Consider the following 62845-nt stretch of genomic DNA (forward strand, 5'->3'; position numbering starts at 1 on the left):
CGCCTCCCCGTCTCTCTATTTATTTCAGAGCCCCCTTCCCCTCCCCCCATTTCTGAAGAAGGGTCCAGACCCGAAACGTCAGCTTTCCTGCTCCTCTGATGCTGCCTGGCCTGCTGTGTTCATCCAGCTCCACACCTTGTTATCTCAGACTCCAGCATTGGCAGTTCCTACTATCTCCAATGGGATATAGGTTGATTAGTGCAAGGTGGTAGAAAATCAAGTATAATATGGAAAAGTGTGAAATTATACACTATAGTCAGAAAAGTATGATATATTTTAAATGGAAGAAGATTAGTACTAGTTAGTCCTCAAGGGAATCGGATAACTAAGTGTATGAGTCACAGAAAGTTAACATGAAGGGTACAGTAAAGAATTTAGGAAGGCAAATATTATGTTAACCCTGGTTGGAAGTGGAATGGAGTTAAAAATAAGGGATTCTTGGTACAAACATATAGGGCTTTGAAGAGACCAGATGTAAAACAATATGTTCAGCTTTGGAAAGGACACCTGTGGCACGGTGGAAGTGTTCCTGCCTCTGGGTTAAAGGGTCCGGATTTGAGTTCCACTTGTCCTGGAGGTAAGTCATTATATGATTTAAAAATCATGTACCATTTTGCTTCCTTTCCTGTAAAGATCACTTCTAAGTTTTTGAACTGTGGACTTAAAATGGGAAAAGATACTACTTTAAACCATGGGATTGTGAAAGATGGTGTTGAAGTCATTTTTTAAAAACAAGCTACTGAAACTCACTGAGTTTTCTCTAGTGATTACACTTTCACCAAGGTTCTCTCTTCGTTCAATCTCCTGATTTACATGCGTTACTGGGATTTTTTCTTTGTATCTTTTATAGAGAAGACAGAAGAAAAATATTAACTACATGCACCATTTTGTTAATATCTACTTTAACACTAGATTATGAACACTGAATTTACTTACTCAGTTCTTTTTTGGGTACCTAAAGAATATCTTGTATTCTGTTTTACACTTCTAGCTAGCTTTCCCTAATGCTTTTAGTCATTCTCTGTCATCCTTTGTATTCTGACCAATCATCTGCCACTCAGCTTAATACAATTAAATATTTTTTCCTTTAGTTTGATACTTTGCTTTATTAATTAATTCACGAGATGAAGGTGACCATCCCTAATGTATTGCTGAACCCTAATTGCCCATAAGGTTGTCATAGATCTGGAGTCACATGTAGGCTAGACCCGGGTAAGGATAGCAGTTTCCTTCCCTAAAAGGCAGTAGTGAACTGGATGGGTTTTTCTGACCATCGACCATGGATGGTCATCATTAAACCCTTAATTCCAGAGGTTCATTGAATTCAACTCCCACCATTTGCTGTGGCGGGATTCAAACCCAGGTCCCCAGAACATTACCCAGGTTTCTGGATTAACAGTGCAGTGATAATACCACGAGGCCATCGCCTCCCCTAACTGTAGATGTTGGGTCCTCCCTTTGGAATTTTTCTTTTTAGTAAGAATGTACTTTTCCTAAGTATTCTGAAATATCCCTTTCAATGTCAGCCACTGCTTCTTTATTTATCTCCTAGCCTGATATCACAGTTCAGTTCAACTGCCATCCTTTTCATGCTCACATAGTTCTGTTTTTTAAGATTAAACTAGATTTCGAACCACTCTTCTCAGTTTCAAACTGGGTATAAAATTAAATCATATATTGATCCCTGTTATTTACAGGTGCCTCTACTCAGAGGTCATTCATTAATTCTGTCATATTACACAATTCAAAGCCTTATATATGCTGCTGTTTTGTTCATTCTCAGACATGCCCCTCTAATGAATTATCTTGAAAGCATTCTATGAACTCATTGTTAAAGCTAATATTAGCAATCTGATTTTTCCAGTTTCTATGTAGATTGAAATCTCTCATGAGTATTGCAGCTCCTTTATCACAAGCACCCAATATTTAACCTTGTAATACTTCTTTCTACATCGTGGTTACTGTTGGGCTTTATAGTTCACTCCCAGTAGTGACTTCTTACTCCTACTATTTCTCATTTTCACCTAAACTGATGACCTGAACCTAAGTCAGATAGCACCAGTATCATATTTGATTCAGAATCTGACTGTCTGCCTTTACCTAGCTTGCTATTCTTGAGTGGTATATACCCATTAATATGCAGAATCCAATCTTGTCATCCTGTAGCCATATGTCCATAATGGCTATTATAGCATAGTTACTTACTTCAATTTGCCCTATCAATTTATTTACTTTGTTTTGAATGGTACATGCATTCAGACATAGAGCCTTTAGTCTTTTTTTTTAATCTAAGACTATGATAGACAAATTTCAATCATATTGCATATTCCAACATCACAAATAGCAACGAATGAGTTGCATTTTTATAGCACTTTTTATGAAGCACCATTTTTAAAATTGGGTCTGTGCATTGTCAAATAGAACTATTTGTCTAATGTAGGCAGTTGACTGGGATAAACAAGGATGCTTTAAATGTTGATGATATACGCAATCATGAAGCACAAGTATATGCTAAAATTTGTTAATTTTGAGCAAATCTTATATTTAACTTGTAGACCTTTGGCACTTTTTGTAGTTCCATTTACTTGACAACTACATAGCTTATTATGCTGGCAGTGCCCTTGAAGATGCAACATTGTGGTGCAAATGTGGATCCTGATTTTTTTTAACAAAGGTGAGAATATCAAAAAAAAATACAAACAATCACTTTCTTTGTTTATTGTCCATGTTTAAATGGACACGTATATTTTATTTTAAAAGAAGTGTCTTTGGCAGAGTACACATTTTGCAATCCGTTTGAACTAACTTTGCCTCACAATAACAAGATTATCCATAACTACGTTGTACATAAAAGAGTTAAGATAATAAACAAGTAATCTGAAGGTGTATTTATAAATTTTGAAGACTTTTGAAGTAATATTTATTAGTGAAATTACTTGATCTTGCCAAGTTATTTTTATAGGAGGATGGAAGGATATGTTGTAGTATAAGGAACAGTATTTTCAGTAGGAAAATTTAAATCTTTTTGGTTCATTTGAAAAAAAACAAACTCCTATTAAGTGAGATAGAATCAAGTTTTGTTTGGTCACAGGACTTAATCAGATTGGGTCTTTAGAGGAATAGTTAATAATTCTTAGAATTGACAGAAACACAAATAAAACTTGTGATTTTAAAAATATATGGATTGTTAATCATTCATCAGTTACTAATGATTTATTTTTGTTCTCTCATTCTCTCTCCCCCCACCTTTTTCAAAAAATACTTAATTTTCTCAAAACAAAACAAATGCTCGTCGTTCATATGAATATGATACATGTAAAAATATAAGCCAGATATTTGGATTGTAATTTTCACATTTTAAAAGATTACAGTAAGAAACAACAATATACACTAATGATACACTAACATTTGGAGGAATTTTATTTTCACAATTGACAAATCGTTTTACAGTGTTTATAGCTATGTAGTCAATGTTTTGATGCTTTTTTACTGTTAGTACCTTAAGAGAGTTTGAACAGACACTTTGGCAATGCTAAGTCCTTCTCCATGATTTATAGTTAAAATCTTCGGGCAATTTGATTTTAAAGTAATTCCAAAATACAAGGATTTCTGGTAGGGCTTTTGAAATCACTATATCAGCTGATGGTTTGGTGGAAACAGTTGGCTCACTTAGCACATGCCAAATTCAATTGGATTGATCTTATAAATAGACAGATCATTTAATTGCAAAGTGCAGTTTATCAACTGTTCTGCATAGCCACACATTACACCACTGCTTCTGCATCAGTGTTTATCAGCTAAAGTTGGATGATTCAAATGTCACAGACCAATTGTCCAAGTATGATAATGAGAAAGAAACCAGGAATCAAATCGTTATTGAATATTCACCTTGAGCTAAGACATATCTTCCAAAGTTAAAATTACACCCTATAATGTGACTATCTTCTTTGTATGAATTCAGACATTCAAAGCTAAAAGTCAACTGAAAAGGAGATGATCTTTTTCTGAAATTCCATATTCAGCTTTGTGTTCTTCAAATAATTTATTTAATGCGTCAGTATACTTTTTGTGTAGTGCTTCAATCTCTTCATTTGATGGTGTGTGGTTTTGCTGTACAGTTATTGGTTTTCCTACTGTAAAACAAACATAACAAAGTGTTACTCATGAATTCACAACCCATGTATTGTCACTTTTCCCATTGTTCCATTTTTCTGCAACTTTCAGAAGAATGAGTGCTTTACTGGGAATATGGAAGAATTAGTTTATTATTAAAGGAATTTTAAATTATAATTTTGAAACCTCTTCATTTGTTATTAAACAAATGGCCCAAATCTTGCAACAGCAGCAATCACTATTGGATTGCATCTCTCCAGTCTTCGACACTATAGAATTGAAGCTCTTGTACCTACTTTTCACCCTGTGCCACCCTTCTGCATTCCTGGGCCCAATATCTGATGCTGGAGGTCTCAGAAAGGTGCATTGTACCTTTAATTCAGCTGAATGCTAGTAGTGTAGGATAAACAGGGTAAGTTAGGCCATGCCCTTAGTCTTATATGTTTGCTTATTTATAAGCATGATGTCTTCGGGTGGGCATGTAGGTAGGTGACTTGAAATTGAGTAAATTAGGTTGAAGAAGCATTGGGGATCAAGGCAAGGGGGACAAGTGTCAGGACAAGTCCAGAATTTGGGGCATTTGGGTCACTATAGGTTGGGCCTGTAGATTTGGAAGGATAGAGAAAGGCTTGGGGTTAGCCAAGAGCTGGGGTGGGGAATGGAAGGATGGGTAAAGAGCAGTAGGGATATTGTCAGTGTGAGTGATTGAAGGCTCAGTTTTATAACAGCTAGTAGTTACAGCAGATATTAATTGCTTAACATTTCCTGGCTAACTAATAAGATAAATAAATTGGATTGTTCTGAAGACTTCAGCACTAACTTACAGATGAGGACATTCTCAGAGGGTTCCAGACACTTGATAATTATCATTGGAAGTTTAAATCATCTGGGCAATTAGGAATATTGACACAGATCTTTTACATTACATCAGGTCTCCAACTACCTGCAAACTAAAATCTAGGCCAATGATAGAAGCATTGATATAAATTAGCAGAAATGGTTTTGCAGAAATGTGTTTTTTTAATATACTTATTTTGATTTGATAGTAATTAATCTAGAAGTCAGGTCCATTTTTCTCCTGTTGTTACTCAGTATAAAAAAAGTTAGAGATGGTCTGGATGAGATAAATCAGTGAATCAATTATAAAGGCATAGAATCATACAGCATGGAAACAGACCCAACTGATTAAACATATTGCCACTTTATTGCCTGGTTTTTATATGCATGTGGTTGGTTAGCTGTTTGTACAAACTGGTGACTGAAAGTAGCACATCACATGAGAAGGCTGGAAATTTGGTTGTACATGAAGGAGACCCAACGTTTGGAGACTGTGTTGAAGGGTGGTAATGTCAAGAGGGACCTAATAAATGTCAGAGCTGTTGTATGGATTTGGTGAAAGCACTAATCCTGCTTCTGGTTGCACAAAAGTGGAAGTTTTTAAAAATGCTTTGTTTCTTTTCCATGAGTCATTCATTGATTGATTTCAACATTGCAGGTAAGGCCACTCAACATGTGTTTTGTGACACTGACTTCTTAAGAGCTGTCATGCTCAAAGGAAGGACAGGGACATCAGCTACCTTTCTCAGGAAACAGAACCTAGACTACAACAGTTGGAGCACTCTGAAAGTGAAGCAGTAAATGATCCACTGCCATGTTCTGGCCACCTGGGCTTAGTTCTCCATTTACACTAGGTAATGGTACTAAATATAATCCCAAACACATAGGACAGTGAAGAAATTTTCCTCAAAACGTGTTTTAAGGAAGCCACTGTGAGACTGGGGGCAAAAAATTAAAAAGCAAGTTTTTGTTGCTTTTTCAAAGCAGAAATGGAAGGTTATTTATTCTTATACATAGATAATAGAATCCCTACAATGTGGAAACAGGGTCTTCGGCCCAACAAGTTCACATCAACCTCAGAGCATCCCACCCAGAGCCATCCCGCATAACACACCTAATCTACACGTCCCTGAACACTACGGGCAATTTAGCATGGCCAATCCACCTAGCCTGCACATCTTTGGACTGTGGGAGGAAACCAGAGCATCCAGAGGAAACCCATGCAGACATGGGGAGAATGTGCAAACTTCACACAGACAGTTGCCTGAAGGTGGAGTCAAACCCGGGTCCCTGGCGCTGTCAGGCAGCAGTGCTAACCACTGAGCCAGTCTAGATTTTGAAGGTGCACAGCACATCATGTGGCATATCCAGTTGGTTACATTTTTCCTTCAATCTTCAACTCAAAAATATTTTGCCCTTCAAATTGCTGGATGAGCGAACTGTTAATGACACTACAAGGACAACAGGGATCTTAGACATTGGCAGACAAGGAGACAGGCAATCTATCTCCTCAACCAATTAGTATTAAGGATATAGAAGTTAAAATAAATGTTAAAGAAGTAAATAAAGTGAACTAGATAAAAGCAGTTACAGAAAGGAAAAAACAAATTGCATTACATGAAGCACATATAAAGTGACAGGAAAAGTAAGGAAAACTTTATTTAAAAAAAATAAAATCTCTAATAACATTTTACTACCAGTACAAATGAGCTTTAAAGTATCAAATGCTGCCTTTCTGGCCTTGAAAGGTTAAATAGTATTTCACAAAACTTAAGGGGAGCCTGATTGCTAATTGTTGTTTGCATAAGACTTGCATATAATGATTCTATTCATCCAACAATTTATAGAAATTCTCAAAATTGCTATTTGATAACATTGCAAATTTTGTGGTCAAGTAAACCAATGAAACCTGGAGTGAATCCCAGCCATTATTGACATTCAAATACTCATTGCTTTGCAGGGGTGTAATTTGCATTTCATTCCATAACAAAGACTTGTATTCAAGAGCACTGCCATCGTTATCTCTGCGTATCAGGTGAAGGCACAGATATATGCATAGAAAATAGTTAAGAAGATAGGAGTCTGCTGCAAAGTGAAGATGGGGACAAGGCCCATTTTCTCCTGCAGCTTCATTGAAAAACTGATTTGGAAGAAGGCTCTGCTGAGATTTGGTCAGGAGGGAGTTGCCCTGGGGACTATCAAAGTTGACTTTGGACCACATGGAGTTTTATATTATCGAATCAAAAATACCCAAGAAAAACCACGTGGTGATTACCACCTACTTCGCTCTCAGTTGGTGAATCAATTCTCCTTTATGTTGAACACAAATTGGAGAACTCAATGAGGGTGGAAAGGGCACAGAATGTACTCTGGATATCAAGAGTGCATTGGTAGTTACACTTAACACTTCTTGAATGTTATAGGAGAAAGGTAATAGTCTGGGCCTGCAGAAGTTGCTGAGGGAACCAACAAGAGGAATAGTTGCACTTGACCTCCCCCTCACCAATCTACCTGCTGCAGTTGCACCTGGTCATGACAATTGGAAAGAGTAAAGGTCACATAGTCTTTGTGATGACAAATTCTTATCTTCACATTAAGGATATCCTTCATGGTATTGTATGGCGCTACCACTGTACTGAATGAATAGGGTTTGAATAGATTTAGCAACTCAAGATGGCATCCATGAGGCACTGTGGGTCATCACCAGCAGCAACAGAAATGTATTCAACCACAACCTGTAACCTCATGGCCCATCATTACTCTCACCATACCTATTATCCTCAACAATGGGGAGGAAGATAAGGGTGAAATATTAATAAATTTCCGCCAAAGGTGTGGAGTGGATGATCTGTCTTGGCCTTCTGAGATCCCCAGCTTAATTCCAGACTTTTTTGCATTAAATTCAAATTCCACCTCCTGCCGTGGAGTTCAAACCCAGGTCCCTAGGACATTACAGGGTTCTCTGAATTAGTAGTCTAGTGATAATAATGCAGCAAGATTTGTATGACATCCAAGCTTGGGCTGATAAGTGACAAGTAAGGTTCTCATCACATAAGCTTCGAGGAATGACCATCTCCAACAAGAGAGAATCCAACTATTTCCCTCAACATTCAATGGCATTGCCATCACTGAATTCCCCCAATATCAACACCTTGGGGGTTACCAGTGATCAGTTAATGAACTGGATTAACCATATAAATACTGTAGCTATAAGAGCAGGTCACAAGCAGAAAATTCTGCAGCAAGTAACTCCTGAGTCTTCATACCATGTCCGATAAATGCTGATCAAGCCACTGACTTCCACGTTTGAAGAATGGCATTTTTAAAAATTGAAATAATAAAAAGGATACAGGAAATACTCAGCAGGTCATGCAACATCTGTGCTGAGAAGTAGAGTTCACATTTCTGGTCAATGACTTCTTATCAGAACAGAATGATTTTTATTGTTAACAATGATGTGACTACCTAAACTTCACAGCAGCACTCTCATCAGATACTTCCTTAGCACAGCTATGACCGTAGATTGTGTAGAAGACCATCACAATCTCTACAGGGTATTCAAAAAATGTGTGTAATCACTGCGTTATCATCATACCCTGCCTATGCATTAAAAAGAACGTCTTCAAACACTTAGATAACTTGAGTAAATAATATTTTCTAATTTTCCTTACCTATGGTGTAAATAGGTTTCCTATATGGTAGCAGCCCAAAGGTGTACTGGAAGACACCCCTGGCATGAAACAGTGGCATTGTAAATCCTGCAATCTTCCTTAATTTTTCCTGCATTCCCCGAAGAAATGAACCTTCTGGATTGTTTACCTGATTAAAGAGTTCATTTTCCCCAAAGGAAAAGACTGGAACCAGATGTGCCCTGGGAAGAGATATGAATTAATGTACTTGCAATAAATTCAGGCTTCATTCTTTGAAGTTTAGTCTAATTCAGAATGCACAAAATAAAATTGAGGAACAAAGCTCTAATTATTCCCCATAACAACTAAATTGACTTTGATTAATCTTTTTCATTCTACCCTTTTGATAGCAAAACATCAAATTAGCACTTTTCTGATTAAGAAGCTCATGAGTGTCTCTAATTTTATCTCACTCTTTTGGAAAACATTGAGTCTAGTTAAGTAAATAACATTGTAGCCCTTTTTAAGCACGGCATAAACTATATTTAGGAATGAGATTGATAACCTTTGGTCATTAAGGAGACCTAGGGGAATGGGTGGCAACATAGAGTTAATGTAAAAGTTTAACCATTAAGTTATAGAAAAAGAGACCAGATGTAAGTGCCCATATGTCCTAATCCCATTGCTATTTTGAATGTTCTAACAATATCAACAATTATTTCTGCTCCTGAATTTTAAACACCAATGCCTGCTGGAAATTATGTGCATACTAGCTTTGGATGCAAACCAGATGCCCCATGTGGCTGTGATTGCCCCCCACACCTTCACCACCATATTTTTAGGCACACAAATTAAAAATTGCCATGCATTCACGGTAATAGAGGGCCACCAAATGTTTGGAATTATATTTTACGAAGATTCCACATTTTTGGAGGAGAAGAGGCAGAAATTGAGGTCATTAACAATTTTTATTCTATGATACATGCATCAAGAAAATTAACATTTTCAAAAAGGCAGTATTTTCAATGTTAAAAATCAACATACCCACATTTTATGGCCAATTTAATAAATCCTTTCCTATTAAGGGTTTTCAAAGTTAGTGCTCCAGGTCTGGCATCCAGAGATTCCTCAGCACCACCTATCACAATGACAGCCACATTCCCACCTCCCTTCCTACTCAGAACATGAGAAACACTGCTCTTCACGCATGAGATGAGACCTACAACAAAATAGAGATAAAGGCTTACAGTTTACTGAGGATGAATAAAATAAATATTTCCATTGTAATCCAGAAGGATGCCTAAACACCAGATCTACAATAAACAATACACACATGATATAGTGGGGACATAAAATGTTAAGGGATAGTTTCTGCTTGTTGCCATTGGTTTTGCATCTAGATTCTAGTGCAATTTTAGAGGAGCTGACCAAATAAGTACAAAGGATGAGGAATTTAAAACACAGGAGTAGTATGACAAAAATCATCATGTACTTATTCGAAAATAAAAACAGCAAGTGCTAGACAGACTCATCTGACAGCATTTATGGAGAAAGAAACACTTTGAGTCCAAAGACTCTTCTTTGTAACACTCTTTGGACTTGAAGCATGAACTTTATTTCTCTCTCTACTGAAGCTGCCAAATCTGATATGTTTCTTCAGCATTTATCGTATTTATTTTAGATTTGAGCATCTGCAATATTTTACTTGCATGTACAGAGGCAAATGCTCCTGTTTTCAGTCTCCTATTATCTTTTATGCTGATTCAAGATTTAATTTAACTGTATCAGACCCCAACTACAAAACTGGCCATTCCCCTTTCTTCAAGATGAGAGATTGCACTGGCTTGAAGGGGTGAAGTTTCATATTGCATTCATTTGTATTTGGGCAATAGCACTAGTGGGCAAATTTTAAAAATGTAGTCTCATCAAAAAATATTTAAATACAGCAAAATGTAGTGGATGTTAGAATTCTAAAATGAAAAGAGAAAATGCTAAATAAACTTAGCAAATCTGATGGGACATCTGTGGAGTGATAGAGTTAACATTTCAAGTCCAATGTGATTCTTTTTCAGAACTAAAAGACTTAAGGCTGAGATAGATAGATTCTTGATCAGTAAGGGAATCAAGGGTTATGGGGTAAAGGCAGATAAAAGGATGTGAGGAGTGTTGGATCAGCCATAATACTCTTGAATGGTAGAGCAGGCTCAAGGGGCCAAACGGACTACTCCTGTCCCTATTTCTTATGGTCTGTTGGAACTCAAAACATTAACTCTTTCTTTCTCCTCAGATGCTGCCAGACCTGCCAAACCTATCTTTCCAGCATCTTCTCTTTCTACTTTATATTTAAAGCGACCAGTATAAAACAATAAAACTAATAAATAGTTTTGATTAAGTTTTTTCAATGGTTTTAAATCCACTTACTCACTGATGGAGGTTTGGGTATCTTTATTAAAAATGCATATTTATGGTGATAAAGTCTATTAGTAAAACACTCGTCAATAAAACAAGGAATATAATTTGATGGAAAGAGAAAACAAGAAACAATTATGTTCTATATCATTGGTGTATGCTGCTGGTTTGTGGAATGTTTTACAAAATAACTAATATAACAAAATAACAATAACAATCAGAGCAATAACAATCAATTCAAGTGTATTTTTGGCACAATTTCCCACACTTTTCAGAAATGGCATGGTCGGAGATGGGCATTGGTGACAGAGTTGGGGTGAGGTCAGGGATTTGAGAGAGGCATAGCGATTGAAATGCACAGAGCACCTCCTGAATTTAATAGCAAAACTTGATTTACGTTTTCAAGATCCATTTCCCAGTTGGCAGTCATCTACATTGAAAGGCAGGCTGGATGTTGGACAGACTAATTGCAAAGTCAAAATACACAGACCACAGAGGAGGAAAGGAGATTGGGTCAAGGCTCTGCTTGTTAGATGAATAGCTGAAAGGGGGTAAAAAGCTGTGGAGAGATCATGGAGGTCATCAGAGATTGTGAAGGGCCGTTGATAGATTGTGGGGAGAGATGGTTCTGACTACATGGGAAACAACTTTATCCTGGGCAGGCAAGTAGGAGATACTCCTGTTGAATCCACTTTTTCTCACTATTTGGAGAAGTATATTTTAAGTTGTATATTGCAGCTTGCCATAGTCATTGGATCTTTGCTGTAACTCGATTTCACTTCAGAATGAGCAGCTACAAAAACACATTACTTTAAATGTGATATCAGAAGTTTCCAGCTGAAATTATGCAGATTTCAGAGCTGCAAGACAGCCAGCTTCTGTAAGAAGCTGCAAGGAAAAATGAGAACAGCAGGCTGTAACAAAGAATTCCAGTTTGGTCAGAATGGCTGTGAACATTTTATTCTTCAGTTCTTTAAGGGAGGTAATTGGAATTTCTTTCAGTCTCATTGGCAAAACTATGATGTAGTTGCAGAACTGAATAAGAAGCCTGAATGAACAAGAGTATCAACTCTGTTACCAGTGTTGGGAAAAGAGTGCTACAAGTTGTATTGCATTATAGATCCAACTTGAGGAGGAGAAAGCCAGGCTGGAGAACGTTTGAAGGCCTTAAAGACACAGATTATGTCTCTGCTAATAAATAATTGTGAAACAGCTAGCAGAAAGGTCAAGACCAGAGTATAGAAGGAACACCACAAAAATGAAAAGCAAGCATATCAAACACAGAGAAAGCAGTGTTCTAACTACAAAAGGAGGAATCATTTTGCTTGCAGTGTTTAGCTGCATGAAACAAAGCAATCCTAAAAAGTTGGCTGCTGGAGAGATGTTGCATGTCTGATGAATCTTTCTACATTAAACAACAGGTTGGCATTGTCATCTAAAAGTGTTAAATTTTTTTTAATTGTTAAAATGATGAAATCAGAAGGAGAGCATCACATGAATGAGAAATGCTTAAAAAAAAACCCACCAGTGCTTCATATGATAAGCTTTGCAGATGAGTGCAACATAACCCTACACGGGTCACCTGAAAATTCAGCCTCATAGGTATGGTTGAGGCTATATAATGGAGCAATATTCATTCCATAAAGACACACAAAGCTCAGAGCCCAATCCAATGGAAAGAACAAAAATCTGCAGTTTCAGATAGTAAATTTTAAGCAAAATCACTCATCTCAGCTGATGCAAGTATAAAGTTTGGACTGGTAACCATACACACGTCAGAAGAGATTTTCAGCATTTCACAGGCTAATTAGCCTGAGATTACTCAGCATATTTTATAAGATTACAAAATTGTTTGTGCACGTCATGGATGACTTCTTGGTGAATATTATCTTGAGGTAGATAAGAGTGTGAAAATAACACAGCTTACGCTGAGGAGAGATCCAGTTGCCCTCAAGTCCAGCCTGAAAGAAATAGTAGAATAGCTGGAAAAGAAGTGACTAAGTAAAAGAGAGAAACTCCTACAGACTGGATTTGCAACATGATAGCAGTGAAAATAAATCTGGAAAGATGAGAGAATGCATAGATTCAATGGATCTCAATAAAGCTTTGAAGTGATTTCACCACCCTGAACCAACATTGAAGAAGGTTTTGCCAAAACTTTCCGAGGTACAGGTCTATGCTATCCAAATTGTAGAGGATGGCTACTTGTACATGAATTTGGATGAAAACAACAGTTTCCTTACTGCATTCTGAACTGTTGAACAATACATTTGAAGTTACACTGAATGTTGTTTTTAAAGCTTCTGCTAAAATTAATTTGCATAATTACATGTAATATGTTCCATTAAGCATCAGAATGCATCAGTGCAAGAGAACATAATTGTTTCCTGTTTGGTCTTTCTATTAAATTGTCTTCCTTGTTTTATTGACTAATGTTTGATTGATAGACTTTACCTCTACAAATAAACATGTTTAATAAGGTGTTTAATAAGGATGCCAAGAGATGATTGTGCATTTTATAATCTACTAGGGTCTGACATAAATATCTGAGATCAAATCAAACGAGGCAATAGAGGATGGATATCTGATAAATGAGGGATAGTTTTCAGTGAACGTTTGATTGGATGTATCAATGAGGAAAGTAATGTGGTTTGAGTTTCTGGAGTGTGAGTAGAAACAAAACTCTGGAAGCCCTCTTGTGGCACAATAGTAGTGTCCCTACCCCTGGCCTGGGAGGCCCAGGTTCCACCTGCTCCAGGGGTGTGCAATAATATCTCTGTACAAGCTGATTAAAAAAATATCAATTTTAAAACTTAAAAAAATAGAAACAAAACACTCACTAGAAAAGTATATGCCTAGACTCTGATCTGATTTAAGCCCTGATATTTAGGTAGCACAAGATAGTCAGTGATCTGGGAATGGAACCTATCATGGATGATCCCTTGGTCTATGGATGTAGAGATATGATGGAAGAAGACATCAAAGACTATGATCTCATTTTGGGTGACTGCTAGAAAGGGCTCACCAGAACAACAAAAAGTAAGACACAATTGAAAATGCCTGAGTCAAGTATGTGAGTATGCATAGATAACAGATCCTAACAAGGTGACAGCTGTAGCAGAGATATTGCAACTAATACATATAAAAGTACTGTGATGCTTTGTTGGATTTGTAAACTATTCGGCAAAGTTCATGTCTAATTTATCAGAACGTAAAGATCTATTCCAGCTGACTGCTATCGATGTACAGTGTTACTGGGGCATAGAAGAAGCAACAATTTTCACTAGAACCAAACAGCTGGTGGTGACATGTCAGAGATGAGGTTCTACAATGTCAACGACTAAGTCATCTTGCAGTATCTATCAGAAAAACAGGAACTGGGACAACCAGTATACAGCAAGAGCAACCATTTGCATTTACATCCAAGCCATTAATGCAAACTGAGTGATGCTATGCACAGGTAGAGTACCTGGTCATTGTCTTATAAAAATGTTATAACATTAAAAACATTAAAAATTACATGTTTGCGAGAGACCAAGTAACAATGGAGTCTAACCACAACCCACTTCAAAGCATCTTCCTTAACCCACTTTAATCTGCTCTGAAGCATCTGCAAAGAATGCTACTGCATTTGCAAAGATATCAACCGGACATGACAATATAGTCATGGGAAACAGACGTACATTGCTGACATATTGTCAAGTTTGGCATTCCCTATGAAGAATGTTGAGGTAGCTAAAGTGGAGTGTGAACTTTTCCAGATTCAAAGAAAAACAATAGTTTAACATTCTCTAGAACTCATCAAACTAGAGGAGTCATTGAACTTGGAAGACAAGTGTCCTGCTCAAATCAAACAAGCTACATGAGAAGATACTACAGGAAGTAGTATGAAAGGGTAACCAGAAACTGTCAAGGGCACACTGTTTCCATGGGACAGTATAGGGCCTATGGTAGTGAAATGTTAGCCCAAGATGACATCCTGTACAAGGAAATAGAATCTCTAGGGAGATGAGAGAACAGAAGCTGAAGCATATCCATGCAAGCTATCAAGGAAGTGACTCTAGGTTGAGGAAGACAATATTAGTGCTCTAGTGGCCACACATCAGCAATTAGATCAGCTGGTGCAGTGCTTGTCACTTATTCTAACCCAAGCAAGCTAAAGAGCCTCTCCTGACCTTTAACATCCCAAACAAATCAAGGATGAAGCTTGGAGTGGACATTTTCGCTCTTGCAGGAACTTATCATCTTGTCACTATCAACTACGTTTCTGATTACTGGGAGTTAGACCAGCTCACATCAATGACTACTCGTCAGATTACAGAATGCCTGAAATCACACTTTCAGGTTAAGTCAGTCCAGACATTGTGATGAGTGATAATGGCCCTCAATTCACAGGTGAAAACTTCAGGTGATTGAGAAATTCAGCACTACAAATTATCTTCACATTATCCTTGTCAATTGGAAAGGTTGAGTAGGCAATTAAAATCACCAATGGGATCATTAAAAAAAAAATTGAGTAAATCCAGCACAGACTTGTGCAAGGCAATCCTAGAGTGGAGAAATACACTTATTGAAGGTATGGAAAGTGGTCCACTCAAATAAGCAATGTCATGCTGCAACCCCAACTTCTCTTCCAATTACTAAAAACAAACTACTAAATGCAGAAATAGTAACAGGAGTGAATGGCAAAATCAAAATGAAATGACAGAAAGCTAAATTTCACTTTGATTAAGTTGCCAAACCATTGCCAAAGCTGAGCATTGTCCGAGTGTAAATGTTCAATGCTCTCAATTCAACATGGCAACTTGGAACCTGTGTAGAGGAGCTGCCACCTTGTTCGTACATGGTAACTTATTTGACCAGCTACACTGTAATGGCAGACATATACATACAAGCAAAAATAGCTGCTCCTTCACTGCAGACAACATATGAGCAAGAAATGATGTCACCAACTGCATAGAGTTCAGAGCCGTTACTAATACCAGAGATCCCACATGCTGCAACAAGAGTAATGAATCAGCAATATCAGTTTTCAAGGCAATAGCATTTTCCATGGAAATGGCACACCCATGAGATGGAATATCACCCTAAGAACAGCCAAATAACAGATGAACAGCAAACAACAATGCACACACATATCAGTAGAAGGTCTACATGATTTAAATTTATGTGTGCGATGCATGTACATATATTAGTGAAAGTGGGACAGATTAGAATTAAGAAAGATTTGTTTCAGATTTATAGTTTCTGATGTTGCCCGTTTGTAGTGGGTAGCTTACAACTGTAAATGACAGTGCATACAAGTTTTTAAAAATTTATTCTTTAACCTAAAGAGGATGTTTGAAGAAATCTGTTTGTCTTACCATAATACCAGGTGACCTCTGCGGTAACTTGCTTTCACTTTAGAAGGAGTGGTTATTAAAACACATCACACAAAACATTCAACTACCTAAAGCAGCAAGGTTTCCTGAGCTGCAGGACACAAGGCCTACAGGCATTAATTGTATGGTACAGCAATTATTTGAGACTCAATTCAATATTTAGATTATAAATCCATCTCTGGACAGTCAGTGAGTCACTCAGCTTCAAAAAACTGAAAGTCGTTGCCATGGAAACTAGTTAGGGTCAGGCTTCCCATTTTTGAAATTTTAACACTACCTTCAATCACCTGCCTAATCCTGTAGGATTAAAATTACCCCTGTAAATTTACCACTCAGCTTGCATTTTCTAATTTGTTCCAAATTTTGCTAATTTTCTAATTAAAATACACCTGAGCAAATGCCATTTTCAAGATTCAATTTCTGTGTGTGATTTATAAATGCAGGTTACTTCAAACTGCTACTTTACTAAATTAGAAAATGAAAGTTTTTTTGATGTAACCAAAAAGGTTGATGAGAGCAGAGTGGTAGACAATGTCTGTATGGACCTCAGTAAAGTTAGATAAGATGGGATTCAAGAGAGTTTGTCAATTGGATATAAAATTGGCTTGACGGCAGGAAACAGAGGGTGGTGGTGGAGGATTATTTTTTGGACTGGAGGCATGTGACCAGCAGTGTTCCACAGAGGTTGGTGCTGGGTCCACTGTTGTTCATCATTTATAAAAATGATTTGGATGAGAATTTAGAAGGCATGGTTAGAAAGTTTGCAGATAACACCAAAATTGATTGTGTAGTTGACAGTGAAGGTTATCTATGATTACAAAGGCATTTTGATTAATTGAGACAATGTGCTGAAGAGTTGCAGATGGAATTTAATTTGGATAAATGTGAGATATTGACTTTTGATAAAATGAACAAGGGCAGGACTTACAGAGTTAACAGTAGGGCCTTGGGTAGTGCTGTCAAACAGAGAGATCTAGGGGTTCAGATACATAGTTCTTTGAAAGTTGTGTCACAGGTAGATAGGGTGACTACAGAAGGCATTTAGCACACTTGCCTTCATTGCTCAAACCATCGAGTATAGGAGTTGGGACATCATGTTGAGGCTGTACAGAACATTGGTGAGGCCACTTTTGGAGTACTGCATACGGTTCTGGTCCCTGCTACAGGGACAATGTTATTAAATTGGAGACAATTCAGAAAAGATTTACCAGGATGTTGCCGGGACTCAAGAGTTTGAGTTATAAGGAGATGCTGGATAGGCTGGGAGGTTTAGGGGTGACCTTGTTGAGGCTTATAAAATCTTGAGTCCCATGCATAAGGTTATTTAGCAAAGGTCTCTTCCCTAGTGTGGGAGAGTTCAAAACTAGGGGCCATATTTTAAAGTGAGAGGAGAAAGATTTAAAAGGGACCTGAGGGGCAACTTTTTCACACAGAGGGTGGTTCATTTGTGGAATGAACTGTCAGAGGAAGTAGTAGATGCAGGTACAGTTATAACATTTAAAAGACATTTGGACAGGTACATAAATAGGAAAGGTTGAGAGGGATATGGGTCAAATACAGGCAAGTGAGGCTATTTTAGTTTGGGAAACTTGGTCGGCATGGATGAGTTGGACCAAAGAGTCTCTTTCCATGCTGTAGCGTTCTCTGACTCTTATGTATATTTTTGTGGAATACAAAAGCATAAAATGAGATTAGCAATCTAATGCAGCATTTTGAATTTATGAAAGAATTCTGGGTTTGAATGAAACTTAAACTAACAAATCTTTGTGAATGAAACAAAGCATAGAAATCATTACCTGCACACATGATGTAATCCCTGTAAAATGGAAGCTTGAACCAGACTGGCAGTATGCACAGATATGAGGTCAAACCCGGAAACAACTTATGAAAACCTGTAGCCTCACTGCAAAAGTTTCCAAAGGCTCCAGCCACAAGCACTCCATGAGGATGAAATCCAAACAGATAGTTGTATTGTGGATCCAGATCCGTTGTTTTCATGAGCTTTTATTGGAAATAAATCTGAATCAATCAGCTATGTCAACTATGAATAACAATACTTAAATAAAGATACAAGTAAATGTTTCAGAACAATAAAAAATAATCTTAGAGTCAAAAAGGATGAATAAAATAAATTTGTTACAGATTTCAGTACAATTCACTAAAAGGACTATGCTCATTTTGAAAAAAAATCAAACTTGAAAACTGTAATATTGTAAAGATCAAACACTTCTAAAATAATGTGTTAAAGTAACATAAACAAAAACCGAAAGAACTGCGGATGCTAGAAATCAGAAACAAAAATGGAAATTGCTGGAAAAGTTCAGCAGATCTGGCATCATCTGTGGAGAAAATCAGAGTTAATGTTTCAGGTCCAGTGACCCTTTCTAAGAATGGAAGCTTTTCCAGCAATTTCTATTTATGTTAAAGGAACATATTTTGGTGATTGTGGGACAAGCAAGTTATTATTTTTTCATCACAGGGTCTTTGGTTCAAATCCAGCCTGAATCACTGGCCAGCTAATACAAATGACCACAGATTGGTATTAATTTGCTTGTTTCTATGCAGGCAGATAAACAGCATTGACAATGTGGGAAAGCAGTAACTTTCCTTGAAATTACTGAATACATTTATTATAAAAAGTGATCAAAAGGAGAAGAAATATGTATTTATATCTGGTCTTATTGTCCTTGCAGTGCCTAAGCCTGATAACTCAACATTCCAGTAGTATAATTGTGCTGTTTGAAGAGACAGCATGATTTTTAGCCAACATGCAGTATTGACCCCATGATTACTCATAGAATCATACACTTAAGTGTTAAAAAGTATATTCTTTGGATGTGGGCGTGACTGGATAGACATGCATTTTATAACAATCCCCAATAAATACTTACCTGTTCGGGCATTTTTGATGACAGTTATGATATCGGACTGGAATCAATTAAGCCAATAAGAACAGTTGGTTTATTTACATAAAGGACATTAGTGAACTATTTGGGATCTTGTAACAATCCAACAGCTTGTGCTAATGTTCAATGATAGTCTCATATTTATGTCAATACTTTTTTGAAACTGAATTTAGGTGGGGATTGTGAGACTACAAGAAATAGAACCAAGGGTAGACCATTCAGCATGTCAATCTGCTCCACTGTTCGATATGATCTTGGCTGATCTTGGGCTTCAACTTTTCTTTCCTGCTTGCTCCCAATATAGAATCATACAGCCATACAGCATGGAAACAGACCTTTCGGACAACTCACCTGTGCCGACCAGATATCCCGATCTGACCTAGTCCTACTTGCCAGCATTTGATCCATATCACTCTAAACCCTTCCTATTCATATAACCAACCAAATGCTTTTTAAATGTTGTAATTGTACCAGCATCTACTACTTTCTCTGGCAGCTCATTCCAGACACACATTACCCTCTGCATGAAAAAGTTACCCCTCAGGTCCTTTTTAAATCTCTCCCCTCTTACCTGAAACACTGTGTCCTCTAGTTGTGGACTCCCCACAATAGGAAAAAGAACTTAGCTATTCACCCTATCCAGGCCCCTCATGATTTTGATTTGATTTTGATTTTGATTTTATTGTACATGTACCGAAATACAGTGAGAAGCTTTGTTTACAAGCGGTACAGGCAGATCACAGCAAGCAAAAGATATACAGATCAACAAGACTTAGAGGCATACAGGTTACATTGCATGTTACATTATTTGAGGCTAGAGTCCATTCAACAGTCTGATAACAGCCAGAAAGAAGCTGTTCCTAAACCTGCTTATGCGTGTGTTCATGCTCTGAATCTTCTGTCTGGCAGAAGAAGTTGTAAGAGATCATTGCCAGGGTGGGAAGGATCTTTAATGATGTTGGCTGCCTTTCTGCAGCAGCGAGCTGTGTAAATAGAGGCCATGGATGGAAGACTGGCTTCTATGATGGTCTGGGTTGTGCACACCACCTTCTGTAGTTTCTTACGGTCCTGGGCAGAGCAGTTGCCATACCAGGCCGTTATGCCCCCGGACAGTATGCTTTCAATGGTGAATCTGTAGAATTTGGTGAGGGACCTTATGGACATGCCAAATTTCCTGAGCCACTTGAGGAAGACAAGGCGTTGTTGTGCCTTCTTGAGTGTCGCATTTACATGGGAAGTCCAGGACAGGTCATTGGTTATCGTCTCTCCAAGAAACTTGATGCTCTTCACTCTCTCAACTTCAGTTCTGTTGATGTAGATGGAGGCATGTTCTCCTCCTTTCGTTCTGAATTCGATGATCAGTTCTTTAGCTTTGCCGATGTTGAGAGACAGATTGTTTTCATTGCACCACATCACCAAGCCCTCTATCTCACCTCTGTATTTTGATTTGTCGGTGTTAGATATCCGTCCCACTACAGTGGTGTCATCAGTGAACTTGTAGATGGCGTTCATTAGGATTTTGGCAACACAGTCATAGGTATACAGGGTGTACAGTAGGGGGCTTAGGATGCATCCTTGGGGGGCTCCAATTGTTCAGTATTATTGTGGAGGAGGTGCAGTTACCTATCCTCACTGATTGTGGTCTGTGGGTCAGAAAGCTGAGGATCCAGTTGCAGGGCTCGGAGCGGAGACCAAGGTGACACAGTTTTTGAGATTTTATAAACTTCTCCAAGATTACACCTCACTCTGCGATACTCCAGGGAAAAAAGCCGCAGACTATTCAGCCTCTCCCTATAGCTCAAACTCTCCAGTCCTGGCAACATCCTTGTAAAACTTTTCTGCACCCTCTCAAGTTTAATAACATCCTTCCTATAGAAAGGCGATCAGAATTGTACACAATATTCCAAAAATGGCCTCACCCAATATCCCGTAGCCACAACATGACATCCTAAATTCTATACTCAATGCACTGACCAATAAAGGCAAATGTGCCTTCTTCACTACCCTGTCTACCTGCAACTCCACTTCAAAGAAACTGTGCACCTGCACCCCTCAGTCTCTTTGTTCAGCAACACTCCTTACAAGGACCCTACCATTTACTGTACAAGTTCTGCCCTGATTTGCCTTATCAAAATACAACACCTCATATTTATCTAAATTAAACTCTATCTGCCACTCCTTAGTGCATTGGCCCATCTGATCAAAGTCCCAACTCTTGATTCCCTAAGAAACAAAAAAAAATCTAAATTTCCAGTCTTAGTTATAGTCAATATTCACAACCTGTGGGGTAATGAATTCCAAAAATTCACAACTCTTTTGTATGAATACTCTTCTCCTCATTTCAATCCTAAATAATCAACTTCTCATCTTGAGACTGTCCCTGTATTCTACATTCCTCTGTTAGTGTAATCAACCTCTTGGTATCTATCCTGGCAAGCCCTTCAAAATCTTGCCTATTTCTTTGTGATAAATTCTTATCTTTCTAAATTTGAGAATATAAAACCAATCGAATCAACCTCTCATCACAGGACAAGTCTCTTATCTCAGAAAACAATTCAGTGAACCTTTGCTCTACTGCCTCCGATGCAAGTATATCCTTCCGTAAATGTAGCGACCAAAACAGCATACAGAACTCCAGGCTTGGTTTCACCAAAGCCCTTTAGAATTGGAGCAAAAATTCTTTATTCCTATACCCTTTCAAGAAAGACTAACAAGTTATTTTCTCTCCTGTTTCTCTAACTACATGTTAATTTTCTAAGTTTCTTGTACAAGCACATCCAAGTTTCCCTGAACACCAATATGTACAAATTTCACACCATTTAAAAATAATCTGCTTTTCTATTTTTATGACCAAACTGAATAATTCATACACAACAACAAAGATGTTGGAAAAGCTCAGCAGGTCTGGCAGCATCTGTGAAGGAAAAAAGAGTTAATGTTTCGGGTCCGGTGACCCTTCCTCAGAACTAAAATATGTACACAAAAATTTTCAAAGGTATGTTAGATAATATAAATGATTATGCCTTCAGACGTCATGCCTAAAATCCCATACCTGAGCTTTGGTTAAGCTGGACGTTTCAAGATAGTGGATAATTTTCACCGGACCTGAAATGTTAACTCTTTTTTCCTTCACAGATGCTGCTAGACCTGCTGAGCTTTTCCAGCAACTTTGTTTTTGTACCTGATATACACCATCTGCAGTTCTTTTGGTTTTTATTTGAATAATTTCATACTTCCCTGCAGTAAACTCCATGTTGCCCACTCATGTAAACTATCTTTAACTCTTGCAGCTTCTGTGTCTTCATTAGAACTTCATTTCCATCTAAACTCTGAATTGCTTGCAAACATAACTACAGTACTCTCTGTCACTTTGTTAAGTTGTTAATAAGGATTATAAATAACTGCAGTCAAATTCTTTTTGTGCTCCACTGGTCCCTGCTGACTTGAGAATGCCCCATTTATGCCTACATTTTCTTCCTGACCTCCAACCAATCTCCCATCAATGCTAATATATTTCTCCTAACTAAAACGACTTTCAGTTAGCATCATATCGACTGCACTCGATACTACATCTACTGATTCCTCTTTATCTATTAGCTTATTAGTTACTCCCTTAAAATGTCTATAAATTTGTCAGTCACAATTTTCCTTTTGTAAAACAATGCCTAACTTGGCTGATCATTCTAAGATTTTCTACATCATTACTGAGACCTCCTTAATACTAGATTTCAGTACTTTCATTATTACTAATGTCAGACAATCTGCCTATAGTTCTTTGTTTTCTCTCTCCTTCCTTTTTTGGAAAGTGTACAGCATTTGGTACCTACCAATCTGCTGGAACTATTTCAGAATAAAAGGAATTTTGCAAACTTATCATTCACCTACTTTGGAACGCTAGAATCAACATTCTATCTAAGCTGTGTGGCTGTGCTGCAAGGGTCCATGCACGTCGTTTGGCATGCGGCACTGTGACGATGCATTACTTCCATTTTCTGCACCTGCTGCTGCATATGGACTCAGAGGACCACGTAGTTGCTGGAGAAATGAGATGGTACCTAGTCCAGGATGCAGGCATCAACTCCTGGGATTTGTCAGATCTTAGTCATAGAGTCATTCAGCACAGAAACTGACCCTTTGGTCTAACCAGTCAATGCCGAACATAATCCCAAACTAAACAAGTCCTGCCTGCCTGCTGCTGGCCCATATCCCTCCAAACCGTTCCTATTCATGTACCCCTGCATTTCCCATGGCTAATCCACCTAGTCTGCACACCTCTGGATAGTATAGGAAATTTAGCACAGCCAATCGACCTAACCTGCATGTCTTTGGACTGACTATGAGATAACAAGGTGTAGAGCTGGATGAACACAGCAGGCCAAGCAGCATCAGAGGAGCAGGAAGGCTCCCCGCAATAACAACCAAAACAGAATCCCCCTTGTCCTCACGTATCACCCCACCAACCTCCGGATCCAACGCATCATCCTCCGACACTTCCGCCATCTGCAATCCGACCCAAAGACATTTTTCCCTCCCCGCCCTTATCTGCTTTCTGGAGGGACCACTCTCTCTGGGACTCCCTTGTCCGCTCCACACACCCCTCCAGCCCCACCACACCTGGAATTTTTCCCTGCAACCGCAGGAAGTGCTACACCTGCCCCTACACCTCCCCCCTCACCCCCATCCCAGGCCCCAAGAAGACTTTCCACATCGAGCAAATGTTCACATGCACATCTGCTAATGTGGTATACTGCATCCGCTGTTCCCGTTGTGGCATCCTCTTCATCGGGGAAACCAAGCGGAGGCTTGGGGACCGCTTTGCAGAACACCTACACTTGGTTCGCACTAAACAACTACACCTCCCAGTCGCGAACCATTTCAACTCCCCCTCCCATTCCTCAGACGACATGTCCATCCTGGGCCTCCTGCAGTGCCACAACGATGCTACCCGAAGGTTGCAGGAACAGCAACTCATATTCCGCTTGGGAACCCTGCAGCCTAATGGTATCAATATGGACTTCACAAGCTTCAAAATCTCCCCTCCCCCTCCCGCATCCCAAAACCAGCCCAGCTCGTCCCCGCCTCCCTAACCTGTCCTTCCTCCCACCCATCCCCTCCTCCCACCTCAAGCCCCACCCCCACCTCCTACCTACTAACCTCATCCCGCCCCCTTGACCTGTCAGTCCTCCCTGGACTGACCTATCTCCTCCCTACTTCCCCACCTACACTCACCTTTACTGGCTCCATCCCTGCCTCTTTGACCTGTCTGTCTCCTCTCCACCTATCTTCTCCTCTATCCATCTTCTATCCGCCTCCCCCTCTCTCCCTATTTATTTCAGAACCCCCTTCCCCTCCCCCATTTCTCAAGGAGGGTCTAGGCCCAAAACGAAAAGCCTTCCTGCTCCTCTGATGCTGCTTGGCCTGCTCTGTTCATCCAGCTCTACACCTTGTTATCTCAGATTCTCCAGCATCTGCAGTTCCTACTATCTCTGTCTTTGGACTATGTTTTCCTGTTTTCTGCCTCCCTCTCTTCTAGAACTGTGTGGTTATATTTTCTAGTTTTATGGAACCTTTCTAGAATCAAATGAACTTTGGGAAATTAATACCAATGTGTCTCATTTGCCAGCTATTTTAAGACTCTAGGATGAATTTCATTAGAATCTGGAGACTTGTCAACTTGCAGCTTCATCAGTTTGGGTGATGTTGCTTCCTTAATGATTATAATTTCACCAAGTTCCTCTCTTTCTTCAACCTCCAGATTTACAGCTTTGCTGGAATTTTTTGTGTCCTCCACAGTAAGACAGAAACAAAAACAAACAAATTTCATCGGACCCACTATTTCTTTGTTCCCCATTCTCACTGGAAATAGATCAACACTTCCTTTACTTACTCTTTTCCTTTATGAACTCTTGCTTTCTGTTTTTAAATTTCTAGCCAACTTTCTCTCATGCTTTAATTTATTGTTCTTGATTAACCTTTTAATCATCCTGTGCCAATCTTTTTATTCCAGCTGGACACCTGAACTGCAGCTTACCTTTGCACAATTTATGTTTTCGCCTCAAGTTTGATGCGCTCTCTAATTTCTTTAGTTCAGCACGGATGGTGGGTTCTTCCTTGGATTTATTCTTTATTATAGGTGTGTACTTATTCTGAGTATTCTAAAATATCTCTTTAAATATCATCCACTGCTTTTCTGATTTGTCTCCTCGCCTAATATTCTAGTTCACTTTAGGTAGCTCAGCTTTCATGCCCATTAGTTGCCCCTTTTAAGTTTAAAATATTGGTCTCGGACTCACGTTTCTCCCTTTCAAACTGGATTTAAAATTCAACTCAAAATTCAAATAGTCGCTGCTATCTCGAAGTACCTTAATTCTGTGGTCATTAATTGGGCCTGTCACATTACATAACATCAAGGCTAATATAGGCTGCTCTCTGGTCAGTTCCAAATGTGCTGCTCTAAGAAATTATCTCAAAAGCATTCTTTTAACTCCTCATTTGGGATACTATTAGGAAACTAATTTTTTACATTTATATGTAAATTAGTATCACCATAATTTATGCTGTTCCTTTACCGTAAGCACCCAATATTTGTTCTTGTATACTTCTTACAATGCAGTCACTATTCAGATGCCTGTAGATCACTCTTACAAGTGTCTTCATTCCTTTAATATTCTTTATTTTCATTCAAACCAATTCTATATCTTGATATCTTGAACTGAGGTCATGTCTAATATTGTATGAATACAGGGTTCCCCGATTTATGGAAGTCCAATTTACAAATGCTTGTACTTACAAACATGATCCCATGCTGTGGGTGTAATTTTAATGATCTGACATATGAATGTTTCCTGTACTCCTGAACAGCAATTTTATGTTGTCTTGCATGGTGTTCTGAACTGTATACAAATCAAGTTGCAAAAGGGCTCAAGAACAGAATCTGTTCGCAACTCAGGGACTGACTGTACCATCTTTGATTAGGAACACTACTCTTCTGCCTTTATCTGGTTTCATGTTCCTCTTGAATATGATATATCCTCCAGTCCCTCAATATTCAGAACCCAATCCTCGTCAGCCTGCAGCCACATCTCTGTAATGGTTGTCAGATCATAGTTATTTACTTCAATGTACATCATCAATTCATTTACTTGGTTTTGAATGCTACGTGCATTCAGATGCAGAGCATTTAGTTTCAATTTTTGTTATCTTTGTACTATCTAGTCTTGGTTGTAGGTATATTCTAAGGTTTATTCTTTCTGGCCCTTCCTGCCATTCTCTGAGTTTTATTTTCCACATTATTATTTTCTGCCCTGCCCCAAATTGATCCTATAACTCATTACGTTTTCTCAAGCTTGACCCCTCACCCACCTTATTTAGCTAAAGCCTTCTACTTCCCTAATTATGTGGTTCATAAGAACATCAGACTCAGTATGTTTCAGGTGTGGTGCAGTGTTAATGTTCCTTCCTCTGAGCCAGGAGTCCTGGGTTCATGTCCAGCCTGTTCCAGAGCTGTATAATGATGTATATTGATTCAAAAATATCTATAGATTTCACTTTCCTTGTTTCAGTGCCCCACAAACCAGAACTCACTTTGCCCACACCAGTCTTTGAGTTATGATTCACTTCTATAATCTTAATTATCCTTGCTGCAATTTGCATGTGGCTGAGATGGTAATTCAGAGATTATTACCTTTGAAGTTCCACTTTTCATTTTTGCACTTGACTTCTTGTACTCAGCAGAACCTTCTTCATACTTCTACTTATCTCATTGGTATAGGTGTGATGTGGATCATGACCACTGGACCCTCCCTCCTCCCATTGCTAGTTCTTCTCCAGCCCAGAGCTGATATATTGATCTCTGGCACTTACAGAAAACACGGCATCTGAACTCGCACCCCTTCCTGCAGAGAACAGTGTCAATTCCCCTCACTGTACTGTACCTTACATCCTAAATTCCAAAATATTGTTAGTAAGGTTTTTTAAATTCATTTCCATGATGTCCATATGTGGGAATGAAACAATTAGCATGTCATTAACATTCAACCAGGATTTCCACTTCCCTAAATTGAATGAATACCTCAATAATGATTCAGTGGGTAGCACACAATCCTGAGTCACAATGTTCAAGTCTCATTCCAGGGCTTGGCCACAAATTTAAAGCTGATAGTCATGTAGTACTGACAGAGTGCTATGGTGTTGAAGGTTGTATCTTTTGGGAGTCAGTTATCTTGATGGCTAGAGTTTAATGCAGTATGCCCAATAGCATGTGCTAGTTCATGGAGGCTTGGCTCCTTGTTTATGGAGTGGTGCCCCTTAAGCTATATGTAACCAACTGTCCTTCTCAAATAGAGAGAGGTGCATTTGGCCCTTTATGAGAAGTGGCTAATTATCCTATTAACATTATTAAATCTAAAGAATTCCAACTAGTATTGAAAACAATATTCCAAAGTTTTGTTTTATAAAGCTGTTACCAAACACTAATGGGCCTCCTGTTAAGTACAGTAAGTATGGTTCTCTTCAAGATATGATAATGAACACCAACTTACATGAATAGGAAAGTAGTCCCGGAAGTAATTCCAGATAGTCCAGTTTCTGACCCACTCTGACCTTCTTCCACCCTGATTTGGTGTCTCCCAGTCAAGATACAACCAAACAGAGTAAACTGCAGCAACATACCAGTAACCAGCCAAGATGAGCGCCACAAAGAGTAACAGGCAGCATTGACCTGTGAAGATAGAAAGCTGTGACCAAACTATAATTAATTCACATTTGCCTCAGCCACAATACGAAATACATATGACATGTCAAACTTCAGCAAAAATGGTAGTTGGATGTTTTTATTTGATAGTCAGAATGCTACTAAAATGCACATCACAGTTTCTAAATATTATCACAAAAGCCAGAACCCACATTTATATAGTGCCTTTCATGGACTGGGGATGTTCCAAAGTGCTTTACAGTTAACAAAGTACTTTTGAAATATAGTCATTGCTGTAATGTAGGAAACAAGGGTATTAATTTTTGTGCAATAAAAGTTCAGGAACAGCAAAGTTAACCCAATGATCATATTATCTGTATTTAATGATATTGGTTGAGGGACAAATATTGACCAGGACATCACTTTAATACTTTACAAGAAAAAGTGTCAAGTATAAGAGATCCAAGCCTACTAGTAGATAACTATTATTGCAGAATACTCTTCATATTGCAAACCACATGATTTCCTAAAATCATTATTACGCAAATTCCGGTGAACCTTTCTTTATTTCTAAAGGTCCTTCAACTAGATCTAATGTTTATCAAATGCCAGAGTGGTTAAGTTTCAAATAAAATATAAACTTTCAATCCGGGTTCTACTGGCTTACTCTTTCTCCAGGAACAGTCGAGCATAGTGCCTACGTAGGAGGTAAAATCACTACAGTCTTATCAGACCAAAGGGCTGCTGTCTCACTGGAGAAAAACAATGGTTCAACCAGAGGGTCAGCACACCTCAGGCAAGGTGAGAAGTTGTAAAGGAGAATCCTTCACATTAATCTCAGCTGGTGCAGGAATTGAAGCCACACTACTGGCATCACAAACTAGCCATCCAGCCAAGTGATCTAAAATTGACACATGGCATAGAGAAATAGTAAACATAAATAAAACATAACAAAACGCTTGTGGGTAAGGAGAGTTTGAGATGAGAAACAGAAATATATTGTGAAGGTTGAAGCAAACGCAGTAGTGGTAAATAAAAACCGAAAGAACTACAGATGCTGTAAAGCAGAAACAAAAACAGAAGTTGCTTGAACAGCTCAGCAGGTCTGGCAGCATCTGTGAAGAGAAATCATAATTAATGTTTCAGGTCCAATGACCCTTGCTCAGAACCTACCATCCTACCAGTATCCACATCCAGAAGATCATCAGCTTCTACTTCCATCACCTCCAGCGAGATGCCACCACCAGACACATATTCCCCTTTCCTCCCTTGTCCTACTTACGCAGGGACCATTCCCTCTGGGACACCCTAGTCCACTCTTCCTTCACTCCCAATGCATAGCCCCACGACACCTTCCCCTGAAGATGTGATACCCGCCCATTTACCTCCTCCCACCTCAGCATCCAATGGCCCAAAGATACCTTCCAGGTGAAGCAGCACTTTACCTGCACTTCCCACAATCTAGTCTACTGCGTTCACTCGTCACAATGTGGTCTCCTCTAAACTGAGGAAACAAATGGTAGACTGGGTGACTGCTTCGCAGAATATCTATGCTCTGCCTGCAAAAAAGACCCGGAGCCTCCAGTTGCCTGCCACTTTAACACACCACCCTGTTCCCTGGTCAACATCTCCGTCTCTGGCTTGCTGCAGTGTTCCAGCAAAGCTTAATGCATGCTCAGCGCAAGCTGGAAGAACAACACCTCATTTTCCACTTGGGGAACCTACAGCCCTCCAAGACTCAATATTGAGTTCAATAATTTTAGGGCCTTAACTCTCCCATGCCCTAGACCCCTATCCCACACACCAGGCCTTGTTATCACATTGTCTGCCATTACACACTACCTATTGTTAGCCACTAACAGTTTCCAATAACAGCTATTCACCCTCCTAGCCTGATTGTTATCCACTCCTTTGTCTGTCCAACTGTCTTCTCTCTCTTTGGGCTCTATCCCGACCTATCATCTATTCCTATCCCTCCCCCCACCCTATCTTCTGCATATAAACTAACATTTTCCTAGCTACCATCAGTTCTGAGGAAGAGTCACCGGAGCTGAAATGTTAACTCTGATTTCCCTTCACAGATGCTGCCAGACCTGCTGAGCTATTCCAGCAACTTCTGTTTTTGTGTCAGTAGTGGTAAATATCAGTTTTCACAGAAACTTTTCTGAAAGAAGTGCAAGAGCCAATGTAATTATCCTGAAATCATACACAGCCTTCCTCACAGTAAGCCTGCTCTTTATTTAGGCTGTCTGCAAATTTTGATAGTGTATCCTTTATACCCGACGCAAGACTATTTATATACTTTGATAACTGCAATGGTTTCAGCACTGATGGACTGGGGGAACATCTTGGTCTCAAAAACATTGATTAACTATTATTAATCCTGTACTTTATGTTATATCTTTATATTACTTTTCAGTTTTTGTTTATACTTTTTAATCTTTCTTTTTGCTTCCCTCTGTATTTTCAGCTTGGCTTCCTTTTGTATTATTAGCCCCTAACTGAAAATATTTCCATCTAATTTTATTTTTTCTACTCATCTAACATCTCCAACTTTTACTGCAACGTTTTTTCTGTTTGGATTGTTTCATACATAGATACATATTTCCTGAAGGATGCTATGTAAATGGAAATTATTTTCTTTAAAGGGTAGGTTGCCATCAGTTAAGATTTTAATGTGGAAAGCTACAAGATAATGTATTGTGCATGTGAGAATAAAGGTAAGTTATTTACTAACTGATGAAATGTTGAAAAGAGTAAATGTTTAAGGTCCCGATACAATTTACTTTACAAGTGGCTAACAAATTGACTTATGTTTTTAAAATGGAATCCTAAGCTAATATGAGGTCAATAAAAGCAAAGGCAGTAATGCTAAAAACTGATACAAATCATTGCTTGGGCCCCAACTACAGAGAGCTGTGAACACAGCTCAGTCCATCACACAAACCAGCCTTCCATTCATTGACTTCATCTATGTTTCCCTTGCCTCCATAAAACAGCTAACATAACCAAATACTGAGATAACAAGGTGTAGAGCTGGATGAACACAGCAGGCCAAGCAGCATCAGAGGAGCAGGAAAGCTGATGTGTCGGGCCTGGACCCTTCTTCAGAAGACCATAACCAAATACCTCTCCCACCCCTATACTCTCCTCCATGCTCTTCTGACCAGCAGATATAAAAGTTCACATAAATATATAAACAGAATCAAGAACAGCTATTTTCCCCACCGTTATCAGACTTTTGAACGGACCTCTTTACTGTTAAATTTGATCTCTCTCTGCACGTTCTCTGCAGCTCAACGCTGAATCCTGCACTGTTCCGTTACCCTGATGTCCTTGTATTATACGATCTGCCTGTAAAGACACTTTTCAGCTGTATCTCGGTACACGTGACAGTATTAAATGAAATCAAATTAAAGTATGATTTCCAGGAGCTCATGGATTTATTTTTTATTAAAATTCTGACCAACCAGTTGTTGCGTCTACCTTCCCATTGTCCAGCAACCTATATTTCTCTAATATTCCTTCCTGCTCTCGCCCTGAACAACACATGGCTTTCTCTAACTTCTCTCTTCTACGGTCTCATGCCCGTTCCAAGTTTATGCACTTCATAAAGCTACCTTTTCCTGTATTGCTTCCTTTATTCATTAAACTGCCGACCTTCCAACATGTCTCGCTGGTGTCCGTGCTGGGTGATATTGTAAAATGCTCCTCTACATTAAAGACATCAAACAAAAGCAGTTTACAACACAGAGTGGAGCTGGAGGAGCACAGCAGGCCGGGCAGCATCAGAGGAGCAGGAAAGTTGACCTTTCGGGTCGAAACCCTTCTTCAGAAATGCATTTCTTTCCTGCTCTTGTGATGCTGCCTGGCCTGCTGCGCTCCTCCAGCTCCACACTGTGTCCAGCATCGGCAGTTCTTACCATCTCTCAACAAAAGCAAGTTACTGCTGCTGTTAAAACAAGAACCATTTCAAGAAAATATCTCAAACCCTCTGACAATTTTAACACCACAATGCAAATACACTGCTTATAGCAATAAACTTGTTCAGGATCTTACATATCCCTTGAAATCGATTTAACAATAGTCAAGTCAATACAATAGTCAAATGACAATAGTCAAATGTCTGCAAGTGTCTGGAACCTGAGGAAATGTCAGCTCATCACTTCGTTAAAAAAAAGACTAAATTCTTTCTTCCGCAATCAAAATTACAGCAAAAAGAAAAAATACCTAAGAACAAAAAAGTGAAGATCCACTTGAGAACAGCAAACGTCTGAATCCTCCTCCTCAGAGGGATATTTATAGGGGCAAATTCGATCTTCATGCCAACAGCTGCTCACCCAAAGACGAATTTGAATGACTGCAAGTCCCCGATTTGAAAGTCAGTTAGCACTGCACATAAAATCTTTCCGTTTCTTACACCCAGCGCTGAAGCTGAATGTCTTACCGCCAATCTTCACTTCCTATCATTTCAACGTGTTGCCTCATATATGCCAGTTCTCCAGAGCTCATGCAGTCCCGTAGAATGCAGGCGACATAAACGTGCCTTTCGAGTTGTTTAAAACAAAAATTGCTGCATGCTTTCGGACCGAAAGTCTGTATTTCACCCCAGTTTTTTTTTAAGCGGAAGCGTTTGACAGTGGAACCGATTACTGTTCGACCTGATAGAAGAACTGGGAGAAGTTACTTTAGTAAGGTTTTTCACCTCCTGCCAAGAATTGATCTTGTTCGATAAACGTGGCGCGCCTTTACTCCAGAGGAAGGGTGATTCTAGAAGGAACAATAGGGGGAGCCAAACTTCCCATTTACTATATTAAACAGAGTTGCGAAAATTGAAACTCAAACAAAAGTAACACATTGAGCAGACGATGTAATATCTGCTAAGAGAACTGATGTTGTTGGACAGGTTACACCTGAAACGTTCGATTCTCCCCACAGATGTTGTCAGAACTGCTGAGTATTACCAACATTTTCCCTTTTGCTCCCGGAATACTGACTACTGAGGAATAATGCTCAGGTGTGAGATAGTAGGAACTGCCGATGCTGGAGTCTGAGATAACAAGGTGTGGACCTGGATGAACACAGCAGACCAAGCAGCATCAGAGGAGCAGGAAAGCTGACGTTTCGGGTCTGGACCCTTCTTCAGGAAAAAAATGTGGAATGGATGGATCAGGTGTGCAGGAAAGGTTGAAGATAAAAAGAAGTCCATATGCAACTATTGTGGTTTTGGAACTCCAACTATTTTTTTTATTGGGTTCTCATTTTATATTTGGAAGGACCGAGATGACAGGGTAGTGATTAATGGACAACAGGTTGCACATATTTAGGACATCCCAATCATAACTTTGGAGGATCCAAGAGCAAAGCACACATGGTAACAGCGCTCTTTAAAAAGAAATTCATGCCGGTTAAAGGTAGAATTAAGTTATAAATGCAAGAGACAAGTTGCAGTTTGTGGATGTATTTGCGTATGTAGACATACCCTAAGAATGGTGGTGAATTACCTTTATTAATGGCCTCAATGATCTCTTTATAATAAGACTGTTACACTATTCAATTTAATTCAATAAACCCTACTAATGAAACACTTAAAACTAGAATTCCAAATGCAGATTCTCCTAATAATTCTGAATGCAGCTGGCACATTTTCCTTTCCAATCCTTACAGGATACCTCTGCAGTCCTAAACAACAAGTTTGCATTCCTATGGCACCTTTAAGTAGTAAAATGTCCCAAGCTGAGGAGGGAGTTTTCCATGGGAAAATTATCCAGCGTAGAGCCTGTACAGCAGACGTTACAGCAGCGAACGATGAGGCAATTAAATTGGAGATCATTCGGGATTAGACCTCGAGTTCTTGAAGTGTTGTAGGGTGGGAAGAGAGTAGTGAAATAAAGATGGAGGCATTTTACAAGGGTTTGAGAATTTTAAAATCAAGAAATTACTGAACTGAGAGTCAATGTCAGCCAAAGAGAGAGAAGAAAAAAGGTGAATGGAATGTGGGACAAATTAGGACATGGGCAACAGCATTTTGCTTCAGTTCAAGTACATGTGGGTGGAAGGCAAACATCGATTCACCAGCAGAGAATAGGAACAGTTGGATCGGGAAGTAGCAAAAATAAATTAACGTGGTTGCAGTAACAGATGGGCATAGGCAAGGCTGACATTAAAGAGATTGCTGTTGCAAAGTATGCATTGTCTGAAAATTCACAGAGGGTCAGGTTTCATAGCATCCTGCTTCAGTCTCAGCTAATGGCCAACAAATGGAATTGATGGCTGGGCGACACTGAATATAGTGAGGGCCAAAGACAGTTGCCTCAGTATACGCAGTGGAAAGCTGAAGGTTTATCTTTTCAACCAGTTGTTGGTGTCAGAGAAGCAGCCTGACAACAAAGCGTGGAAAAAGATAGTGGTGAGCTACAGCTTGGATTTCCAAAAACTTTACATAAAATTTAGGCATGCAATCTAATATTAGAATAAAGTTCTATCATTTTGGATTTCTAGACATTATTTATTTAAATGGAAGCTTCTTCAAAAGTAGACAATCCTTTACTGAGGAAATGTGCTAGTCATAAATGAAAGGATGGAAAGAAACAGATGGAAATACAAACAGAAGAAATACTGGAGAAACTCAACAGTTCCAGTATATATGGAGAGAGAAGCATAATTAACAGTTTGAATATGGCTCTTATGAAGACTGGAAAGTTAATTTTGTTTCTCTCTCCACAGATGCTACCAAGTCTCTGAAGTTTCTCCAGCATTGGTCTCAGGGTTCTCCACTTCTTCCTGGAACAAAGGCCTGAACCGTCCCCACCCAGCACTACCCTTCTCCGCTTGGCCAAGCTTGTCTTCATCCTAAACATCCTCTTCTTTTAACTCCTCTTGTTTTCTTCAGGTCAGAGGGATGGCCATGGGTAGCCACATGGGCCCTAGTTTTGCCTATCTCTACATGTAGTATGTGGAACATTCCTTGTTCCAGTCCTATTCTGGTCCCCACCCACAACTCTTTCTCTGGGATATCGATGATATAATTCGTGCTGCTTGAGTCTCTCATTTGGAATTGCAAAGGTTTATCGATTTTCCTACCAATTTCCACCCTGCCCTCACTTTCACCTGGTCCATCTCTGACTCCTCCCTTTCCTTCCTTGACATCTTTGTTTCCATTTCTGGGGATAGATTGGCTACTAATATCGTCTATAAACTCACCAACTCCCACAGTTACCTGGGCTACACATCCTTGCACCCTGCTTCAAGTAAAAATTTCCTTTCATTCTCCCAGTTTTTCCATCTCAATCACATCTGTTCTGATGATGCCAACTTCGACAAGGAGCCCTCTGAAATGTCTACCTCCTTCCTCAACTGAGGATTCCCTAGCACCATTGTTGACAGGGCTCTCAACCGGGTCTGACCATCTCCCGCACTTCAGCCCTCCCCTCCACTTTCCTCCCGCAATAGTCTGTTTGTCCTTACCTATCATCCCACCAGCATCCACATCCAGAAGATCATTAGCAGTCATTTCTGAAAACCATCACCAGAAACATATTTCCCTCCCCTTTCTTGTCCATCTTCTGCAGGGACCATTCCCTCCGGGATAAAATCGCCGAAGGTGTAACATGCCTATTTACCACCTCAGCATCCAAGGGCCCAAACATACCTCCAGGTGATGCAGCACTTTACCTGCACTTCACACAATCTAGTTTACTGCATTCACTCGTCACAATGTGGTCTCCTCCATGTTGGGGAAATGAAGCATAGACTGCTTGACCACTGCACACAACACCTACATTCTGCATGCAAAAATGACTCTGAGCCTCCAGATGCCTGCCAGTTCAACACACTACCCTGTTCCTTGGCCAATATCTCTGTCTCAGGCTCACTGCAGTGCTCCAGCAAACAAAAACAAAGTTGTTGGAAAAGCCCAGCAGGTCTGGCAGCATCTGTGAAGGAAAAAATAGAGTTAACGTTTTGGGTCTGGTTACCCTTCCTCAGAACTGGACCCTTCCTTCACAGATGCTGGCAGACCTGCTGGGCTTTTCCAGCAACTTTGTTTTTGTTTCTGATTTACAGCATCTGCAGTTCTTTCGGATTTAATTTAGTGCTCCAGCGAAGCTCAGTGTAAGCTGAAAGAACAACACCTCATTTTCCACTTGGGGATCCTGCAGCCTTCTGGACTCAATTTTGAGTTCATTAACTTTGGGGCTTGAACTCTCCCATGTCCTAACCCCACACACCAGGCCTTGTTATCACACAGCCTGCCGTTACACACAACCCATTGTTAGCCACTAATCATCCTCATCAACAGCTATTCACCCTCCTAGCCAAATCATTATTCTCTCCTTTGTCTGTCCAGCTGTTCTCTCTCTTTGGGCTCTATCCCCACCTCTCATTTACTCCTTATCCTCTCACCTCACTTATCTTCTGCACGAAAACCAACATTTTCATGGCTACCGTGAGTTCTGAGGAAGGCTCACCAGACCCGAAATGTTAACTCTGATTTCTCTTCACAGATGCTGCCAGATCTGCTGAGCTTTTCAAGCAATTGTTTCTCCAGCATTGGCTGTTTCTATTTCAGATTTCTCGCATTTGCGGTATTTTGCTTTTATTTGAATGTACAGGACTAACTGGTTATCAAGTTCACAAAAAATGTAATTCTATATAGAAATAGTGAATAGAACATTTTGTGTGCATTAATGAATTTTTTTGTGAATGTCAAAGATGACAAGACTTTATTATATTTAAAACTAACCATGCCTCAGTTGACTTTAAGCAAATGTAATCAAAGCTTGGGGAATTTAGTGTGACTATTGCAGAATCCATCTCCAAGACTGAATTTGTCATTAGAATAATGCTAAACTGGGCCATATGCATTTAAGAACAAAACTAATTATTTCAGTTGGTATTAAAATATGTAGTACATCCATATCAAAATTTTTGTATATATTTTAATCTTTCCTAAAGGAATGATTTTAATAAGTGCAGACAGTTAAAGCTAAGTAAGGAAACAAGATGTTACTGCCTGTGCTCTATGATAATTGGGATTTCATTCTGGAGTATTTCTTCAAAATCTTCTAACACACCAGACAGACTAATTATGTTTTTGGTGGATTGACCATGCCAAAATGCTCTATAGTGTCTAGTGTGCTAGGTGGGTTTGTCATGGTAAACATGGAATTATAGGAATAGGGTGAGATGCTCTTTGGCGGGTCGGTGCAGACATGATGGGCCAAATGGCATCTAATCTGCACTATAGGAATTCTATGATTCTATGCCTTTTAATACCTCTCAATTGGTTCTTTCAACAAAATTGTGTCTGGGTTCCCCTTACATCTACTGATGTTATCTATCTATACAGTTACTGTCGGCAGTGGTTTCACACATTTATTGTCAGAAGAATTACTTGAACTATTTTTCTTGTCTTCCAGAAAACCATCTATAATTAACTTTGCTGAAGTTACAGAATATTATACAAATATTTGAAAATGCCTTTGTAAAACTAAAGTGTTTTTTCTACCACTAGTTGGGAAAAGGGACTGTTCCATTCTAAAGTAATGAACTATCTCCAGACAGAAACCAACCAAATTATGATGGAGTACCACTCACACAATGGATGCTATTGCAATGTCTGTGGAAACATGCTGGCAACATTTTCTGAGAATACTTTAACTAATATATCTGTCCTTCTAGCAATTTGCATTCAGCGAGACCACACAATCTAACGTGATTGTTTCTGCTAATTCTGTTCTTTTGTACTTAAGATGGCACTGGAAAATGGCAACTTTGTACACTTTCTGTATCCCTGTACTTGAGTACACATAACAATAAAACCTAATCCTATTTCTATCAATTAATAGAGTAATGATGATATAATCTGATGTTGCTTGATTGATATGTATTGGCCAGGATCCTGAGAAGAATTTGCTTGCTCTTCTTCAAAATAAATACTTTTCAAAATGATACTATAAGATTATTTTGTCCCCCAGAGAGGGCAGACAAGGCATTGTTTTAACATCTCAGCATAAAGACAGCTTGACCAAAAGTGCAGCACTAGTGTTCAGAAATTCAGTTTAGATTAAGGGTTTTTATCTCTGGATTGGGACTTGATCAATTTAACAGAATGTCAGATATGAACTTGATGTGGACGTGCCAGTGTTGAACTGGGGTGGACAAAGTTAGAAGTCACACAACACCAGGTTATAATCCAACAGGTTTATTTGAAATCACAGGCTTTCAGAGTGCAGCCCCTTTGTCAGATGAAGCGAGAGAGAAGCACACAGAAAACAGAATTTATGGGCAGAGAGATCAAGGGCAGAGTGATCAAAAGATCATACAAATGGTGTGATGGAGTGTCAAATAATAAAGCCCTGCAGGTGATCCAAAGTGTTAGACGGTGTGAATACAGTGTCAAGAGCTGAAAGCAAGTGAAGGGAAGACCTATAATCCGATTAAGTGAGGCAGAGAGATAATTACAAAAAATTAAAAATAAGGTGGTGCTGGAGACAAACCAAATGATTGGAATAACATGATAGGTATAAGAGTTGCATGCTGAGGGTCTAACCAAAATAATAAATAATCCAAAACTGTACAAACTAATTAAGGTAGAGAGGTCATACAATTTATCCAGGTGATGGTGACAAAACAGGACAGAAAAGAAGATTTTACAGATACAGAACAGTGTGATGGTGTTACATGTAGCACAACATGAATCCAAGATCACAGTTGAAACCGTTTTCATGTATACGGCACTTGGCTAGCAGTTTCAGTTCGGTGATTCTGCGTTGTTGTGTATCTCGAAGGCCAGCTTGGACTACTCTTCAGAATCAGTCTCATTCTTGGACACATGCATCTCCATCAAGGACGGACACTTCAGTACCTCATTCTAAGCAAGCCCACGGATAACCTCATGATGATGCATTTCTCTAGCTTCCACCCTAAACATAATAAAGAAGCCATCCCTACAGACAAGCCCTGCACATACACAGGATCTGCTCAGATGAGGAGGAAAGTGACAGACACCTAAAGATTTGAAGGACACCCTCGTAAGAACGGGATATGATGCTCAACTTATCGATCACCAGTTCCGATATGCCACAGTGAAAAACTGCAACAACCTCCTCAGAAGATCGACACAGGATACAATCGATAGAGTTCCCTTCATTATCCAGTACTTCCCCAGAGTGGAGAGACTACACCATGTTCTTCACACCCTTCAACATGTCATCAATGAAGACGAACATCTTGCCAAGATCATCCCTATGCCTCCAGTTCTTGCCTTCAAACAGACTATCATTCACAGCAAACCTCCCAGCCTTCAGAAGAACATTGACCACAACACCACACAACCCTGCCACGATAACCTCTGCAAGACATATCAGATCATCGACATGCATATTACCATCACACATGGGAACACCACCCACCACGTACAAGGCAGATACTCATGTGACTCGGTCCATATTGTCTATCTCATAAACTGCAGGCAAGGATACCCCAAAGCATGGTACATCGGCATGAGACAATGGATGAATGGACACCACGCAACAATCATCAGACAGGAATGTTCCCTCCCTATTGGGGAACACTTCAGCGGGTCAAGGACATTCAGCCTCCAATCTTCAGGTAAGTGTCCTCCAAGGTGGCCTTCGAGATACACAACAACGCAGAATCACTGAACAGTAACTGCTAGCCAAGTGCTGTACACATGAAGACGGCTTCAACTGTGATCTCGGGTTCATGTCGCGCTACATGGGACCCCACCATACTGTTCTGTATCCGTAAAATCTTCTTTTCTGTCCTGTTTGTGACCATCACCTGGATGAATTGTTATGATCTCTCTACCTTAATTAGTTTGTACAGTTTTGGATTACTTATTACTTTGGATAGACCCTCGGCATGCGACTCTTATACATATCACGTTATTCCAGTCATTTGGTTTGGCCCCAGCACCACCTTATTATTTTAAATGTTTTGTAATTATTGCTGTCTTATTTTCTCGGATTATTGGTAATCCCTTGCTTGTTATACAGCTGTTGACACTTTACTCACACAGTCGAACACTTAAGATCACCTGCAGGCACTTATTGGACACTCATACCGTTTGTATGATCTTTTGATCTCTCTGCCCATAAATCTGTGTGCTTCTTTCTCGCTTCCCCTGATGAAGAGGCTACTTCGAAAGTTTGTGATTTCAAATAAACCTGTTGAACTATAACCTGGTGTGGTTTTAAATGTGAACTTGACCAAGTAAGATGCAGGTAAAAGTAGTGACAATAAAAATTCATTGATCGCATCCATGTAATTTGGTTGTGAAATGCTTTTCAGGCATGACTGGCAGATTCCATATTTGTTGGGCCACGTTTGCTGATACCAAGAAGGACTAGTCCCTTTGATTCCGTGCATTTACATTAACGGAGACATGAACGAAGAAGCGGTTGTGCTCAGACCGGGGGAGGAGGGAGAGATTGGGTCGGTGGGTGGAAAGAATGGACGGTGCTGGAAGAGGCAGCAGGTAGGGAGACAGAGTTGACGGTTCGAGTTTTATTGTCCCTTCCGATTCCCGTTTCAAGGTCGCTCCTGCTTTGTGCATGTGCGCGGTGTGGACTTCCAGCATACCACAACCCAGTGCAGGATCTGGAAGCGTGCACACGGGAAGTTGCCCTGCGGTTCCAGTGTCGGCAAACACAGCCTTTGTTTGCCGGAATTACTGTGGAAAGTTTCTGTCTACTGTAAGGACGGTCTGAGCAAAACAAGATTCAGAAATGAAATTAGAATATTGTGGAGGGCTATAGACAGCACCCTGATACCAAACTGTCTTTTAAATTCAAATCCAGCACTGATTATAGACAAAGAGCCGGAGCCTATGACACTTCACCAGTTTAGTCTATTGTAGTTCAGAGAATCAGGTGTAAATTTCAAGAGCTGGGATTTGTCTATGGCTGGAGCTTACCTTTAGCCATTGTCCTTTTTAGGTGAAGTGATTAACTTTTAATGTATGGGCTATTCACTTCTGAATGATTGATTCTCCATTTGGTGAGATAAGAAGGAACTAGTCACACCTCCAAAGATGCCGTTGTCTCTGTTGGCTGTCCTTAGACACTGCGTCGCCATGATTTGGAATGTGGCTTCGCAGTTGCAAATTAGTTTTGGCCAACTTAGATTTCAGTCTGTTATATTTGTTTTGGTTCTAAAAGTCCAATATGTGAAAATAGCCGATAAAATTAGACTTTAATATTTGACATATCGCATCTTCATGACTTTGCCGTTGGATGTTCGTGCTAGTGAGTAGAACACTTTAAAATTTGAAGAACCAGTATTAAATGTTCATTTTGGTGGGGGAAGAACATATACGAAAACATACAAACTGTTGGCTGTGGGCCTTTCGGTCCCTCGAGCTGCTGTGCCAAATAAGACCATGGGACCATCTGATTATGGCTTCAACTCCACTTTCCCGTTGACTCGGTTTGTTAAGAGACAGACAGATGTGGTGGTTGGAGGAGCAAATTACTGCAGACGTTGGAATCTCTACTGAAAACAATAAATGCTGGAGATCACAGCAGGTCAGGCAGCAACCATGGAGAGAGACCAAGCTAAGCTTTCGAGTCTAGCTTACTGTTCATCAGAGCTAACACAGAGTGGAGCTGGAAGAGCGCATCAGAGGAGCAGGAAAGTTGACATTTCAGGTTGGGACCCTCTGATGCTGCCTGGCCTGCTGTGCTCCTACAGCTCCACACTGTTATCTCTGACTCCAGCATCGGCAGTTCTTATTATCTCTGGGTGTTTCAGAGCTGACTTGAAGTTTGGAGGGGGCAGCATTTATGCTCTATTGGCGGGCGGGTAGAGGTTGGAGTGCTGAAGGTGAAAAGATGCTGATAGTTCAGCCCAAGTGATAGGAATGTGAAAATGTCAGAACAATGCTGTGTCTAATCGCCTGACTTGAAAGAACAGACAGTTCCGGGGACGGTGGAAGAGGATGTGATAAAGCTAAAACAAAGGGACAGAATGGGAGTTGCTTCACAATTTGAAGGTCTTGAAGTCAATATTAAGTCCAGTAGGTTGTAAATGCCTAGCCTGAAGATGAGACGTTGTTCCTCGTAGGTCTTGATATTAATAAAAACTGTATAGTGTAGCACTTGTTGTTGTAAAACTCACGTGGTGCAGCTTCTGATAGTGTTTCCATATGCAGCTAAATACAAAAATCTTGAAATTGCTGTCAATAATACACAGGGTTATCAGTAACAGTCTTCACAAAAGAAAGTGAGACAATCAGTAGATTGATGTCAACTTCAAGAATTTATTCACTATTCTTGCTTTGAAAAACATGAAAACATTAAGCCTTGTTGAATTAGGTGTTGACAGTTTTAAACTCAGAATAAAATCAGCTTTACTGCTGAAAACCTGTGGTCCTAAAAAATCTAAATTTTATCAGTGTGGCCTTCATATTTCTACTTCTACCTTTTAATGTTATGTGTGTGCTACACCTTTATTTTGCTTTTTGTACAAGGCTCTAAAGTGTATTTTTTAAATGTCCTGCTTTGCTGTGATAACTCTTCAATTGAAGGAGTCCTGTGAATCTTCTGACCCTATTTTGACACTGAACACTGACTTGGTCACAGGACTCAATGTTAGCTCTGTTTTCTCTTCTCTCCAAAGATGCTGCCAGACCTGCTGAGTTTTTCCAACAATTTGTTTTCTTGTTTGTTTCAGTTCTCCAGCATCTGCAATTCCTTGTTTTACATCATACTACTTAAACTATTTGGAGAGGTTGTGGCATAGTCAATGTCACTGGATTAATAATCTAGAACTCCAGGCTAATTAATGTTCTAGGCTCCTGGGTTTGAATCCTACCAGGCATTTGTAAAATTTGAATTAAATAAAAAATTGGAATTAAAAAATGGCCCAGTCAATTGATTACTATCAACGGTCTGCTGTGACTTTCTAATTAGGACTATCACAGATGTAAATACTTCCAAACAGTCTTTAACAAATTCACCATTAGTCAATGGTTTCCCCCCCCTCTTATTGTGCTTATTTTAGCTAGGAAAGAAACAAGATCTTGCTTGTTGCCCTAGGACTCTGATATTTGGTCTCAATTTTTCTTGTCTGTGATCAAAAGATCTATCATCTTTATTTTACTAAGTATTACAAGCAGGTATTTTTCTTCTTTGATATCAGGTACCCATTCATAATTTACAAATTTTGAAGTTGACAAAATATTTAAGTTGCCAAGTAGCTGAAAGTTCGGAGGTTTGTTGTGCAGTTCTAGGAGTGCAGAATTTCCCTCCCCTTCCTCCCTCACCCCGGTAGTCGGCAGAGCAACACGGTGCAGAATTTAAGGGACAACCTGGATGTGAGTGGCAGTCCTAGAATCCACAGAAATTTGCCTGCAAATATTTAATCAGGAGTGACACCCCTTCACTGCCGTTTACAAAATCTAAGCATTTAATTAGGCCAAGCAGCATTGGAGGAGTAGGAAAGCTGACGTTTTGGGCCTAGACCGTTCTTCAGAAACAAGGGTCTGAAGAAGGGTCTAGGCTCGAAACGTCAGCCTTCCTGCTCCACTGATGCGGCTTGGCCTGCTGTATTCATCCAGCTCTACACCTTATCTCAGATTCTTCAACATCTGCAGTTCCTACTATCTCTAAGCATTTAATTCACTGTTCTAAATACCATTCAGTTTCGGCTATGCTGACAAATGATTTCTTCATTGGATTGGTGAGGGAATTAGACAGTTGCTTTTCTGTTTGCACAGGTCCCAGATGTTCTGTAGAGGAATTCCGCACTGTTTGGCTGACAACCTGTCGTGCAAACACCCACAGAAAGAAGAGGGGAAGGCCTGCTGAAATTCATGATTAATTCACAGCACCATCCAGTCCAACTTGTTTTATGAGTTTTATCTTTCCTGCTAATAGCATTATGTGTGGAATGTCAGCCCTATAAATCAACACTGAAAATGCGCCTTCCTAAAAATATCTTTATATACATACATTGTCACCAAAGCAGTTCGGTTGTATAGTAGCATAAGAAGAAACAAACAAACATTGGAGTTTGACACTATCCAACAAATAATTAAAAGACATTTCTTCTTTATACAAGACTATGCTCAGATGCATTTAAGGCACCGGGGATCCGATAACTGAACAAATCCACATATAAAATAACACGGTGTAGACCTGGATGAACACAGCAGGCCAAGCACCATCAGAGGAGCAGGAAAGCTGACGTTTCGGGTCGAGACCCTTCTTCAGGGAAAAAAAAAATCCACATATAACTTTGGCAGAAAAAAAATGCGCCTCTTTACAACTTTGTAACCAGTTATAGAGTTTGGTATCTGGGCAAAACTGCACTGACAGCTTACTTTTCCTTCCCTGCAACTTCCTTTTCTCCTTTGAGGTCCTCACAACAGTTAACTCATCGTTTTACCCCAATAGGTAGCTGCATGATTCGCCCGAGGAAAAAAATATGCCAACGAGAGAGATGTTACAATTAGTGCGCGAGGGTTTCCGCAAGTAAAATAATGCAGATATTGTGTGTTTGAAAAGACGATTCTCTGAAGCTGCAGTAAAGTGGAGACATGAACGCACGCTCAGGAGTGATGAAGACAGCTGCTGGGTCCGGCTCATGCGTGTATGCTCACTCTGGCAGAGTCTGCCGGTTTTCACCATGCCCACTGTCAGCGTGAAGAGGGATTTGCTGTTTGAAGCTTTGGGTCAAGCATACAGTGAGTTTGTTCAGTCCATTCATTCGTGGTCTTAGCTGCCGGGGTGGCGGGCGAATAACACCTGGGAAGAGTGCGGTTAGATTGGAGCACGGGGTTGGGATTGAGAGAGGGTTGTAACGGTAGGGGGGAGCCCAGTTTGGAACGTGGGACCTGGAGAATGGAACACGGAGTCCCTGAACGTTCGGATTCATTCATTCATTGCTTTGTTGCCCGGTTCTGTCCGGGGAGGCTTCCTTTCTGTTGATTGCATCATGCAGAATTGGAGCCTGGCGGTTTGGGCGGCGATCTCTCCTACACAGTGCACGGAGAGTGGAGCTGTCAAATCAAGGAGAGGCACACCTTAAGGAAATTGTGGGTTCCGCTTTGATTCAGTACTGGTTTTAAATAATGCAGTTTTTTTAAAATAAAAAAACGCTTGCCACTAAGTTACTTCTTTGAAAAAAATGCGATACGCTAGTGTGAAGGGTTGGAGAACCGGTTCGTGCAATGTATCTTTTGAGGGATGTTGCCACTAAAAAAACCTATATGGCCAATGTTTTTGATCCATTTTCTCTGTAATGTATATTATTAATATGTTCCATCCTTCTGGGGATTCTGCTGAATTAGCTAATACAGTATAAATTGCGTTGTATGCAATCTGATCTTTCTGAAGAATTTATTTTAATCATACCGTGCCTTTCATAATGCAGTGAGCTCTTGTGCTGCATTTGCTTGCAAAAGTAGACAATCTGGCCTAGCTATTAAATACATCACTTGTGTAATAAATAGTACAAAGCCCCAAGTTCAACTCCAAGGCGTTGCTGTTTTCAGCCACGGCAGCAGTGGGGATGGCAAAGTAATCTAGCACTTCCCTGATTGCTGTCTGCTGTCATTTGCTGGAAATGTTTGTGTTGACTTTGGGTGAAGATATAATTGGTATCAGGTGCAAAATCCTTTGTGCTGAGATGGCACAGCAAGACCCACTGCTTAAAGTCATAGAGATGTACAGCATGGAAACAAATGCTTTGGTCCAACTCTCCCATGCTGACCAGATATCCTAAATAAATCTAGTGTTATTTGCCAGCATTTGGCCTATATTCCTCTAAACCCTTGCTATTCATGTACCAGCCTCCACCACTTCCTCTGACAGCTCACTTTATACACACACCAACCTCTGTGTGAAAAAGTTGCCCCTTAGGTCCCTTTTAAGTCCTTCCGCTCTCACTTTAAACCTATGTCCTCGAGTTTTGGATTCCCCTGCCTTGATTATTCACCCTATTGATGCCCCTCATGATTTTATAAACCTCTAAGGTCGCACTTCAGCCTCTGACGCTCCAGGAAAAATTGCCTCAGCCTATCCAGTCTCTCCCTGTAGCTCAAACTCTCCAACCCAGGTAACATTCTTTTAAATCTTTTCTGACCCCTTTCAAGTTTCACAATATCTTTCATGTGCGTGCCAGCTGATTACATTGGATGAGCTGCTGCTCATGATGATAGTTGCTGACATGATCTTCTTTAAGTGTAGGAAACCTCGTGGCCCTGTTTGGTTTACTGTGGCAGAGAAAAATTACTTCCTCGTTGAACTAGAAAAGTCTCTTGTCAATAACGATATGTAGTTTATTGAATGTCAGAGTCACTAGTTACGGGTCACACTGATATGATGAACTTTGTTGCAGAGACTTTGAGGAGGACCTCCTTTAAGATCGTAATCTGTCCTGCCACAAGTCCATTTGACATCATCTTGGTGGACAGTGCTTATGGAATTCCTCATTATTAACCTTTTCAGACCCATACAGCACATTTCTCCCAGTCCTTTTCCTCATTATGAATACAGGTATTTCTGCTATAACGCATGTTTCGTTAACGTGAGTTGGCTGTAAGGCGATTGATGAATAGTGGACGCTGTTTGGATAATGCAAACTTTTTACTGTACAGTATAGTGACTTTCTATAGCGATTTCCCTATAACGCAACTTTCTATGGTGATTTTCTATAGCGTGAGGTCGCACAAGAACACAATTATCGTGTTGTACAAGAACTACCTGTATTATACATTCATATACACAATTGCATTCACCACTACCCCATCTGCCTTAACATCTTCAGGCAATCTGGAGGTCTCTCTGTTTTCCCAGAACGCATTTACTTTGGACTTGGAAAACTGGCTGTTTGTTGGATGGAGGACCATTGGTCATGATTTTCTCCCTAACAGTCTGAAGTCTGAAGGTCCCTTTAAGCTGAGAGAGCTTGAATTTCTCAGATTTCCTTTGTGGAGGATGTCCTGTCTGCTGAAATAAGCAGTTTCTTCTTTCTAACATTTTAAAGTTGTGGTTGTTACAAGACTGGTAAGCCAGAGACCTAAGCTGAGTATCTGGGGATGCAAATTAAAATTCCACTGTGGCAAATGGCGAATTTTGAATTCAATGAATAAATCTGGAATTAAAAGCCAGTCTAATGACAACCATGAAACCATTGTTGATAGTTGCAAAAACCCATTTGATTCACTAGTACCCTTTTAGGGAAGAAAAATCTGCCAACTTTATCCAGTCTGGCCTACACACGATTCTCACATCAGGTCAAACACAGGCAAGGAAAATTCCTGCTGATGACCATCTGTCACTCTTCAGCTGAGGAATCCTCCATTGTTGAACACCTCATGGAAGATACGTTGAGAGTGTTAAGGGCACAGATTGTACTTTGAGTGGGGGACTTAACTGTTCATCACCAAGATTCGTTTAATGGTGCCACCACTGACTAAGCTGGTCAAGTCCTAAAGCACATAGCTCCTAGACTGGACATGCTGCAGGTCGTGAGGGGAAAAACATTCTTGACCTCGTTCTTGCTACCGTACCTATAGCAGGTGCATCTGTTCATGTCAGTATTAACAGGAGTGACCATCTCATTGTTCTTTGTGGAGATAAAGTCTGATCACACTGAGGACACCCTCCATCATGTGTTGGTGGTACCACCATGCCTAACAGGATAAATATCAAACAGATCGAGAAACTCAAAACTGGGCTTCCATGAGACACTGTTGGCCATCAGCAGCAATACTGTATTCAAACACAATCTGTAAACTAAAACCTGACTCTGACATTTCCATAAGCCAAGGGATCAAAACTGTTTCAATGAAGAGTGCAGGAGCGCATCCTCGAACAGCACCTAGAGATCCTCAGGGTAATGACCTAGGCCCAACCATTTGTAGTTGCTTCAGCAATGGCCTTCTCTGCAAGTTAAGGTTGGAAGCGTAGATGTTCACTGGTGCTAAACGTTGTGCATTTGTTTGCGACTCCTCAAATACTGAAGCAGTCCATGTTTGAAGGCAACAAGATCTGGTCAATATCTAGGTTTGGACTGGCAAGTGGCAAGTAACATTCACATCACACAAATGCCAATCTATGATCACGAGTGAGAGATAATCTAACTACTGCCCTTTGACATTCAATGGTGTTACCATCACTAAATCCCCCACAATCAACATCCTTGGGGTTACAATTGACCAGAAACTCAACTGGACTCACCACATAAACACAGTGGCTATAAGAACAGGTCAGAGGCTAGGAATACTGTTAAAAGTAACTCTTCTCCTGATTCCCTAAAGCCTGTCAGTCACCTGCAAGGCACAAGTCAGGATTGTGATGAAATACTCCCCACCTGCCTGGATGGGTGCAGTCCCAATAGCACTCAAGAAGCTTGACACCATCCAGGACAAAGCAGCCTCCTTGATTGGTACCACATCCACAAACATCCAGTCTCCCCACCACCGATGCTCAGTAGCAGCAGCGAGTACTATCGACAAGATGCACTGCAGAAATTCACCAAAGATCCTCAGACAGCACTTCCAAACCCAGGACTACTTCCATATAGAAGGATAAGTGCAGTAGATACATGGGAACACCACCAACTCCAAGTTCCCCTCCAAGCCACTCACCATGCTGACTTGGAAATATATCACTATTCCTTCACTGTCGCTGAGTCAAGATCCTTGAATTCCCTCCCTAATGGCATTGTGAGCTAATGCATAGCAGGTGGACTGCAGCAATCAAAGAAGACAGTTCACCACCACCTTCTCAAGGGCAACTAGGAATGGGCAATAAATGTTGGTCAGCCAGTGACACCCACATCAGACGAATGAAAGAAAACATACCTAAAAAAGGTGTCACCCTGGTGAAACTTCATCTCAGGTGCCAAGCTGTGTGAACAGCATACAATAGACAGAGGTAAGCAATCCCACAACCAAAGGATCTGTTCACATGTTCTATTGAGGGGGCATAGGTGTTTGGTTAGGAATGGTGCATTCTGCAAGCATTTACTCTCAGCTCCGTTAAATTGTATGGTTATCCTTTCAGGAATTTTCTGAAGTTATTGGTTTTTAATAACACCTAACCTGTTAATTTTCTTTTACAGCTGATGAAGAATTTGATGCACTATGTTTTGAGTTTGGTCTGGAACTGGATGAAGTGGTACAGTATCATTTTATAGCTGGCTAAAAGCGACATATATGTGTAGAAATATAGTGTGACAAAAAAAAACGCAAGCATCAACAAATGTTTATCAATTTATCAATCCAATTTTCTCTACTCTAGGTGCTCATATATGTTGAGTTCTGGGTCAATCTTGCTCAATTTTTTCTAATGATCATTAAACATGTATAAGTCTATAGTTATAGGCTATTCAACCATGTGGAGCACCATAGCTGAGCCTCAGCTAATACATTTACAAATGTACATTTTCTGGTAAGTATCACTGACCGTTGATTAGAAGAATGAATCTGAGCTGTTTTGAATCTCATGAATTCCCAAACCATAGCTCAGAGGTGCTGAGGCCTACATTGACTTTCCCACTGCAGTCTGACTGAGATCACCTACTGCACAGATCTGGGATCAAAAATGATATTTTGCTTATTATTATCACAAATATATAATGCATTTTACAACTTTTAGGTTGGTGGGGGGAATGGAAGCTTCAGGCTTCTTGCTTGCATTCAAATGCTGCTTTTATAAAGCTATTGTAAGTATATATGTATTTAACGTGTATTTTATAGGTTGGTTCTTTTGTTGCAGACATCGGAAAAGGACATTATAAGCAGAGAGCAGGGAGATGGAAAAGCAGAGGGTGCATCTGATGTGATACTGTATAAAATCGATGTTCCTGCTAACCGATATGATCTCTTATGCCTGGAAGGATTGGCCCGTGGTTTACAGGTCTTTAAAGCCAGGTAGCATTTCTTAATATGAATGTAAAATACTGCAGATACAATGAAATATGAAATAAAATCAATCATTGATAGAAATCCTAACAGTTACAGAGAAAGAAAGAGTTAATATTTCAGATATGTGACCTTCATCAGAACTGGAAAATGTAGGAGAAGTAACAGATTTTAAATAAGAGAAAGGGTTAAGGAGAAGGATAGACAAAACAAAGAGAAGGTCTGTGGTAGGATGGAAGGCAGAAACAATTAAACGACACAAGTTTGTGCAAGACCAAAGGGCTTGATAATGGGAAAAGTGAAGATACATAAGGGCAAGATGGTGGACAGTGGCTGTCTAAAATCAGAAAAATGAGAACTAAAAACCAAAAGCTGAAAAGAAGAAGGGCTATTGATCTTGTCCAGCGCATTTCCCACATTTATCTTCTCGCCAGTTCCCTGCCCTTCCAGAACCATGCCAGGGTATGTCCTTGTCTTTGTCCTCATCTTCCACCTACAGTGTCCAATGGATCGCCTTCTGCCACCTCAGGCTTGATACCATCATTACCACAAACATCTGCCTCTTTTCTTTCTCTTTCATTCACTCCCAAAGGGAGTGTCTCCTCCATAATATCCTGCACCTCAGTCGGGCCAGTGTTCCCTCCCGTACTGACAATACAATTCCATTCAGGTCCCAAATACACTTTTTAGCTGAAACAAAGAGCATTATGTGTACTTCCTTCCATTTAGCGACTTTTTATTTACTGCTCATAATGTCTGTATTGGGGAGACTACATGCAGCATGGTGACTACTTTGAGAAACACTTCCTTAGGCTACAAGCATGACACTAAGGTTCCAGTGGCTCACCTTTCTAATTCTTCACCTTGCTCACACATTGGTTTCTCCGACCTTAGTCCCTTTGTGTTCAATGAAGTTCAAGCCACTGCACCTCATCCTTTTGTTAAGACTCAACATTGAGTGCATCAATTTCAGATTGTAACTTCTGCTCGAATTTTGTTTCCTTTTGCTTTGCAGGTGTTGGTTTTCCTTTTATTTTCTCTAGTTTTTGATTTTGGAGAGAAGCTGTTATCATTTGGCAATTCAAACCTCCTCTCAAATCATCAATTATTTCTTTATTTGTTCCATTACCACTCTCTTGGGCTTTGTATCCAATCACAGGCCCTCCCTTTTCTTCTTTCCTTCTGCTCTTCCCCTCCTCCTTTCACTTGTTTAAAACCAATTACACCTCCAACTTTGTTCTGATGAAAAGACATGAGCATGAAACATTAACTCTGTTTCTGTACTGACAGATGCTGCTTGACTTGCAGTATATTTGCAGCACTTGTTTTTATTCAACCTTTCTTACTGTTTTCTTTGTCATATACCTTCTTTCTTATCTGGAAAGTTTCTCAGTCTCATTATGTGTAGTTTGTCAATTAGTTATTAATGCTTTAAGATACCTATTGCTTCTAAAAGAAGTTGATGGTCATGATCTAATTTTCATTTGCCCAAGCAGAATTGAAGCTCCAAGGTACACAAGAGTGGGGCCACCTAATGGAGACATGCAGAAATTAATTATCACCAAAGAGGTAAACATGTTTTTTGCTTAGTTAGCTGAAACATTGTATGGGAGTTGATCAACTCAGTAGGTTTGATGGCTGTTTTGTGAAACAGTGACACTAAGAACATGTTTTACAATTCCTATATTGGCTGAGGTCATCATGGAGGTCCCACCTTCTCAACCTTGCCCCTCACCTGTGGTGTGGTTACCCTCAAATTAAGGTTACCACTGGTTGTCTCTCTCCAATGAGCAAGCAGTGATGATTTTGCTGAGTCAGAATCCTGGAATTCTCTCCCACATGTCATTGTGGATCAACCCATAGCAGATAGATTGCAGCGTATCAGGAAGGCAGCTCACCACCACCTTCTCAAAGGCAACTAGAGATGGGTAATAAATGCTGGCCGGTCAGTGACGCCCACATCTCACAAATGAATATAAAAAAAATTATGGACCTCTGTGGTGACTTGCTCTTTCATTTCTGTATTGTATAAAAGAAGCCATAATTCAAAGGATGTTTTTGATTTTAAAGGAAGTGAAAAGCCTGTTTTCAAGATGCCATCTACCATTCCAACTTAAATTACAAACTAAACCTTGAAGCAAATATATTTTATTTTAAAAGTATATTCAAGATAAAGAATGTTCATCTTTAAAAATGGAGTGTTCTTTCATTTAATGCATCTTATATCGGCAGCTTGAACTCTGTTAGACAATGTTTCTGACTCCCAACCTCAGAAAATACATTGGCTCCCGTGTGATGAGAGTAACCTTCGTGTTTTCTAGACCACTGCGGGTGGATTTCAACTCAGGGCTTAAAGGGAAAAGTACATCATTTGAACTTTTTGTACTAGATTCAGTATTTCTGAAAAAAAAATTGTGTTTAAGGATAATACATGCAGTGTGTCAAAACTGGCAACCTGGACTGAATTTGTGCTGGATTTTGGATCTTGTCAGTTTTTGGGTTGGGCCATTTGGGCTGGGTGAGGGGAGCACCACAGATTGTTTAGAACGTAGCAAAAGACTGCTAAAAAGCCAATAATTCATTGGCCCCCCCCCATCCAGCCAGTGCAGTGCCTGGCTGAACAAATTCATGCGTGGTAGTTTAGTAAAGAATTGTAGACACTCATCACTGTCTGGGTGAAATATGTTTTCCTTCATATCCTTTCTAATGTGTCCAACAACCACCTGAAATTTGCCCACAATGATGATCTCTGCTTAGGGAAAAAGCAATTTTCCATGCACTCTGTCCAAGCCCCTCATTACTTTGAAGAACTCACATAAATCACCCTTCACCCACTACTTTTCTCAGGAAAACAACCCTAGCTTATCTAATCTTGGTTCATACCTGCAATTTTCAAGCCCCGGCAACATTCTTATTAATCCCCTCTATAGTCTCTCTAAAGCAATTATGTCCTTTCTGTAGTGTGGTGACCAAACTGTGTACCCAACTCCAGCTGTGGCCTAACTAGTGTCTTATATTTTTCCAACATTACATTCCTGCTCACGTGCTCAATACCTCACCCAGTGAAGGAAAGCAACTCACATTCCTACATACCTCTGTATGTAGTTATCCTGCCATGTTTAGGAGCCAGTGTACATACTCCAAGGTCTCTCACCCCCTCTATCCCTCTCAATACCCTCCTGCTTAATGTGCATTCCCTTGCTCTATTTGCTGTCCCAAATTCACAACCCCTTACTTGTTCAGACTGAATTCCATTTACCATTTTCTGCCCAATCAAACCATTGGTATCTTTCTGCAGTCGACGTACCAGAACCTTCATGACTAATACCCGACTCATTTTTCTGTCATCAGCAAATTTCCCACTCATGGCTGTGATGCTTAATACAAAGTTAGTAATACATACCGCTGACAGCAAGGGCAATGAGCCCTGTGGAACACAACTGGAAACGGGTTTCCATTTGCAAAAATATCTGTCAACAGTTACCATTTGTTTCCTGTCACTAAGTCAATTTTGGATCCAACTCACCATATCCTTATGGCTTTAATTTATAATACCAGCCTTGCCAGAAGCCTTAATAGGGTCCATGTAAACGACCATCCATCACACTGCCCTCATTAATCATCTTCGTTATTTCCTCAATAAATTCAGTTTCGTTACTAAGACACAACCTTCCCTTAACAAAACTGTGCTGACTACCCTGGTTAGTCCATGTCTCCAAGTAACACTAAATCCTATCTTTCAATTGTCTCTAGTTGTCTGAATGGGAATCACAAACACAAAACCTGGAACCAGTAGGTTTGAGAGCAAATTGCAGCTTTCTATCACTTCTGTTTGTAATCAGCTAACTCAACACTGACCAGATATTGAATTAGAAACATTTTTAATTGGTGATTATTTCCACAAAGGGAGGAATAGTAATTGGTCGAATTTTTGTGCTGCTATGATCACAATATATTGTTAATTCTGTAACAGTCACAATCCAAATCCTCACTGTTGCTACAAGTTACAGTTTCATTGTGATTCTTTTCCTTTTGTAGACTGCACAAGTTCGCCCACATGCTGTAGCAGCTGTCCTGCGTAATATTAAGTTCACCAAGGATCGCTATGACAGTTTCATTGAGCTACAGGAGAAACTGCATCAAAACATCTGCAGGTGAAATCACCTGGGCCCTTACTTTCTGATAAATCATTCATGAAACTACCAAAAATGCATCATTCAGACATCATGTATGAAAACATCTGTGTGATAAAATAGTTACAAGTTTTGGTTGCTCAAGTTTGAGTTGTTCTGCTGTGTTCCAGTTGTAATACTGAAAAGTTAGACTTGAAGTAAATATTGAGAAAATAATTAGTGCATAAATGATTCTGTAGGAAACGAGCTTTGGTTGCTATTGGAACCCATGATCTGGACACCGTTGCAGGACCTTTTACCTATACCGCAAAACCACCTTCTGAAATTAAGTTCAGACCCTTAAACCAGTCAAAAAAATACACTGCTTCAGAAATAATGGATCTTTACAGGGTAAGAAACATTTTCAGTCACAATGTTTTACTTTTATACAATGAATATTCTTGCTTTGATAATTTAAAATGAACGTGAGGGAACTCATTTGACAAAGGATCTATTGCTAATGAAAAAAATGCAAGTGAGCAATATAAATCTGCAATAGTTATGCACTGTGCTTTTTTCTTTCATTTTGAAAAATTGTACCTTTGTGAAATATTTTGCAAAAACAAAATTTTCCCTTGTGCCACGATAATTATTGAGCACAAAGATTTCTATGTTTTGAAATGCTTAATTCCGGTGCAATTTGTATTGTAGCAAGTTAGAAACTGGCCTCTATCTGAATTCAAATCCATCTCATACTAATAAAATCCATAATGCATGCTAAGTGGAAGGGCCTTTGTGAATTGTATGTGGATAATTGTAATCCGATTTTCATTGAGTATGGTATGGATGCTCATCACATAATTACCCCAAATTTGGCACAAATTGAGACTGTATGGTTGCAATCTCAGCTACAAGCTACCAGATTACGGATGTGCCATGCAGAAGAAGGATGTGCTTGCAGGTGAAAGGATGGCCTGCCCCTTTGAGGTTGGGACAAATACTTTGGAGCTTTAATCTATGTTTCCTTAAGTTCTACCTTATTTATGCATGCTTGAAATTACCCTGAGCAACTAAGTGAAAGATGTTGCATTTCCTTGGTACTAGAATTTTTTAATCTTCTAGATCCTCAAGTATTCACAAGACAAAGAAACATCGTTATTACTACTCCTGAGTTTCGCACAGTATTGATGATTTAGGTGAATTTTTTTCCAGGCTTGTACAATTTCAGTCTTTCCTGACTAAGTGTAGGTCCACAAAAATGTATTCTGTCTCTCATTTGTGAATTTATTTGCAATCTGTGGCATGATGTTTAGGATGTGATGGAAGCGACACAGAGGGCGCAACTGAAAATTCACCCAGGTCAGTTTCCTGACCCCATCATACCCTCCAGGCTATTTTATCAGGAATGACAGGGTTACCTCTCCACAATCAATGGGTAATGTATTGTAAATAGTTCAGTGGTAGTTAAGGCCTTGGGTCAGAGGCTGCCTGGGGTTTTCCAGTCAGGTGGCAGATCCCCCGAGGGCTTGGCGATTGCACCATCTACCTTAATGCAATTTCCCTGTAACTGCACCAGACAGGCTTTGAGGTCCTCCCACATTCTTGACTTCAGCTGCAGGCAGTCTTGCGGAGGGTTTCCTCTTCCACAGTGGTGACCCAGCTAACAAAGACATTTTCTTTAGCGTAAAAATTTTAAAAATTGGAGCGAGGATACCTCCAAATGGAGGAACCTCTCTTAACTGAACCGTAAGCTACTACTCCTTCGGTCCTCCAGCTGAAAGAGCCTGTGCTCTGGCTAATAAGTGGCCAATTCAGTGCAAGTCATTGCTGGGTGGCTGATACCTCACCTAGAGCAAGTTAGTGGCTCCGCCTGACCTTGATATTGGAGTCCTGAATCCCACAAGGAAATTGCTGTTCTTTGCCCTTTCAGCTGGATGTAAAAATATCCAATACAAATTGAAAAAGAAGATAAAACTGTGTTGATTAATTGCTCAATATTCTGTACTTGAACAGTAGAACTGATAAATTATCTTTTCGTTTGTTTCATTATCTCACTTGTGATTTGTGAGGTGTCTGTAGAGTTGGCTGCGGGTTTGCATGCGTATCTAAAACGACTGCACTTAAAAAGTAACCTATTAGTTGCAAGATGTTGCAGAGGACTATATGGTGGCTGTCTCATCAGACAGAGATGATTGGTGGTAGTTTAACCTGAGGGTCATCACACCTCAGCAAGGGGCGAAGGTGGGACCTTCATAGTGATCGCAACTGGTTTGGGAATTGAATCCATGCTGTTGCTGTCACACTGTATTGCAAACCAGCCATCCAGCCAACTAAGCTAACCAGCCAGTTGTAAAGTGCCTTGCAAAGTCCTGGTGCATACAAAGGCATTGTATAAATGCCATTTCTTCCCAGCAATGAGTGCTCAAGCGTTCCTGGAATAATGGTGTCCTTGACTACATGGTTTCTCATCTTGTTGGCACAATACATTGGAATCCAAAGCATCATGCCTTAAATGAAAACTGAACTGTTCAAGGAATCTTTCCCTGCTGAGAGATATCCTCAGTCAAATGTATCACGATTAGTTGGTGTGATCTGAATAATTGATAATCCAAGTAGATTCATAGACATTTACAGCACAGAAGGAGGCAATTGGCTTGTAATGTCCATGCTGGTCAACAGACATCTGACTACACCAATCCCATTTTCCAGCTCTTGGCCCATAGCCCTAGAGGCAATGACATTGCAGGTGAATATCTAAATGCTGCTTAAATATTATGAGAGTTTCTGACTCAATCACTGTTTAAGGTAGTGAGTTCTGGACTCCCATCATCCTCTCGCTGAAAACCTTTCTTCTCGATTCTCCTGTCAGCCCTCTACTTCTTACCATAAACCTATGCTGTATAGTTATTGACCCATCTATTGATGGAAAATAAATCTCCCTCATAATTTTAAACAACTCTATCAGTTCCCTTTTCAACCTGCTCTGCTCCAACAACCGCAGCCTATCTAATCTTCCCTTATTATTCAAACTGTCCAGTTAAATTTTGACTGATATTGAAAATTTTCAAAGTACTGCTACAACATCTTTTACAAAACCATTAATTTAGGCTATCTTTAATTCCCTAATATACAATGTCACGCAGTTGTATGATTGGATTAAGGTTCTACAGAAAAATATACTTTGAATCAAATTTTTAATTCAAAATATTTGATTAAGTCACGGCATGGATATTTATATCACTGTTTGTGGTATCAATTAATTTAATCGAAAACGAAAGAAACAAGGCTGTAACGACATCTACTAACCAAGAATTTACCAAATGATCTTGGTCCAGAAAATCCTCAGATTTATTTGGTTTGATTTTCAGACGGACAGTCACCTTCGCCATTATTTGCACATCATTGAAAATAAACCAGTTTATCCTGTTATCTATGACAGCAATGGCATTGTTCTTTCTATGCCACCTATTATAAATGGTGAGTAAGTATGCTATTTGTGCCGTTGTGCACTGGTGCAATTTTTCTACTTAAATGAAATAGTTACTTAATGTCCCTGTAATTGTTTCCAATTTTTTTTCCCTCCAACCTCATCCCTCCCATACAAAAACTGTTTTCCTTTACAATTTGTAAATGAGTGGGGATTAATGAGATTATATTTTTACTGTGTAAAACCTATTTTTGAGCTTATATTATAAGTAGATGGTTAAGTTTATTCAATTTTATCTTCCTTTTTTTTGTGAATAACCTTCTGTTTTATTGTTAAAGCAAAATCTGCAGTTTGCGTGCTTATGATTCAGTGAGAGACCACTGTTGAAACCAAAACAAATTCAAATATGATCTATCAATCCAGGTTTCAGCCTGGGATCTGACTTGTCCAGTAATAACATCAGATGTGATCATGACGAATGTTAGTGGAGACATGAAGTCTGAAACTGTTCTAATCGTAAATAGAATTAGACCACTTAGCTTTTAAAGTCTGTTTTGCTATCATTCAATTAAATTGTAACTAATCTATATCTCCACTTCATTTTACCTGTGTTGATACCCTTCCCTGACCAACAGTTTTGAAAATTTTAGTTGCCTGAGTACCCACAACCTTTAGTGTGGATGTGGACACCAGTTACGGTGGTTGGCAGAGACGGCGAGGCATCTATTGTTCCAGGTTTTGAACTATTCTTTCTGTGGAAAAGGACCTCATGATTCCAGACTCATTTTAAATTGAATTCTCGCACCAGAGGAACATAGTTTCTTTTTATGTACTTATTGAACCCCTCCATCATTTTTAACATCTCTTGACCTTCTAATCCCAAGGAATAAATTTCAGCATAGCCATCTGTTGCTTTTCCAACAACAAATAATTAGTGTTTTACTTGAGAGATTTTTGCCACTGATGAGTTCTGTGCTGTTATCTTTATGGATGTACAGCCACTTAGTAAATAGAATGCCAAGAAAGAGGGACGTTTCCTTTATGATACAACATACTGGGATCTTTTCCTTGCAAGTTTGGGAGTTATATGGCAAGGAAATGAGGAAATTAGGTTCGCTTTTCAAGTTTAAGTGGATTTATGTCTGACCGTACTATTGCTTTGTCTTGAGCTATGTCACCTGTTCGAAAAGGCTATCTACTTTGTCCAGTCAGTAGGTATTTAATCCTACTTATAAATTACATATTTTTCAATTATATATTCCCCTTTTAAAAAGCTTTTAAATTCTGGTTCAACCACGTTCTGGTAGGATGTGTGATGCCTGGGTTTTTCTCTTGCTGATTCATGGAGTCAAACAGCGCAGAAGAGGCCCTTCGGCCCATTGTGTCTATGCTGACCTAGTTATACTAATCCCACTTTCCAACACTTGGCTTTATATGTTATGACATTTCAAGTGATAATCCACATACCTTTTAAAGGTTGTGAGGTTTCCTGCCTCTACTACCGTCCAAGGCAGTGCATTCTAGACCACTACCACCCTCTGGGTGAAACATCTGTTTCTGAAAACCCCTCTAAACACCCTGCCTTTCACCTTGAGATTATGACTCCTCATTATTGACCCTTCAACAAAAGAGAACAGCTGCTTCCTATCCACCCTGTTCATGCTGCTCTTAATCTTGTACTCCTCAACAAGCTTCACACCCCACCCAGCCTTCTCTGCTCCGAAAAAAGCAAACGAAGCTTACCCAGCCTTATAGATGAGATGCTTTATCCCTGGCAACATCCTGGTGAATCTCCTCTCCCTCCAGTGCAATCACATTCTTTGACCAGAACTGCACATAGTACTCTAGCTCTGGCCTAACCAAAGTTTTGTAAACTCCACCATGACCTCTCTACCTGTAAAATCTATGATGTGACTGAAAAATCAAGTATGTGACTTCTTAACTACCCTATTAATCTGTCCTGCTACCTTCAGGGATCTGTGGACAAGCACCCCAAGATCCCTCTGCTCCTATGTGCTTTCTGCTGTCCTGTTGTTCATTGAGTATTGCTTTGTCTTGTTACCTCTTCCAAAATGCATCTCCTCACACCGTCTACCTCTGGTCTGCCCAAATGTCCAACCTTTCTATGTTGAGGTTGGTTGGCTTGCCGAGCTGGTTTGTAAATGAGTGGGGATTAATGAGATTATATTTTTACTGTGTAAAACCTATTTTTGAGCTTGTATTATAAGTAGATGGTTAAGTTTATTCAATTTTATCTTCATTTTTTTTGTGAATAACCTTCTGTTTTATTGTTAAAGCAAAATCTGCAGTTTGCTTGCTTATGATTCAGTGAGAGATCACTGTTGAAACCAAAACAAATTCAAATATGATCTATCAATCCAGGTTTCGTTACCATGCTTGGTAACATCCTCAGTGCAGCCTCTGATGAAGTGTCGATGTGTTTTCCTGCCTGGTTTTTAAACTCTGGGGTCCATTGAGATGGATTGCCTCACTTCTGGTTTTCCTTCGTAGTGGAGTGTATATGGGGTCGAGTTCAATGTGTTTATTAACAACATGCTTCATGGAGTGCCATGCTTCCAGGAATTCTCGTGCCGATGTAGTGTTTCTCTGGGCATCAGAGTGGCACACAAGCCCACGTCAACCCTACGACAACTGCTCACCCGAACTGAAGACCCACTCCCCGCCATGGACAGGACCAATGTCATCTACAAAATCCCCTGCAGAGACTACGAGAAACACTACATCGGACAAACAGGAAGGAAACTAACAACAAGAGTACATGAACACCAACTGGCTACAAAAAGATACGACCAGTACTCACTCATCTTGATCCGCGTGGACAAGGAGAACCACGACTTTGACTGGGACAACACCAAGATCCTGGGACAAGCTAGGCAGAGACAAGCATGAGAATTCCTGGAAGCATGGCACTCCATGAAGCATGCTATCAATAAACACATTGAACTCGACCCCATATACACTCCACTATGAAGGAAAACCGGAAGTGAGGCAATCCATCTCAACGGACCCCAAAGTTTAAAAACCAGGCGGGAAAGCACATCGACGCTTCATCAGAGGCTGCACTGAGGATGTTACCCAGCACGGTAACGAAATGTCTGCAAAACAACAAACCAGCTCGGTGAGCCAACCAACCTCAACACCCACAACCCGAGCTACAGATCTACTCCAAAATCTTAGGAACCTTTCTGTGTTTTCCTGTAACCTAAGATCTTCTTCCTCACTGTTAACCAATCTTTGTGTCATCAGCAAACTTACTTATCATCCACCCCCCCTCTCACATTCTCATCTCATGAACAATAATCCCCTTAGTTTGCCACTGGACACAGGCCTCCATTCAGCCAATTTTCGATCTAATTTGTCAATTTATTCTGCTTCCCGTGTGTTTTTACCTTCTTTGTCAGTCTGTTGTATGGGACATTATTAAAGCCTTTGCTGAAATCTATATAAATGACATCACTTACGTTACCTTGACCTGATCACCATCGCAAAAAATTCAATCAAATCTATTAGGCATGATCTTCCTCTGACTAAGCCATGTTGACTATCCCCGATCAGACCTTGCCTTTCCAAGTGGATTCTCTCCTTCGGAATTATCTCCATGTTTCCATATCAGTAATGTGAGACTCACTGGTCTGTAATTTCCTGTCTTTCCTTTACCACAGTCCTGAAAATTGGAATCACATTAGCTGTCCTCCAGTCCTCCGGCATCTCCTCTGTGGCCAGAGAGAAATTAAAAAATTAAGTCAGATCCCAGTGATTTCCTCCCTTGTCTCCCTCAGCAGCCTGTTTGTTCACCCAGTCCTGGGAATTGTCCACTTTTGAGCTTGCCATTACCTCCAATACCTCCTCGGTCTCTGTGACAATCTGCTCAAGAACCTCACAGTCCCTCTTCCCAAACTCTGTACGTACATCCTCCTTCTCTAGAGTGACATCCAGTTCCATGCACAAATTACACCGTTGATTCCTAATGCATCCTACTCCCTCCCTAGTTATTCTTTTACCCTTGATATACTTAGAGAATATCTTGACATTCTCCCTAATTTTACCCACCAGCATTTTCTCATGTCCTGTCCTTGCTCTCCTCGATTGCTTTCTTCAGTTGTCTCCTGCACTTCCTACACCCCATTGGGGCCTCCATTGATTTACTCCGTTTGCACCTACTAAAAGCCTGTCATTTCCTTCTTACCTAATCCTGAGTATTCTGAGACAGGCAGGGTTTCTTGGCTTGTTGCTTCTGCATTTCATCCTAAAGGGAATATGTTGGACCTGTATTCTCCTCCTTTTTCTTTTTTGAATGCCATCCCACCGTCCTGGTGCAGATTTATTCACATGAAGCTGTTCCCAGTCAATTCCATCTTATTTTAATAAAACTTGCCTTCCCCCAATCCAAAACTAGTTGGACCTTCTACATGTTGATGTAAAAAGCTATTCTGAATATATTTCAAGAAATCCTATCCCTCTAAACCCTTTGCACTATGACTAGCCAATTAACGTTGGGGAAATTGAAACCCTTTGATATAATAATCCTATTGTTATTTTTACATACCTTAATGAATTATCTACATACCTGCTCCTCTGTTGTCTGCAGACTGTTTGTTTGTTTTGGGACCTATAATACACTCTCAGCAATGTGACTGACTTTTTTTTATTCCTAAGCTGCATCCACAAAGCCTCTTGCCTCCCACTTGTTAGGTCCCATATTCCCCAGAATCAGTCCCAGTGACCCAGGATTCTCAGAACAACTCTTGAGCTATGTATTCACCTGCCCCATTCTCCTATTTCTGCTAAAAAGATGTTTCTAAATGTATTTTTTTTTCTTTTAGCAACTGCTTTAATCTTTTTCCTCTCGTTACCAACTTAGCACTAGTCTTTCCTTTTTTTTCAAATCAACCTATTAGAGGTGTTATTACACACTTCTGGAGGAGGTAGATCCCCTGGCTCAGAAGTAGGGACATTACCACTGCACCAGAATAGTCCTTCATTGCTTTCAAACTTGCCTGTTCAGAGTTGCTATCACAGACCTCTGGAGCAGGTGAGACTTGAACCTAGATCCTCTAGCCCACAGCTAGGGGCTCTACCACTGTGACACAAGAGCTTTCTATTTACTTTATTAAACTCTAGAAATACGTTGAACACCTGTATCTGGTCACCTCCAAATTTACTTTACTTGATGAAAAGAGCTCCAGTTTCTCAGTCTTTCCTAATGATTCAAACTTGATTCCTGGTATTATCCAATGAAGTTCTTCTGTGTCCTTGACATCCTCCCTGTAGTAAAATCCCCCCACCCCCGACCTCATCCCAAGACCAGCTCCCCCCTCTCGTCCCCGCCTCCTTGACCTGTCCGTCTTCTCTCCCACCTATCCGTTCCTCCCACCTCACTGACCAACCGCCACCCCCACTTCCTACCTACACTCACCTCA

General features: G+C 39.9%; 2 protein-coding genes across 3 annotated transcripts in view; one reads left to right on the forward strand and one right to left on the reverse strand.

Moving 5' to 3' along the window:
• Nucleotides 1-2776: 2776 nt before the first annotated feature.
• LOC109921416 (2-acylglycerol O-acyltransferase 1) lies at nucleotides 2777-32703 on the reverse strand. Of its 2 annotated transcripts, none has more exons than XM_020521456.2 (6): nucleotides 32198-32703; nucleotides 27816-27994; nucleotides 18166-18370; nucleotides 9624-9798; nucleotides 8622-8821; nucleotides 2777-4133 (listed from the first exon to the last, which is right to left on the reverse strand). In XM_020521456.2, the coding sequence occupies exons 1-6, from the start codon at nucleotides 32289-32291 to the stop codon at nucleotides 3979-3981; spliced, it is 1008 nt and encodes a 335-aa protein (XP_020377045.2). In that variant the 5' UTR covers nucleotides 32292-32703; the 3' UTR covers nucleotides 2777-3978. The 2 variants fall into 2 exon arrangements, with proteins under 2 accessions (XP_020377045.2, XP_048460205.1); XM_048604248.1 differs by having other exon boundaries at nucleotides 4027-4133; nucleotides 8770-8821.
• An 11771-nt stretch (nucleotides 32704-44474) lies between these two features.
• Nucleotides 44475-62845, forward strand: part of farsb (phenylalanyl-tRNA synthetase subunit beta) — a 61890-nt gene continuing 43519 nt past the window's right edge. The window contains exons 1-7 of the mRNA XM_048604406.1: nucleotides 44475-44678; nucleotides 49064-49119; nucleotides 49720-49874; nucleotides 51362-51434; nucleotides 53904-54019; nucleotides 54238-54388; nucleotides 57346-57454. Coding sequence (XP_048460363.1) covers nucleotides 44579-44678; nucleotides 49064-49119; nucleotides 49720-49874; nucleotides 51362-51434; nucleotides 53904-54019; nucleotides 54238-54388; nucleotides 57346-57454 — 760 coding nt within the window. The 5' untranslated portion in view covers nucleotides 44475-44578. The remainder of the gene's footprint in view (nucleotides 44679-49063; nucleotides 49120-49719; nucleotides 49875-51361; nucleotides 51435-53903; nucleotides 54020-54237; nucleotides 54389-57345; nucleotides 57455-62845) is intronic.

Source organism: Rhincodon typus, chromosome 13 (genome assembly GCF_021869965.1).
Source record: "Rhincodon typus isolate 14 chromosome 13, sRhiTyp1.1, whole genome shotgun sequence".
NCBI classification, from domain to species: domain Eukaryota; kingdom Metazoa; phylum Chordata; class Chondrichthyes; order Orectolobiformes; family Rhincodontidae; genus Rhincodon; species Rhincodon typus.

Coding starts and splice junctions, on each gene's coding strand:
- LOC109921416 (XM_020521456.2), bottom strand. CDS start 32,291: ATGAAGATCGAATTTGCCCCTATAAATATCCCTCTGAGGAGGAGGATT. Junction 8,822..9,623: donor AAATTGGCCATAAAATGTGG/GTATGTTGATTT, acceptor ATCTCTTCCCAG/GGCACATCTGGTTCCAGTCT. Junction 4,134..8,621: donor GAAACCTATTTACACCATAG/GTAAGGAAAATT, acceptor TTTGTTTTACAG/TAGGAAAACCAATAACTGTA.